Source organism: Nicotiana sylvestris, chromosome 8 (genome assembly GCF_000393655.2).
Source record: "Nicotiana sylvestris chromosome 8, ASM39365v2, whole genome shotgun sequence".
NCBI lineage: Eukaryota > Viridiplantae > Streptophyta > Magnoliopsida > Solanales > Solanaceae > Nicotiana > Nicotiana sylvestris.
In genome coordinates this window covers 220,690,147-220,762,235 of record NC_091064.1, presented here as the reverse complement: position 1 = coordinate 220,762,235, position 72,089 = coordinate 220,690,147, and the positions used below count along the sequence as shown (strand labels likewise).

General features: G+C 36.8%; 4 protein-coding genes across 4 annotated transcripts in view; 1 reads left to right on the top strand and 3 right to left on the bottom strand.

Annotated features, from left to right (window-relative positions):
* LOC104235994 (protein ENHANCED DISEASE RESISTANCE 4-like) overlaps positions 1-407 on the bottom strand; it is a 5,391-nt gene extending 4,984 nt beyond the window's left edge. Inside the window, exon 1 of the mRNA XM_009789830.2 lies at positions 1-407. This exon is cut by the window's left edge and continues 330 nt beyond it. The gene's annotated coding sequence lies outside the window, so the exon portion shown is untranslated.
* A 37,155-nt stretch (positions 408-37,562) lies between these two features.
* Positions 37,563-38,009, bottom strand: LOC104215254 (uncharacterized). The gene has a single exon (XM_009765016.1). It carries the CDS (start codon positions 38,007-38,009, stop codon positions 37,563-37,565), a length of 447 nt encoding a protein of 148 aa, XP_009763318.1.
* Positions 38,010-46,747: 8,738 nt separating this feature from the next.
* On the top strand, positions 46,748-55,731 carry LOC104215245 (mitochondrial adenine nucleotide transporter ADNT1-like). The gene is made up of 8 exons (XM_009765004.2): positions 46,748-47,046; positions 49,004-49,052; positions 49,717-49,880; positions 51,726-51,763; positions 52,067-52,179; positions 52,293-52,406; positions 54,737-55,075; positions 55,336-55,731. Exons 1-8 carry the CDS (start codon positions 46,880-46,882, stop codon positions 55,417-55,419), a joined length of 1,068 nt encoding a protein of 355 aa, XP_009763306.1. The 5' UTR covers positions 46,748-46,879; the 3' UTR covers positions 55,420-55,731.
* A 1,173-nt stretch (positions 55,732-56,904) lies between these two features.
* On the bottom strand, positions 56,905-66,112 carry LOC104215246 (COP1-interactive protein 1). Its single transcript, XM_009765005.2, has 3 exons — positions 65,947-66,112; positions 61,731-61,919; positions 56,905-61,289 (listed from the first exon to the last, which is right to left on the bottom strand). The coding sequence occupies exons 2-3, from the start codon at positions 61,828-61,830 to the stop codon at positions 57,208-57,210; spliced, it is 4,182 nt and encodes a 1,393-aa protein (XP_009763307.2). The 5' UTR covers positions 61,831-61,919; positions 65,947-66,112; the 3' UTR covers positions 56,905-57,207.
* Positions 66,113-72,089: the final 5,977 nt, after the last annotated feature.

Genomic DNA, 72,089 nt, shown 5'->3' with positions numbered 1-72,089 from the left:
ACAAGAAATGCAAAGCTCAATACAATTATACAAAGAGCAAAATCAAAACTTGAACTTGACAAATTTAAGTAGAAATACCAACGAGAAAACCTTTATAGAAAATTCCCAAATGAAAACTCAAAACAAAGAGCAAAATGGGGTTATTGGACTAGACCAATTTCAAGTAAAATGGGCAAAGATGATAACTTTATCACTTGAGGGTACAAAAGAAACACAAGAAAAATAAAGTGTGAAACTTAACAGTACAGTCCAGAAGAGAAAAAAAAAAATTAAAAAAAGGCAACAATTTCTTGTTGGTTTAAAAAAGGGCTGCAGAATTTGATGTTCCCAAGAAAGAGAAAAGAGAAGGTTTGGATTTGGAGGGAAGAGAAAAGAGAGAATATGTTTACGACCCGTTTCCCGACAATTTCTTGCTTTTCTCAGGTAACATTACAATATTACATAAATAACAACTTTTAGGAAAGAGGGGACCAATATTCCTAGCCTAATATTTGTATAAACTATAAGAATTTTGAAATTAATAATTTTAAATAAAAAAGAGCCAAAAATATTTTTATCATTTAATAAATGATTTAAAATTAATTTTCGTCTATTTTTTAATTCAAAAATACACACAATGTTATCTTTCAGACTAAAAATATCCCTGTGACTAGCGAAATAATCTGTCGGTCCTTTTAATGCACTGCATCGTTTTATAGCATGTTTAGATGGTTGTTACGTGTCGTTTTTAAATGTATTGTATCGTATTATACCGCATTGTATTGTATTGTTTGATGAATACAATGTTTGGATAGATTGTATCGTTTGTCATCATTTTATGATATCAAGCACCAACAATATGAAGAATAGACTTGCAATATTACTAAGAAAAAATATGATACGAAGTAGAAATATTATATAAAAAGTAAAATACATGATAAAATATAATTGTTTAATAATAAGGAGTGTAATATAAGAGAAAAAATCAAGGTAACGATACCCCCACACCAAATCTGTCATTACACAAAGTGACACTTTTCATCGTAACGTAACGACGGATTTAACGATACGATACAATAAAATTTAAGTAACAACAAAACAAACATTATATTTAAAGCAATAACACGTACATAGGTAACAACCATCCAAACAAGTTGTTATTGGGCAACATGGCACCTTAAACAGGTTGAGTTATAACCCCACACACACTCCCTGTAAAAAAGATATTCTTAACCCCATATCATATAGGGGTATTTTTGGATCAAAAGGTGGATAGAAAATAATATTTATAAGATTATACATATAATAATTTCTATGTGACTACAAAAGATTTTTGCTAAGAAACTAAAGTTCTCATTATCCTTTAAACACATTAATGAAAAATAACGTCAAATAAAATTGAAATGGAGGAAGTATGGGGTAAATTTGTATTTCATTTTCTTTTGTCCTTGTCATATTTGGATTTGTTTAAAGGTGTGGATGATATTTCGTTTTCAATACTAAAGTAGCTTTGACAAAGCCAAAGAGAGCGATGGGGCCGCTAGCTGTTGTGCATCTTTAGTCAAAAGTAATTTCAAGATGGCTTCTTTGAGCGACTTGGTCTTAACTACTCGGGGTCGTTTGATTTGAATACGGCGGCTTATGTAATTAATTATTCTAGTATTATTTTTTATCCATTATTTAGTATGTTGTATTAAAAATAATAATTACATAATTTCTAAGAAGAAGGTATAAGTTATTTCAACACTAGTTACCCACCCTTTACAAGGTATAAGTCATCCCGATACTAATTTTAATCCTGGAATAACTTGTACCAAATTTGCTAACCAAAAAAAGTATTAAAATAATATTAATTTTTTATACCACGGCACTATACTTTCTTATACCTCATGCCAAACACCCCTTGCACTATTTGACAACATCTTCTTTTTTGTCCATTTTCTTTCTTTTTAGTTGCTTCCGTTTCAAAAGTTTACTCGAAGCAAATCTTTGTAGATATTAGGATAAGGAATAATGTTGTCTTTGAAGTACAAAATTTCTTTTTACACTTTTAACTACTACGATATCACTATTTGAGACTCATCAATCCGAACATATTGTATTGTATCGTATTGTTACTTTAAATGCATTATTTATTTTGATTGTTATTTAAATTTTATTATATCGCATCGTTAAATTTGTCGTTACGTAATGACGAAAATTATCACTTTATGTAACTGTGAATTTGGTATGGTGGTGTCGTTACTTTTTTTCGTCTCATTTTGCCCTTCTCTATTATTATACAAACATATTTTATCCTTTACTTCACTTTTTTATTTAATAATTCTACTTCGCATCCTTTTTTTAGTAATGTTGCAAGTTTATTCTTCATATTTTTGGTGTGCGACATCATGAAATGACGACAAACGATATAATCTATCCAAACATTATATTCATCAAATAATATAATAAAATACATTACAATAAAATACGATACATTGTGAAACGATATGTAACAACCATGCATCCAAACAAGCTGTAAGATGTGCAAAATACTTCGCGTCGAAAAGTTTTTATTTTTAGTGTTTGAACTCGAGAATAGACTCAAAGCAGATATCGGACACCAGGTGTAAAAGAAAAAAATAAAAGAAAATACCTACTCGCCTTACCTATTGCATACCTAAGAGGACATTAGGACAAAGTGAAAATTCTGTACGTGTATATATTGTTATAAAATAAAGACCGTAAAGTAAAGACAAGTATAGAGAGAAACTGATATATTATTCGAATTCAAACTGATGTACATAATGAACTGAAATCTCTTCTATTTATAGAAGAAAGGAAGCTGTTGTGTAAGCTGCTACTATACCAGATATGGATAATCTTCTACTGAGAGCAATGTTTATCCATAACGGAGTACTGAAAGGATAAGCTTATTATACCCGATATGGATAATCTTCTACCGGGGGTAATGTTTATCCATAACTGGGTACTGAAAGGATAAGCTTATTATACCCGGTATGGATAATCTTCTACCGGGGGTAATGTTTATCCATAACTGGGTACTGAAAGGATAAGCTTATTATACCCGGTATGGATAATCTTCTACAGGGGGTAATGTTTATCCATAACTAGGTACTGAAAGGATAAGCTCATTATACCCGGTATGGATAATCTTCTACCGGGGATAATGTTTATCCATAACCGGGTACCGAAGTGATAAGCTTCTTCAGGAAGCTTATTTCCAATAGAGTACTTAAATAGATAAACATATTTACGGTGGAGTCCCATATGGATAAGCTTCTTCAGGAAGCTTATTTACAACAGAGTACTAAATGAAAATCTATAATATAATATATTTATAACACCCCCCCTCCGGATGTTTATTAAAAGATAATGTGCCTTATTAAAACCTTACTATGAAAAATCACGTGGGAAAAAATCCTAGTGAAGGAAAAAGAGTACGCATATTTAGTAATACGCATTGTTGGCTGCCTCATTAAAAAACTTATAAAAAAACCATGTGGGAAAAACCTTAGTAAGAGAAAAAGAGTACAACGTGCATTTTACTCCCCCTGAAAAAAACCTTATTTCAAATATTTGAGTCTCCGCATTCCAATCTTGTATACAATGTTCTCAAAAATTGATGTTGGTAAAGACAATCCGCTGGATTGTCACTTGAACTAATTTGATGCACATCAATGTCACAATTTTCCTGAAGATCATGTATGTAGAATAATTCTGGTGAAATGTTCTTCGTTCTATCTTCTTTTATAAATCCTCCCTTTAATAGTGCTATGCATGAAACATTATCTCCGTATAATATTGTGGGTCTTTTATCACATTCCAACCCACATGTTTCTCGAATGAATCACTGATCTCAATCATATTCACTCTCTGCTTGCCGGTTTGAGATCGAGCTTTATGGGTATCGGATAAATAACCTGCACCTGCATTACCAATACGATCTACACCACTTTTGTTAGCATTAGCAAGATAAATAAGTGCACCATCTACACTGAGATAGAGTATTTCAGGACCAAGGAGCTCCTCATCCTCTTCTAGAGGTTGGAACGGATCCTTATTCACTTCAAGTGATTGAATATCCATTGGTGTACTTAATGGGTACACTTTGTCCATGTAAAAGCATTTTTAAGACCCTTTTGGAGCTCTTCTGGAGTTCCAATTTATGTCACCAACATAAACAACAAGTGTAACAAATTCTGATGACATTTTCTTTATAAAAATACATGGACAAATAACATAATTTATGTAATTTTCTTTCAGCAAATATTTACTGAGGCGATTATACCACACACGCACAAATTGTTTTAAACCGTACTAAGATCTTTATAATTTGATCGAGTACATTTCTCAAGACTTTGAATTATATGCTTCAGGCATTTTCAATCCTTCAAGGATCTTCATATAGATTTAGTCAAATAAGTCATATAGGTTAAGACTTGTATCTAAATGGTATGACATCTTCAAGTGTCTGGACTGCTAGTCCGATGCTCACAATCTTTTACAATATTGTGCACTATATTGTATTAAATATATCGTCGACGATCATTTTGTGTCAGTTTCGAAGCGACATAACTTATGGAGATCTCATCACTTTCTTTATTTTCAGGTACGTGAACTTTTTCGGGAGTTTCATGAAATGTTATGTCGTGGGCTCTTCTAGAGCTTATTTCCTCCTCATTTTGATCATTAGCTCCTACTATTTTTCAAGGATTGTTACCTTTGGAACCGATTGGTCTACCACGCTTCATGCGTACAGTAAACTCTATCCTTCAGGGACTTTAATTTTAATAGGAGCATTTGCAGCTGAAATATGATATTTAATTTTGGATCAGCAAATGCTTCTGGCATTCGACTTGAATTATCTTCTAAGTGAGGATCATGATAATTCGATTCATATAGCATATTTTTCAACTATTTATTCCATCCCCCAAATGTTAGAAAAACTAACATATATCCCCAATCATCTTTGGGAAACATATCTTTGTGTATTATGATAGAGAAATTAATCATATACCACACAACAAAAGATAGTAAAAATATTTGGTTTCTGATCCTAACCCAATTGTGATGGGAGGACTTATCATATATTGTTGATCTGATGCATACAAGTGCTGCTATATGCAATTTAGAAAATCTTAGACCAACACATGAAGCTTTGTTCTCATAAGCAATGATTTAGCCATTAATAGGAGGTATTCAATGCTAAACCAGCTTGGATATAAACCAGCATTATCAAGATGAACTGTCTTTATTTCATAATCTAAAAATTATGCTTGTCACACCTCCTTTTTCCGCGCCCGCGGGGGGCGCAGGGGGAGTTTTCCCAATTAAAGGACAATCGAAACGGGATTTGTTTATTTATTTCAGAGTCGCCACTTGGGAGATTTAGGGTGTCCCAAGTCACCAATTTTAATCCCGAATCGAGGAAAAAATAATGACTCTATATTACAGTCTGCGTACCAGAAATCCGGATAAGGAATTCTGTTAACCCGGGAGAAGGTGTTAGGCATTCCCGAGTTCCGTGGTTCTAGCACGATCGCTCAACTGTTATATTCGGCTTATTTATCTGATTTTTAATACAATTATGAACCATGTGCAAATTTTATCTTTTAACCACTTTATTAATTATTATTATTAGGAATGTGAACGTCGCTTAAAACATGTCTTTGGACTGCGTCACATGAAATGCACCCGCAATCCGGAACATATCTTATTTGACGTTTTGGGATTTGGATTTGGGTCGCATGAAATGCACACCCCAAGTTTTAAGAAAGTAAATTATTAAACACACGCCTAAAAGACTATCGCATTATTTTTTTTGGGAAGGCCACAAAATTCACTAAGCGACCCTCCTGAATTCTAAGTAATTTAAAACAAGTATTTACTGAGGGCCCCGCAATCTGTATTTTTATTCGGCGAGGCTCATCTCATTCTTATTTTAAAAGGATATCCTATAGCAACTATGTTTCTTGTCGTGTTTGTCTCTATCAATCGAAAGCAGTAGATAGTCCTAATTAATTAATGCTTGCAAGTTATTTTATAACAGAATTCGGAAATGCTAAGATCAGGGACAAGGCTGCGCGCACAGTCAGTCGAATAAATAATCATGGGCCCAAATTCGACCCATGCGTGATGGGCCAAACCTGGGCCACTGCTTTGCTCGAAGCAGGCCGGCTAGGCCTATTTTGGCCTGAACTCGACCTTTATGAGGTTGAGATTGCAAGTTTGGTGTTCTTTATCTTAACAGGTGGTTTACTAGTTATATGAGGCCATCAATCAGAAAAGGAAGAACTTAATCTAGGATGTACAGTGTTCATACTTGGTATGCATTACAACATATACTGCAAAGTAAACTAAAATCTGAGATGCAACCTATCTCATTGAACATATTATCATCTATCAGCATACATATGTAAGCTACCATTTAGCTGACTTATATTGATATACACTAGGCATACATGCTGCTTCGATTGTCAACACAAGAATGTAAATTATCATACAATACATGATATCTAATATAACAGTATATATATGAAAATCAACTTCAAGTCTTTTTCCCTTTTTTGCATTCATGCTCAATGTTCCAATTACATTTGATAATGCCTTGGTTGTGTACCTGATGTAGAGGAACAGAAGAAGAAGGAAAGGGATCAGCTGAGCAGCACACAGGAAACAACAGCAATCAGCAGATTCACAGCAACAACACAGCAAACAAACAACCAGCCAATAATGATGAAGCTCAGCAAAGAGTCGAACAACAAATGGACAATCCCAGTGGTGTCCACAGTCCACAGACAAACAACAATATTTCCCAGAACCAAAGAGAAACCAGTAAATAGTCGAATACCAAACCAGTGATCCCAGGAAACAGAGTGGGAAACAAAAGAGACAGCAGAGTGTTCAATGCAGCAACCACTAACAGTTCAACAACCAACACACAGCTCAGTTAATGCAAACGACAGAACTTGGCCAAGGCAGTTTGACCAATATGAGTTCTTATTCAACTTTCAGATGGTGTTTGGTCACAATCTATTTGGGAACTAACTTATGTTTTCAGCTTTCTTCGAACTCAGTAAACCTCTCTTTAGACTGAAAGTTTCAGCTTTAAGACCAAAAATTCCAGCTTTTTTCTCTTTTCTGAAGACTAAAAAGTCCAGCCCTTTCTCAGTTCTCAAATGGCCTATTTATAAGCCAAATGACTCAGTGCAGCTAGGCTGCCCTCATGCTGCAACTTGCAGCCTGCCCATACTCTTTAAAGCCCATGCCTAAGCATCTTTTGGTGTCAGCCCCCTTTATTCTCCACGCCTGGTTTTTGTTTAATCCAGAATTATGGGCTCATTTTATTTATTCATTTTAAGCCCCTATACCCTTGTGTCTTGTTTCCCATTAGTATTAGTTTAATCTTAATTAGTACCCTACTTGTCAGCTTCATTTAAACTAATCTTTCTGTCCTTTTTGACACCCCAGAACACCCCTGCTTAAACTTGATTATTACTGCCCTGCCTATTGCAGCATCAGGGCATTTTTGAACTGATGAAAGTTCAAATTCAAGACTGCCTGGACTGAACCTTTTCAGTCATTTTTACAATGCCAACAAGCCATTTCAAACAATGCTGGGGCATTCAGTCAGTGGCCAAGTTCAATTAGTTACGTGAAATTATTAGCTCATTCGATTCATTAGTTATAGCAAACTAATCGACGACATTTATCGAGTCGACTATACTAATTATAACAGGTAATAATCAGTCGCTCATATAAACAATACGTTCAGGGACCTAAAGGGTATCAGACAACTTTTGTTCAATTACTGGAGCCTATATGAATTATTCATGCGACGACTATACTAATCGGACATGCTTATCACAGAGTGTATTCATAACACAAACAAAAGACAATCGACCAAATAAAAAGGCCTTTAACAGAGATGGAAGAAATCCGAATGAAAAATAAAAACATAACAAACAAACACCACGAAACATGCTGACAACTTAATTAGAACTAAAACAAAAGAAATGAAAACTTACCAAAAGAGTTTGAAATCAAAACGGACCCAAATCAGATTCAACTTCGAACTTTTGAGGCCGAACAAACTTTAATCAGGGTGTTCTCACATGAGAACACCTTGATTAAGGTCTATTAGACCTCAAACCCTTGTCAAGACCGGCCGGATTCCCCAGGTGCATGTGTTTCAAGTTCTGGATTTTCAGATCTAATTTTTAGGGAGTTGTGGGTAGATTCGGACCAAACCAAGCTTGGTTTGGTCACGAGGAAGGTTAGGGGAGTGGCTGATACAAAGATGGTGAGGTTTGGTGTAGATCGAGTTTTGTCTCGAATCTTCAAATCCAGATTCGAGACGATAGGAGATGATTCGAGGTTCGTGGTTAGTGGATTCGTGTTCAGGGGAGTGAGGGGGTCTTAGGGTGTTCAGGGGGTGGTCACCGGCGTTCGTGCCGCCGGCTTTAATGGCGAAGGAGACTAGGGCGGCTGCTAGGGTTTGGGGGTTTCAGGGTTCAGGGAAGGAGACGAGTGAGGGGTGGGGTTCGGATAGGGGGCGTGGGGTGTAAGGGAAGGTTTATATATGGGGAGGTTGATCGGATCTGAGCCGTTAGATCATATGATCTCAACGGTTTGGATCTGAGGGTGGGAAATGAGACGGGGTCGTTTGGTAGTTAAACGGGGTCGTTTGGTTTAAGTGAGGGGTTGGGTCGGATTGGTTATTGGGTCGGGTTTGAACACGGGTTGCTGAAAATGATCCTGGACCGTTGGATTGGATTGATTGGAACGGCTGAGATGGATTGGCCTGAAACGGTGTCGTTTCAGGAGGTGTCTGGGCAACCGGATTTGGACTGGGCCTGAGTGCTGGTTGGGCCAGTTATTTTGTTTAATTTTTGGCCCAAACCGATTTCCTTCACTTTTGTTTTCTAATTTCATTTTTTTTCGTTTTTTTTAAAAACAAAAAATAAAAAATAAAAATAATAAATAACGAAATTAAAACTAAACAACAATGCAACATTTTAACACAATTACCACAAAAATTATTTAAGTAAGTTAAAAACCTAGAACAAATGATGCACACATATATATCTATTTTTTGAATTTTCTTTTACTGACCGAATTATGGTTTAATCATCCCGACATACATATTTTGTTTGTTAATGATTAAATGCAAAAATGGACAGATCCACAAATGACTAACAACACATGTCACGAAAACTCAAACATTTGTACAACGAAACCATTTGTTACTATTTTTATTTTCTTTTGGAGCGATTGCTCGTAAAGCAAAAATCACGTGCTTACAGCTGCCCCTCTTTGCACGAAGACACGAAGGGTTTTCGCGCAAAGATAAGCGAGCGATTTTTGCCCGTCCGAATACTCCGTGTGAAGCATTTTTTGAAAAAGATTTGACCGAACCTTTGCTTCAGAGGTTTCCTACATATCCTGGGCTGAAACAGGAATCAGGTCAATGTAGTTCGGGAAATTTTGGTAGCTGGGACTACCGTGTGACTGTATTGCTTGCTGCTGTTGTGCGCTGTCGCATGCTGCTGTAGGATGCTACTGCTCAACCGATCTCCCTGTTACATTGCTCTAAAAGGAAAAACAAGAAGTTAAGCTAGAGTATGAGATCTCATCCATCTCCAACTTGTTCTTGTTGTCTTGCTTTCTTGTCGGCTAACGCTTTCTTCTGACGCCTTTATTTTGTGAACTTGGAGATGATGCTGACCCTTCACCTTTTCTGGAATGTCAGTTCTCATCACTTTGCTTGATTTGCTGGGAACATGGCTTTCCTCCTTAAATCTTTCAATGGTTTCTTCAGCGGTATGACTTTTCATCAGAATCGTCATGTTGGGCATGCCATAGCGTTCTCAAACTGCTTCTTCTGAGACGTGTTCCTTCTTCCTTTTGAATGTGCGCTTGCTTTTGCAGCCTTCTGCTTCTTGGTGCTGGGGATTTTATTGTTTCCTGCTTGGGGATCTCTGTTGTAACCTTCCGTCTTCAGGTGGGGCTACTGATTCCAAACTCTAGAGCTAAAATATATTCCCGCATTATACTGGTGGGCGACCTAGAACTTAAATGTATTCCCGCATTATACTGGTGGGCGACCTAGAACTTAAATGTATTCCCGCATTATACTGGTGGGCGACCTAGAACTTAAAAGTATTCCCGCATTATACTGGTGGGCGACCTAGAACTTAAAATGTATTCCCGCATTATACTGGTGGGCGACCTAGAACTTAAAAGTATTCCCGCATTATACTGGTGGGCGACCTAGAACTTAAAAGTATTCCCGCATTATACTGGTGGGCAACCTAGAACTTAAAAGTATTCCCGCATTATACTGGTGGGCGACCTAGAACTTAAATGTATTCCCGCATTATACTGGTGGGCGACCTAGAACTTAAAAGTATTCCCGCATTATACTGGTGGGCGACCTAGAACTTAAAAGTATTCCCGCATTATACTGGTGGGCGACCTAGAACTTAAAAGTATTCCCGCATTATACTGGTGGGCGACCTAGAACTTAAAAGTATTCCCACATTATACTGGTGGGCGACCTAGAACTTAAAAGTATTCCCGCATTATACTGGTGGGCGACCTAGAACTTAAATGTATTCCCGCATTATACTGGTGGGCGACCTAGAACTTAAAAGTATTCCCGCATTATACTGGTGGGCGACCTAGAACTTAAAAGTATTCCCGCATTATACTGGTGGGCGACCTAGAACTTAAAAGTATTCCCGCATTATACTGGTGGGCGACCTAGAACTTAAAAGTATTCCCGCATTATACTGGTGGGCGACCTAGAACTTAAAAGTATTCCCGCATTATACTGGTGGGCGACCTAGAACTTAAATGTATTCCCGCATTATACTGGTGGGCGATCTAGAACTTAAAAGTATTCCCGCATTATACTGGTGGGCGACCTAGAACTTAAATGTATTCCCGCATTATACTGGTGGGTGACCTAGAACTTAAAAGTATTCCCGCATTATACTGGTGGGCGACCTAGAACTTAAAAGTATTCCCGCATTATACTGGTGGGCGACCTAGAACTTAAATGTATTCCCGCATTATACTGGTGGGCGACCTAGAACTTAAAAGTATTCCCGCATTATACTGGTGGGCGACCTAGAACTTAAAAGTATTCCCGCATTATACTGGTGGGCGACCTAGAACTTAAATGTATTCCCGCATTATACTGGTGGGCGACCTAGAACTTAAAAGTATTCCTGCATTATACTGGTGGGCGACCTAGAACTTAAAAGTATTCCCGCATTATACTGGTGGGCGACCTAGAACTTAAAAGTATTCCCGCATTATACTGGTGGGCGACCTAGAACTTAAAAGTATTCCCGCATTATACTGGTGGGCGACCTAGAACTTAAAAGTATTCCCGCATTATACTGGTGGGCGACCTAGAACTTAAATGTATTCCCGCATTATACTGGTGGGCGACCTAGAACTTAAATGTATTCCCGCATTATACTGGTGGGCGACCTAGAACTTAAATGTATTCCCGCATTATACTGGTGGGCGACCTAGAACTTAAAAGTATTCCCGCATTATACTGGTGGGCGACCTAGAACTTAAAAGTATTCCCGCATTATACTGGTGGGCGACCTAGAACATAAATGTATTCCCGCATTATACTGGTGGGCGACCTAGAACTTAAAAGTATTCCCGCATTATACTGGTGGGCGACCTAGAACTTAAAAGTATTCCCGTATTATACTGGTGGGCGACCTAGAACTTAAATGTATTCCCGCATTATACTGGTGGGCGACCTAGAACTTAAAAGTATTCCTGCATTATACTGGTGGGCGACCTAGAACTTAAAAGTATTCCCGCATTATACTGGTGGGCGACCTAGAACTTAAAAGTATTCCCGCATTATACGGGTGGGCGACCTAGAACTTAAAAGTATTCCCGCATTATACTGGTGGGCGACCTAGAACTTAAAAGTATTCCCGCATTATACTGGTGGGCGACCTAGAACTTAAAAGTATTCCCGCATTATACTGGTGGGCGATCTAGAACTTAAAAGTATTCCCGCATTATACTGGTGGGCGACCTAGAACTTAAATGTATTCCCGCATTATACTGGTGGGCGACCTAGAACTTAAAAGTATTCCCGCATTATACTGGTGGGCGACCTAGAACTTAAAAGTATTCCCGCATTATACTGGTGGGCGACCTAGAACTTAAAAGTATTCCCGCATTATACTGGTGGGCGACCTAGAACTTAAATGTATTCCCGCATTATACTGGTGGGCGACCTAGAACTTAAAAGTATTCCCGCATTATACTGGTGGGCGACCTAGAACTTAAAAGTATTCCCGCATTATACTGGTGGGCGACCTAGAACTTAAAAGTATTCCCGCATTATACTGGTGGGCGACCTAGAACTTAAATGTATTCAAATTGCTTCCCCGTTCTTCCGAGAAAATTTCGACAATTGGCAGAAAATTTTCTGCCCCGGTTTTTGGTGACTTCCCTGGCGTTGCATCTTGCTGTCATCATCAATCCTTTGTTTTCCTGCAGCAGACAAAAGGATTTAATTAGTTTTCATCGTGGTGGTAGAGGGTGCCTTTCTGGCGGATGATTTTCTTTCGTCCCCTTTTCTTGCTCTTTGTTCCCATAATTGGTTGGCGGGCAAAGTTGCCTGTTGGGGGTCTCTAGCCTGCTGGGGATTGGTTTTCAATTTAATCCCCTCTTCTGCTTTCTCTTTAAACACATGATGTGGGAGTCTGCTTCTAACTCCCGAAACCACTCCCTTTTGGAGCTTACTTCTTCCAAAATTTCCGGGCACAATCACTGCATTGCCCGGGACCGGCCTTTAAGACTGTTTGTATTATCCTGCATTGGATGAATTCCCCTTTGGTTCCTGGTAGTAAGCTTTGAAAAATCCTTTCAAGACACATTTTAGGAAAAGAAATAAAAGATATGGAAAGGAGAAAATCTTTCTGAACCAATATTTTTTGTGGGAGGAGACAATCAAAAGAACTTATCTGGAGGACACAACTGGTCCCTGTGATCATGGCGTGCACCATAGATTCCCGACCCAGTCTATTTGTATCAATTGATTTGCCCGATGGTTTGACTTGCTGGGGATGATAAAGGAGTGTTCATTTCGTTTCGAATGTGGTAGCTTTGCTGATCTGTCTCGTCGCCTCATAGTGCCCTTCGAGGGGTTTTCACTAATGAGACTCTCTCTTTTCTCTCATCTCCCGGCGCCTTATGGTGCCTGTGAAGGTTTTCACCAATAAGACTCTCTCATTTCATATCCCTCGTCTTACATCGCCTCTCGGTGCCTGTGAAGGTTTTCACCGATAAGACTCTCTCATTTTATTTCTTTCGAGGAATCAGGGCGTTGTAGATACGACTCTCTCTTCTGGAGACTCCTTTGGCTATCAATTCATTCCCAGTCTTACGATCCTCTTCTTTGCTGGGGATTGGTGTATTATTCTCGGTCTTATTTACCTGACTCGACATCTTTTGAACATTGATCGGGAGGTCTTTTGGACGTTGATGTTGGTTTTGGTGCGGAGTTAAAGAAAGGCTATGAAAAATGAAAATAATCTGATGGGTGATGTGCTACAACTTTTGGAATCAAACCTTTGTTGGATTTTAAAACATAACCTCTGCCCCAGTTTTCTTGCTTGGGGAATTTATTTTTTACACTTATGTTGCGCTATGTGCGTTACGCACGCTGTGCCTATTATGCACACTATGTACCTTATGCATCCTATATTACCTATGATGCATACTATGACCGAGCCGTGAGGCGCCTACGTATCCTCTTTGAGGAATCAGGTCAAACGTAGTTCCCACAGTTTTGTTATTTGTGATTTTATCTTCTTCCTTTTTTTTCCTTCTTTTCATTTTTCACGTCTTTTTCTTTTCTTTTCTTTTTTTTCTTTTCTTTTCTTTTTTCATATCTTTCCCATTAGTGATTCCAAAAGAGGGGTATTGAAAAAATTGCTTAAGGCTCAAAGGGGGAAGCGAGGGTTAAAAGTGTTTGGATAGAAGAAAGAATTGCCTCCGTCATCTCATTATTCAACAAATGCCAAATACAAACAAATAAACCAAAAATTGCCATAATTAAAGAAGTTACGCATAATATCTCTTGACTGCATCTGAATTGATAGCCATGTCGACACATCTACCTTCGACATCTGTCAAACACAAAGCACCGTTGGACAATACTCTGGTCACGATATAAGGCCCTTGCCAATTTGGGGCGAATTTGCCTTTTGCCTCGACCTGATGTGGGAGGATCTTCTTTAATACCAACTGCCCTACTTCAAACTTCCTGGCACTGTGCTGTCCAACCTACCGCAGCATCCTTTCTCAGCAGCCGAAATATGGGCTCACAAGTTGCTGTGAGTTGAGCGATGAACCTGCTGATGTAATTGAGTCTACCCAGCAAACTCATTACCTCTGTTTTGTTCCTTGGCGGTGGCAGGTCTCGGATGGATTCAATTTTGGATGGGTCTAATTCAATCCCCCGTCGACTGACGATGAATCCTAGCAACTTTCCTGATGGAACCCCGAATGCGCATTTGGCCGGGTTAAGCTTGATATCATACCTCCGGAGTCTTTGGAAAAATCTCCTTAGGTCTGCTACATGGTCCTCCTGACGCCAAGATTTGATGATCACATCATCGACGTACACCTCTATTTCTTTGTGTATCATGTCATGAAACACAGCAGTCATTGCTCGCATGTACGTTGCCCCGGCGTTCTTTAACCCGAACGGCATTACCCGATAGCAGTAGGTTCCCCATGGCGTAATAAACGCTGTCTTCTCAGCATCCTCTTCGTCCATTAGGATCTGATGATAACCCGCATAGCAATCCACAAAGGATCCGATCTCGCGCCCAGCGCAATTATCGATCAGGATATGAATGTTGGGTAGCGGAAAATTGTCCTTGGGACTTGCTTTGTTGAGGTTGCGGTAGTCAACGCACACCCTGATTTTTCCATCCTTCTTTGGGACTGGTACCACATTGGCCAACCACTCGGGATATCGAGTGACCCGAATGACCTTCGATTGCAACTGCTTAATCACTTCTTCTTTGATCTTTACACTCATTTCTGTTTTAAATTTCCTTAGTTTTTGCTTGACCGGAGGGTATGCCGGGTCAGTGGGTAGTTTGTGAACCACTAAATTGGTGCTCAATCCAGGCATATCATCATATGACCATGCAAAAACATCTTTGAATTCCCTGAGAGTTTCGATCAATTCTGCTTTGACATTCGGCTCAATGTGGATGCTAATTTTGGTCTCTTGGATGTTATCAGCGTCTCCTAGGTTCACAGCCTCAGTGTCATTTAGGTTAGGCTTGGGTTTCTCTTCAAATTGGCACAGTTCTCGGTTTATTTCTTCGAAGGCTTCCCCTTCGTCACATTCGGATTCATTATCACAAACGACCTCTTGCATCATTGAGTCAGATTCAGATTGATTTATTAGACTAGGTCGAAGATCCGCTGTGCATGCCATGTCATTAGGACCAGTAAAAAGAGAACTGTTCAGAAAGAAAAAGAACAAAACAAGAAATTAAAATGGGACAAAAGAAAAGAACTTTATTAAATTTGCAGGATAAAAAGGGTTCACACTTTTACAAAACGAAAGTAAAATTGGGATTACACCCTTGAATAATCCGATCAAACAAACAAACAAACAAAACATTAATCAAAGCCTACTACCAAGACTCCCCTCGGACAGGAAGAGGAGTAACCGTCCAATTGTTGGTCTTGGCCTTAGGCCCCACGAATTGTATCTCTGCTCTGCTGGAACCCTCTCCAGCTTCCACCATACTGACATCCGCAAATAGCCTTTCAAAACTCTGATTGAGGTCTTCATTTATACCGATCAAAGGTCCTCGAATCTTTGGGATCGCTGACCCCTTGGCACTTGCTTTAACAAAAGACCTTGAGAGGCGTGGCACTGGTTTAGGCAGAAACCAAACCCTCTTCTTCATTTTTCGCGCTTGCTTCCTGTCTGCTGCGGTTGGTTTGAACCCCAACCCAAAGGTTTCCAGATTCTTAGGAAGGGAAACAGGTTGGACTATCCCTTGAAGTTCAACTCCCAGGCCTTTTCCCGGCACAAATCCATTACCGAGCATTTCTGATACCATCATGACTGTTGCGGCAGCTACCCTAGGGTGTGGGATGATCTCTCCTTCAGAAATTTTGTTGGCCGACCCTGTATCGAGAATCTGGTAGACCCAAGGACCTTTGTCATCAGCGGTTTCTATGAAAGGTACAATGGTTCCGCCCATGGTGCATGTTGTATCCTCGCCGTGTAACACGACCTCTTGTCTTTCCCACTCGAACTTCATTGTCTGATGTAGGGTGGAAGGCACCGCTTTAGCTGCATGAATCCAGGGTCGTCCTAACAGCAAGTTGTAAGATACCGCGGCGTCCAATACCTGGAATTCCATGGTAAACAGGACCGGACCAATGGTCAGTTCAAGTACAACATCCCCCACAGTGGCTGTTCCGTTTCCGTCAAACCCCCGGACACAGATGCTATTCTCCCGGATTCTTCCACGGTCAATCTTTAACTGGTCCAGGGTGGATAATGGACAAATATTGGCGCTTGAGCCGTTATCCACCAATACTCGAGTTACCACCGAGTCTTCACATTTGACAGCTAGGTATAGAGCTTTGTTATGCTCCGTACCTTCCACCGGCAGGTCATCATCTGAGAATGTTACCCTGTTCACCTCGAAAATCTTGCTGGCAATGGTTTCCAGGTGGTTTACAGAAATCTCACTGGGTACATGAGCCTCGTTCAATATCTTTAACAGGGCCCGACGATGCTCTTCAGAATGGATCAGCAACGACAACAGTGAGATCTGGGCTGGTGTTTTTCTTAGCTGTTCGACTACAGAATAGTCATGTACTTTCATCTTCCTCAGGAATTCTTCAGCCTCTTTTTCGGACACTGGCTTCTTGGTTGCCACTGGGTTGGTTTTTCTTAACTCCATCGGAGCAAAACATCGACCTTATCGAGTCAGCCCTTGCGCTTCACAACTGACTTCTTCCACCGGTTTTCCTTGGTACGTCACCACTGCTTTTTCATATTTCCAAGGCACCGCCTTGCTGTCAATCATCGGCAGTTGGACCACAGGCTTTATGGTCACCCGTTCTCTACATACCCCTTTCAACATGACTGCCGGTGTGGGCAGGATCCCTGGTATTACCAACTTGCTTGGCTCGGGTTTGCTTGCTATGACGGATGGGCTTTTCCCCCATATCACTACCGGCTTGACGCCTTCTCCCTGCGACTGTACACTCGTTCCTCCACTGGCTAAGACTTCTTTCGGGGCGGCTTGGATCATCATCACTGTTTGTGAGGGTTTTCTTAATTCTCCTCCCTCACACACCAACTCAATCATGTGAGTTTCGTGGTGCGCTGGCAGTGGGTTTTGGTTGATGTTAGGAGCCTCCGGTGTCTGGACCTCGATCTTATTGGTGTCAATAAGATCCTGTATGGCATGCCTTAACTTCCAGCACTTCTCGGTATCGTGCCCGAGCATCCCTGAACAGTATTCACAACTGATTGAACGATCCAAATTCTGAGGCGGGGGATTTGGTTCCCGAGTATGGACAGGACTAACCAAACCCAATTGCCGCAGCTTGTGGAACACAGCGGTGTAGGTTTCTCCCAGTTCGGTGAAGGTTCTTTGCTTCCGCAACCTGTCATTCCTAGCATCTGGATTTCCCCGGAAACCTGCCCCTGAAGGGTTTCTATATGCCCTTGGTGGAGGGTAGGTGTTTTGTGGTGGTGCATATATGTTCTGGGGAGCCGGTGCGCGCCATTGTGGGCGAACCGGAGGCTGAGTGTATACCTGGGCTTGGTGTACGGAACAATGTGGTTCTCGAGGTGGATAGAAATTTTGTGGTGGGTTGTATGGGTAGTTTGACCTGTGAGGCCTGGGTTGGTTGTAGTGCGGCCTGCCAGCCCTGGACCAACTGCCTGCCTCGATCGTGGCAACCTCTTCTTTCTTTCTTCTTAGCGCACCTCCCGTGCCGCTTTGAATAGCCTGGGTTGTGGCCTTAAGTGCCGAATAGTTTAAGATCTTGTCCGACCTCAAACCTTCTTCTATCATGACCCCTATTTTGACCACCTCGTTGAAAGATTTTCCAACCGTTGTCACCAAGTGACCAAAGTAGGTTGGATCCAATGTCTGCAAAAAATAGTCTACCATCTCTCCCTCTCTCATGGGAGGATCGACCCTAGCTGCTTGTTCTCTCCAGCGGAACCCGAACTCGCGAAAACTTTCCCCGGGTTTCTTCCCAGTTCTCAGTAACGTGAGACGGTCAGGGACTATCTCCAGATTGTATTGGAAATGACCTGCAAAAGCCTGCGCCAGGTCATCCCACGTGTACCACCTGCTGAAATCCTGCCTGGTATACCATTCCAATGCAGATCCGCTCAGACTTTGGCCGAAATAAGCTATCAAAAGCTCATCCTTGCCTCCTGCCCCTCTCATTTTGCTACAGAATCCCCGCAAATGTGTCATGGGATCACCGTGTCCTTCATATAAGTCAAACTTGGGCATTTTGAACCCAGCCGGGAGTTGGACATCTGGGAAAGGGCACAGATCTTTATATGCCACGCTGACTTGATTGCCCAAACCGTGCAAGTTCCTGAAGGATTGCTCCAGGCTTTTGAACTTTCTTAGCACTTCATCCTGTTCAGGGGCCTTAGCCGGCTTCTCAATCTCTGCCGGCACTTCCAAATGTGGATTGTAAGCCTGTGGTTCGGGGGCATGAAACGTAGGCTCGGGGGGGTAGTATTGTGTATCGTGAGCCTGAAACAATGGCTCACTGGTCGTTCTTTGCAAAGGGGCTGATGTTGGTCCCACAAAAATGGGAATATTGGGTGTTGGGAGAGGTTGATGGGGTGGTGGAGCTTGGGAATCATGAGGGCTTCTTTCTTGATGATAAAGGGGATTTGGGCGGCTTGTGGAAGGGCCAGAGTGAGGGTACTCCGGCATGTGTCCCAGTGTCTCAGGGCTCTTTTGTGTTTTGGCCAAGGCTAGCTGCATTGCATGCATCTCTAGTCCCATCCTTTCAATCTTTTCCATTGCCTCTTTTAGCAACTGGCTCATCGGCCTTTCTTCCTCATTACTATTCTCTGAAGTAGTCATGCTTGTTGCTACCGGTCCTTTGGATCTGGTTTGGTATGAATGTGTTGCCAGAATTCTTTAACAACTAACTGTCTGATATCAGACAACAACAAACTTTGTTAGTGTTAGAGCTTAACAGATTTGATCATAACACATAGAGGATGCAATGCACCTAGGCAGTTAACCGTTTCTACATGCTTTGCTTCAAACCACATGCGTCATCCCGGTTTGTTCATTCGTCTCTTTTTAAAGTATTTTGCGAAACCCCGCGTTTTATTTTATTTACATTTTTCTTTTCTTTATTTATTAAAAGCGGTCGAATCTTATGGGGATTGCCTACGTATCACGTCCCCGCGTGAATCAGACCAGGCGTAGTTCTGCCTCAAAGCAAAGACACACAGTAATTCTTCTGGAGTCACTTAATTTCATTATCAAAATTTGCTATTACACAGTACTTAAAATAAAAATAGCAGAAGTACAGACTCCACGGTTTTAAACTTGGTTTAATGAAAAGAAAACAACATATGGAAAAACAACCAAAGCCAAATAAACAGGACTTGACCAAAACTAATTCTCCAATTTAAGGGCCCGCGAGGCATCATTCGGCCTTTTCGCGGCTCTAGGTGTAAGGTCTCTTTGCAGGCTCTTCAACTCGTTCATAATCAGGCGGACGCAGCCCATGATGGAAACAAGGAGGGTCTTCCGAGGTGTTCGCTCACATGCCAAGCATTTCATGTAGATGTAATGCCCTATTTCATCAATCCTTGCTCGAATGTTATCTCTTTCACTGAGCAACTGCCTGATTTGTTGGTTCTTTAACCCCAGTGCCTGAGCATCGTCGGCAAGTCGATCCTGAAACAACCCCATTTGTCTTTCCATGCAGGCCATTGCATCGTAGCACTGTCTTCTGTCGGCCTGGGCGTCTCGTGCTTGTTTGACGATCCGGTCATGTAGAGTGGAGCTCGTCTCTCTTTATATTCTGACGCTCATTTCATAATCCCTTATGACCTGTTGCAAACGCTGCTTCCGGGCCATTGCGTACTTTGCCCATCTGACCTTCATCCTTGTTATGCAAGCTTTTGATTGTTCTAATTCTTCTTGGCTTTGGATGACCTGATTTCTCAAACTTGCTATCAATCTTTCATCAGAGCGACGCTTCTGTCGGTCAACGTTACTCTTACTGGCTTGGCGAAGGCGGGCCTTCAAGGTTTGGTTTTCTTGGGCTAACTTGTTTCTTTCAGCCTGCTCCGAGGCGACTTGCACATTGTTCTCAAATACAAGCCTTTCAACTTGTTGCTTTAGCTTCCCGATTTCGACCCGGTAACCTTTCTCCCTTTTCAACCATCCCCATTGCTCTTGTGAATCATTGGTAAAGTGTTGGACGTGGGCCCTTTTAGCAGGTCTTTGCCGAGTCTGAAACCTTCTTTCGAACCAAGCATCGTACTTTGGGTCTACCTCACCTTTAGCTAGCTCTCGTACCATGGTTTTGGGCTCCAAGAATCTACATTCATGCCACAGTTTTCTAATCTTCCCCTCGGGGAATATGACTCCCGGGCTTAATTCCAAGGCATGCTTGCTCAGATTTTCATCATTAGGGACTACTTGAAACCTGCCCAGTTGTCGTAATACCCGATGAGGGGCATATGGCTGGATGCTGCGAAGCCCCATTAAGAGAACATGACATTCTTCAGCCGACATGTAGATAACCTCAGTATCAGTCAACCAACCAAATGCCCATTCAATTTGGTCAGATGTTGGCGCCTGTCATGCGCTTCTTGAATCCACTGATACAATTCCTCTCGGTCAACCCGTGGTTCATGTATCCTACTCGGTGATGGAGATGTTCCTGCATCCATAGCTGAAGTAACAGGTTGCAACCTTGGAAGAACTTGCCTCCTTCTCGGCATATAGTCAGAGCCCGGTAGATTTCGGACAAAATCAAAGGAACCACAGTACTATTGGTTCTTTTGATTGCCACGTCGGCCATCCCTACCAGACCTATCTCTATCTTTTTGTCCTTCCTTGGGCAGACCATGACTCCCAAGAATGCTGTGATAAAAGCCAAAGTACGTCTTGCTTCCCATTTGTTTCTGTTCCCGCCGTGAGTTAGCCCAAGGTTCGGTTCCTCGAAACCCTGCGGGGTCCCGTACCGCTGATACAAGAAATGGAGATCACAACACCCTCTCGACAAATCGTCATGTTGTACCTTCCGACTAATGCTTAGTAGATCCAGAAACGCATGCGGGGACACTGGCCTTGGCGAAAGCAAATATTGCCCTCTTAACTTCTCATTCAGTCCCGCATATCCGGCAACTTCCTCAAGTGTCGGTGAAAGTTCAAAGTCAACAAAACGGAATACATTGCAGGTGGGGTCCCAAAATGGTATTAGAGCTTCAAGAATATCTGTCCTCGGCTCAACACCCAACAAATTTACAAAACCTCCCAATATTCTTCCTATTACCCCTTTGCTATCGGCTTCCAAGTCATTCCACCACATGTGGAGTTGTAGAGGGACCTCGCTGAGGGCTGAGAATGGTTCATTTTGCTCTGTGTTCATCCTGCACATTTATTAGGGTGACCTTTTAGGTGAAAACAAAAACCTTTATTTTGACTCTAACCAAAAATCTTTGGACAAAAACGAAAAATTTATTTATATACATGTGTATACATATATTTTGGTAAAATGGAAAAAGAGTTGGACCCGATGAGGGTTGCCTACGTATCTCACATCCGGTGAGAATCAAACCGACGTAGTTCGGGTGATAAACTAACTGGTTTATTTATTTCTATATATATATATATATATATATATTTTATGTAAAAATTTCTCAACATTCAAAACCGGTCATCATGCATGTTTGAAGCAAATAAATGCACAAGCAGTGAGTATGATGCATCAGGACGGCCTTTTCTATTTCAGGTTACTATTCCTAGACGGACCCAACCCCTGTGTTGAGTCCCCTAAGTCAAATGCACATGATGCAAATAAACGTTCCTACTAAGGATCCGGCATGTGGCTTTGTTATACTAGGTTCAGAACCTGGGTGTTTGTTCTAGACCTGGCTTACCCGAGCGGACAGCTCGAGCCGAGGGGGCAGCGTACCGGGAATACAGAAGCTTCACCGGCTTAGCAACTTGTCCGAACCTCGTTCTAAATTGGGATTTGAAACTATACAGAAAAGAAGTCGTACGAAGTACACCCTTCTTCATGATTCAGAAGACTCAGAAAGGATATGGGTTTCGGCACAGTTTATATACAGTCCAAAAATATCAAAGCGGTAAAAGCAACATTTAACACATTAGGCTCAAACATGTAAAAATCAGATAATAAATAAAGCCAAATAATAACAATTATTCTAAGCTCGAATTCTTAACCCTGAACCTGTGGTTCTGGGTCTCAAATCCCCAGCAGAGTCGCCAGAGCTGTCACACCTCCTTTTTCCGCGCCCACGGGGGGCGCAGGGGGAGTTTTCCCAATTAAAGGACAATCGAAACGGGATTTGTTTATTTATTTCAGAGTCGCCACTTGGGAGATTTAGGGTGTCCCAAGTCACCAATTTTAATCCCGAATCGAGGAAAAAATAATGACTCTATATTACAGTCTGCGTACCAGAAATCCGGATAAGGAATTCTGTTAACCCGGGAGAAGGTGTTAGGCATTCCCGAGTTCCGTGGTTCTAGCACGGTCGCTCAACTGTTATATTCGGCTTATTTATCTGATTTTTAATACAATTATGAACCATGTGCAAATTTTATCTTTTAACCACTTTATTAATTATTATTATTAGGAATGTGAACGTCGCTTAAAACATGTCTTTGGACTGCGTCACATGAAATGCACCCACAATCCGGAACATATCTTATTTGACGTTTTGGGATTTGGATTTGGGTCGCATGAAATGCACACCCCAAGTTTTAAGAAAGTAAATTATTAAACACGCGCCTAAAAGACTATCGCATTATTATTTTTGGGAAGGCCACGAAATTCACTAAGCGGCCCTCCTGAATTCTAAGTAATTTAAAACAAGTATTTACTGAGGGCCCCGCAATCTGTATTTTTATTCGGCGAGGCTCATCTCATTCTTATTTTAAAAGGATATCCTATAGCAACTACGTTTCTTGTCGTGTTTGTCTCTATCAATCGAAAGCAGTAGATAGTCCTAATTAATTAATGCTTGCAAGTTATTTTATAACAGAATTCGGAAATGCTAAGATCAGGGACAAGGCTGCGCGCACAGTCAGTCGAATAAATAATCATGGGTCCAAATTCGACCCATGCGTGATGGGCCAAACCTGGGCCACTGCTTTGCTCGAAGCAGGCCGGCTAGGCCTATTTTGGCCTGAACTCGACCTTTATGAGGTTGAGATTGCAAGTTTGGTGTTCTTTATCTTAATAGGTGGTTTACTAGTTATATGAGGCCATCAATCAGAAAAGGAAGAACTTAATCTAGGATGTACAGTGTTCATACTTGGTATGCATTACAACATATACTGCAAAGTAAACTAAAATCTGAGATGCAACCTATCTCATTGAACATATTATCATCTATCAGCATACATATGTAAGCTACCATTTAGCTGACTTATATTGATATACACTAGGCATACATGCTGCTTCGATTGTCAACACAAGAATGTAAATTATCATACAATACATGATATCTAATATAACAGTATATATATGAAAATCAACTTCAAGTCTTTTTCCCTTTTTTGCATTCATGCTCAATGTTCCAATTACATTTGATAATGCCTTGGTTGTGTACCTGATGTAGAGGAACAGAAGAAGAAGGAAAGGGATCAGCTGAGCAGCACACAGGAAACAACAGCAATCAGCAGATTCACAGCAACAACATAGCAAACAAACAACCAGCCAATAATGATGAAGCTCAGCAAATAGTCGAACAACAAATGGACAATCCCAGTGGTGTCCACAGTCCACAGACAAACAACAATATTTCCCAGAACCAAAGAGAAACCAGTAAATAGTCGAATACCAAACCAGTGATCCCAGGAAACAGAGTGGGAAACAAAAGAGACAGCAGAGTGTTCAATGCAGCAACCACTAACAGTTCAACAACCAACACACAGCTCAGTTAATGCAAACGACAGAACTTGGCCAAGGCAGTTTGACCAATATGAGTTCTTATTCAACTTTCAGATGGTGTTTGGTCACAATCTATTTGGGAACTAACTTATGTTTTCAGCTTTCTTCGAACTCAGTAAACCTCTCTTTAGACTAAAAGTTTCAGCTTTAAGACCAAAAATTCCAGCTTTTTTTCTCTTTTCTGAAGACTAAAAAGTCCAGCCCTTTCTCAGTTCTCAAATGGCCTATTTATAAGCCAAATGACTCAGTGCAGCTAGGCTGCCCTCATGCTGCAACTTGCAGCCTGCCCATACTCTTTAAAGCCCATGCCTAAGCATCTTTTGGTGTCAGCCCCCTTTATTCCCCACGCCTGGTTTTGTTTAATCCAGAATTATGGGCTCATTTTATTTATTCATTTTAAGCCCCCATACCCTTGTGTCTTGTTTCCCATTAGTATTAGTTTAATCTTAATTAGTACCCTACTTGTCAGCTTCATTTAAACTAATCTTTCTGTCCTTTTGACACCCCAGAACACCCCTGCTTAAACTTGATTATTACTGCCCTGCCTATTGCAGCATCAGGGCATTTTTGAACTGATGAAAGTTCAAATTCAAGACTGCCTGGACTGAACCTTTTCAGTCATTTTTACAATGCCAACAAGCCATTTCAAACAATGCTGGGGCATTCAGTCAGTGGCCAAGTTCAATTAGTTACGTGAAATTATTAGCTCATTCGATTCATTAGTTATAGCAAACTAATCGACGACATTTATCGAGTCGACTATACTAATTATAACAGGTAATAATCAGTCGCTCATATAAACAATACGTTCAGGGACCTAAAGGGTATCAGACAACTTTTGTTCAATTACTGGAGCCTATATGAATTATTCATGCGACGACTATACTAATCGGACATGCTTATCACAGAGTGTATTCATAACACAAACAGAAGACAATCGACCAAATAAAAAGGCCTTTAACAGAGATGGAAGAAATCCGAATGAAAAATAAAAACATAACAAACAAACACCACGAAACATGCTGACAACTTAATTAGAACTAAAACAAAAGAAAGGAAAACTTACCAAAAGAGTTTGAAATCAAAACGGACCCAAATCAGATTCAACTTCGAACTTTTGAGGCCGAACAAACTTTAATCAGGGTGTTATCACATGAGAACACCTTGATTAAGGTCTATTAGACCTCAAACCCTTGTCAAGACCGGCCGGATTCCCCAGGTGCATGTGTTTCAAGTTCTGGATTTTCAGATCTAATTTTTAGGGAGTTGTGGGTAGATTCGGACCAAACCAAGCTTGGTTTGGTCACGAGGAAGGTTAGGGGAGTGGCTGATACAAAGATGGTGAGGTTTGGTGTAGATCGAGTTTTGTCTCGAATCTTCAAATCCAGATTCGAGACGATAGGAGATGATTCGAGGTTCGTGGTTAGTGGATTCGTGTTCAGGGGAGTGAGGGGGTCTTAGGGTGTTCAGGGGGTGGTCACCGGCGTTCGTGCCGCCGGCTTTAATGGCGAAGGAGACTAGGGCGGCTGCTAGGGTTTGGGGGTTTCAGGGTTCAGGGAAGGAGACGATGAAGGGTGGGGTTGGTATAGGGGGTGCGGGGTAAGGGCTGAGTTTATATATGGGGAGGTTGATCGGATCTGAGCCGTTAGATCATATGATCTCAACGGTTTGGATCTGAGGGTGGGAAATGAGACGGGGTCGTTTGGTAGTTAAACGGGGTCGTTTGGTTTAAGTGAGGGGTTGGGTCGGATTGGTTATTGGGTCGGGTTTGAACACGGGTTGCTGAAAATGATCCTGGACCGTTGGATTGGATTGATTGGAACGGCTGAGATGGATTGGCCTGAAACGGTGCCGTTTCAGGAGGTGTCTGGGCAACCGGATTTGGACTGGGCCTGAGTGCTGGTTGGGCCAGTTATTTTGTTTAATTTTTGGCCCAAACCGATTTCCTTCACTTTTGTTTTCTAATTTCATTTTTTTTCTTTTAAAAAAACAAAAATAGAAATAAAAATAATAAATAACGAAATTAAAACTAAACAACAATGCAACATTTTAACACAATTACCACAAAAATTATTTAAGTAAGTTAAAAACCTAGAACAAACGATGCACACATATATATCTATTTTTTGAATTTTCTTTTACTGACCGAATTATGGTTTAATCATCCTGACATACATATTTTGTTTGTTAATGATTAAATGCAAAAATGGACAGATCCACAAATGACTAACAACACATGTCACGAAAACTCAAACATTTGTACAGCGAAACCATTTGTTACTATTTTTATTTTCTTTTGGAGCGATTGCTCGTAAAGCAAAAATCACGTGCTTACAATGCTCTTAATCGAGAAAAGCAATTCCAAATGCCAAACTACAGGTTGACAATAATTACACATGTAACCATATCATATATGCACCTATAAGTGGTTCACATGATAGGTGAACGGGCCCATATTCACCTTTTAGATATTTCAGAATCAGGGGTCTTTGTCCCAACTTTAGCTGGTATAATCAATTCATTATGAGAACAAGCAACACATGAGAATTCCTGAAGAATCTTCTAGTTCTTTAGTATATGCTTATCTGAATTCTCAAATAGCTCATTTAAAAATGGCAAATGAAAACTTCAAGTTTATCATGTCATGTGCTATCTCTTAGTAAACTTCTGGTTTACTATGGCATAAACTTTTGCTTTAGTAAACTTCTGGTTTACTGTGATACATGATATAGTACAAATTAAAGAATAAGGCGGGTAACTTCTCACATACATATTATTTTACCCCCTATGATTGTGGAAACATGAAGATTATCAATCTTCCAATCATTTGTAGTCTCAATATGATAGCCATTTGTATTAGTAAACTTCAGGTTTACTACAACATATGTTTTGACCATAATCATATAATATGAATGACATATTTGTATATAAGCTCTTCGAGAGCCTTCATTTATTATCCACAATCTAATATTTATCTGGCACTACTGGTGTCATGTATTCTTTAGGCAAACATTTAGCTCTTCAGGAGTTGTTGATACATTTTGTACTATCAAATATTGCTCAGACACTGCTGGTGTCATGAGAGAAAATCACAATCAAATAAACAATGTAAAACAATTGTTTAAGCACACGAAAACTCCTCTTCATAATATTTTTCCACTTCAGGAGGCAATTTCAATTGTGTTACTTCTTCAGGAGCAAATTTAAAATACGAAATATTGAGTATATATTCTCTCAATTATATTAACTCTTCTGGAGGTGAATTGTAATGTATTCACATCAAGAGCGCGTTCATATTTACCCGACTTATTAGTATTGTCACATTCACTTCAGGGAATGGATTAATATTATCAAAAGTTCTCATCCTTCAGGAAATCGAACATAATTATCTGAATGCGCATTAATCACATCAAATTGTGATGCCTCAACCTCTTTTAAAATATTTACTACTTCAGGAGCAAATCGAGGCGTGCATTTAATATAGAGAATATTTATGTAGCTTATCTTCAATTGTAACCATAGAAAGCCTAAATTATCACTTCTGGTGATCATAGGCATATACCACTTCTGGTAGTTAACAAAATATAATTACAATGAGATATACGAAATATAACCACTTCTTGTGGTTGTATATTTCTTGCAAACTCTGCTAGAGTTTAAGTTGATCTAATAATGTTATCCATATTCTTCAAAATGACATAAACAAGATATATTATAGTAAACATCATTATCAAATCATAATTTTTCTTTATGTACAACAATTACATAACCATACTATCTATTACAAATAACAAAAATTAAAATATTTACATTTCTACAGATTCACCACCGATTACATGACTTGTTTCTCCTTCTGGGAGTGCAAAGTAATCAGCTACATCCAAATGCATGAAGTCTAAATTATCTTCAGAAATAAAATTTGCTTCAGCATTTTTCTCTGTCTTCTTCAGGGAGGCTTGATAAAGCTCAACCAGGTGCTTTGGCGTACGACAAGTACGTGACCAGTGCCCTTTTCCTCCACATCTATAGCATGCATTTTCTGCATTTGGCGCTTGCACCGCTTCATGCTTTTTGTTCCTTCCTTTTCCACTGCTGGTGGCGAGGAGGGTTCTTTGGTGCATTATTATTACCATGATTAGAGTTTTTTCCCTGACCACGGTCAGGACCACGACTGAGGCTACAACCTCTTCCACGTCTAGCTTGGTGGAAGTTCGTCTCATTCACTTCAGGGAATGGACAAGAACCAGTAGGTCGGCTTTCATGGTTTTTCATTAATAGCCCATTATGTTGCTCGGCTATAAGAAGATGTGAGATAAGTTCAGAATACCTTTTGAATCCCATCTCTCGATATTGCTGCTGCAGGAGCATATTCGAGGCATGAAAAGTGGTGAAAGTTTTCTCCAACATATCATGATCAGTAATATTATCACCACATAATTTCAATTGGGAAATAATTCTGAACATAGCAGAATTATACTCACTGATAGATTTAAAATCTTGTAGCCTTAGATGAGTCCAATCATAACGTGCCTGTGGAAGAACGACCATCTTCAGGTGGTCATATCTATCTTTCAAATTATTCCACAGTATGACTGGATCTTTAATAGTGAGATATTCCATTTTCAGGCCCTCATCAAGGTGATGGCGTAGGAATATCATTGCTCTGGCACGGTCTTGGTTTGATACTGAAATTCATTTTGTCTTTGATGGTGTCTGCCAGACCCATCGCATCAAAATGAATTTCAGCATCAAGCACCCAAGACATGTAGCTTTTGTCCGATATATCCAGGGCTACAAATTCAAGTTTAGAAAGATTTGACATTATTTAGGAAAAGAAAGTTCTTACCTCAAATACTTTCAAAATATTTGCTCGAGATGGCAGAGTCTCGTGCTGATAACGTGTTATAAAATAAAGACTGTAAAGTAAAGACAAGTATAGAGAGAAACTGATATATTATTCGAATTCAAACTGATGTACATAATGAACTGAAATCTCTTCTATTTATAGAAGAAAAGAAGTTGATGTGTAAGCTGCTACTACACCAGATATGGATAATCTTCTACTGAGAGCAATGTTTATCCATAACGGAGTACTGAAAGATAAGCTTATTATACCCGATATGGATAATTTTCTACCGGGGTAGTGTTTATTCATAACTGGGTACTGAAAGGATAAGCTTATTATACTCGGTATGGATAATCTTCTACCGGGGGTAATGTTTATCCATAACTAGGTACTGAAAGGAAACGCTTATTATACCCGGTATGGATAATCTTCTACCGCGAGTAATGTTTATCCATAACTGGGTACTGAAAGAATAAGCTCATTATACCCGGTATGGATAATCTTCTACCGGGAGTAATATTTATCCATAACCGGGTACCGAAGTGATAAGCTTCTTCAGGAAGCTTATTTCCAATAGAGTACTTAAATAGATAAACATATTTACGGTGGAGTCCCATATGGATAAGCTTCTTCAGGAAGCTTATTTACAATGGAATACTAAATGAACATCCATAATATAATATACTTATAACATATATTACTTTTTTCACATATTTTTAATATCTAATTTACTCCTTATTTATAATTTCTAGGGATCATATCTAGCTATTTTAGTTTATGCCCAAGCTTAATTTTAAACTACCCATCTGCTTACCATATTAAAATCATTAATTTTGAGGAATAAATTGCAAAAGACAGATTATAATTGATTTGGCGTATTAAAGTAACAGTTTAGGTGAAATAGTTGAATTTCTGCACCTGCAAATTATAGAGAGTTGAACTAGAATTTGCCATCCATGATTATTGTTGCTGATGATATAAGCGACTATGACTTTTAAGCTATTGGAAAATTAATTATAGTACTATCAGACCAAGAACTAATAAGTTTGAATTTTTTTGGTTTGACTTAGTAAAATATTGCAGTTTATTATTGATAGAAAATATAGTTTTAATTAAAAACAACGAAAAATAACTACCAACAACCAACGTGGTACCCATAATAATTTAAGAACGACAACTCAGTATAATCTCACTTAGTGGGGTCTGGGGAGAATAGTGTGTACGCAGACCTTACCCCTATCCTAGAGTAGAAAAACTGTTTCCAAATAACCCCCGGCATCCTTTCCTCCAAGAATTTCCCACCTTGCTCTTGGGGAGACTCGAACAAGGTGGGACCTCAGGTGTAAGTGCGAAGACTATATAGTTTGAAGTTCTGCAATCATATATGTTCCTTGAAATTGTTTTTATTTTCTTTTCCTTTTAGCTAGCTTATTCTAGTTGTTTATTTCAAAAAGTTTCATATAAGTACTTTTTGCAACTACTTGACATATAAAGACAAGTAATAGCGCCAAACTTTTTTTAGCCAAAAGTTTTTTTTTTTTTTGCCAAAAGCATTTTTGGCCAAAAATTGAGGTGTTTGGCAAAACTTTTGGAAGGAAAAAAAGTGCTTTTGAGGAGAAGTAGAAGCAGTTTTGGAGAAGCAAAAAAAAGTAGCTTTCTCTCCAAAAGCATTTTTTTTGAGAAGCAGTTTTTTAAAGTTTGGTCAAACACTAATTGTTGTTCAGAAGTGCTTTTCAAACTAATTAGCCAAACACAAACTACTTCTTACCAAAAGTATTTTTGAGAAAAGCACCTTTGAAAAAAAGCACTTCTCAAAATAAGTTGATTTTTGCAGCTTGGCCAAACGGGCTATAAGCCTTAAACGTTATCACAGCTCTACTCATTAATTCAATTTATGAGATTATTTTAATTAGAGATATCAAGCTCAAGCTTAACGAATAAAGAAACCCTAAACAAAGAACAATTACCTCTTTACATAATGCAAATCGAGACAATATATTTCTAATTCGTACCAAACGATTAACCAATAAAAAGCAACTCAAATAAACAGTGTATTGCTCATGTGGGATTTCAAAACTATAGTTCCAAAAAGTCATAATTGAGATGCCAAAAAGTCATATATCCTGTTTGGTCAAGCTTCTAAATTCAGTCTATTTAAAAGTGTTTCTCAAAAATACTTTTTAAAAAATTATTTTTAACAAGTAGCAGTTTGTATTTGATTAAAATTATTTTTGAATAACAAACAGTGTTTGGCCAAGCTTTTAAAAAGTATTTCTATCAAAAGTACTTTTAAAAAGATATTTTTGGGAAGAAACTATTTTTTTTGACTCTCAAAAGCAGTTTCTGCTTCTACTCAAAATCATTTTTTTTCTTTTAAAAGCTTGGCCAAATACCTTAATATTGAAAAAAGTAATTGGGCAAAAAGAATATTTTTGACCAAAAAGAAGCTTGATCAAACATGCTGATGGAATAACAATGTTACGATTTCATAACTTTTTTTGGTTTCCCACTCGGTATCCGGTATTCATATTGGAGCCCGACTATATCTGGATTCGCGCCACATAGGACCTCATTTGAGGAAAAGTGCTCCTACCAAGGATTTTTCTATACCTAGAACTCGAACCCGAGACCTCTAGTTAAGGGAATACTAATCACATCCACTTCACCACAACCTTTGGTGGTTCGATTTCATAACTAATAGTACCGCTACTATCCAATTGAATCAATTTCTCTCTTCTCCCCCAAGATTTTACTATGTCCGTACGTTTTCGACTGATGTTCCAAACGTTAGTTTCTAATATTTAGGAGTTTAAGTTCTTGATTACTTAAAAGGTAAATATATTTATTAAATAAATATTAATTGATAACTTGTAGGAGTGCTAATAATTAGTACTTACTTAATAGTTAAGTAAGAGCATTTGCCACAAAAGAAAGAATTAAAGTTGTCAGAGACGCCATTTTTGTCCAATGTACACTTCAGTAAAGGGCAGTTCACGTACGCTCTATTGATCTTGTTCTTATTTTTCTGCAGAGATTCTTAATCATGTGACTGACTCTGTGACTCAGAGAATCTTAATCAAACTCATCATTTCCGTTTATGACTTTAGACTCATCATCTCATTTTCAACTATTTTTTGTCCACTAGACGCTAATAAATTCTGCAGCCTAGATCAAGATTGATCAATAACAAACTCAGTTTGGAAGAGAAAGAATGAGGAAATGATTCAATCTTGGACTATGTTAAGTCCATTTCCTAAGCAGAGTTGCAAGTCATTGTTACTGATATGAAAGTGAAAGTAGAGCGAAAACCGGCCTTTACTACTAGAAACCTGCCTAAAATCGTCCAGAAATATCGACCGAAATCGGTTAGAAAACTAGAAAAACGATAAATTTTTGACCGACTTTAATCTATCGAAATTAAGTTGATCGGTAAAAACTAGCGATCGAAGTCGGTCGCAATCTCCGACCGATTTCAGTCGGTAAATTAATTTTCACAAACGACCCCAAAAGAAAAAATGCCGAAAAAACCGACCAAAGTCGGTCGGTATTTTTAATTATGCAATTAAAAAATACACCGTCTGAGACTCGAACCAGGGTCTGTGTTGTGGCAGTATACTATTCTACCACTAGACTATTGGTAAATTTTGGTTAAGACTTTTTTTTAATTTATTTGTACTCTTTAATTGCATTTTCGCACGAAAATAACCGACCGATTTTGGTCGGTCTATTAAAAATATAAAATTATCGACCGAAGTCGGTCGATTTTTTAAAATGAAAGATTGAAATCGGTCGGTATTTTGAATATTAATTAAATTTATTTTATATGAAAAACCGACCGATTTCGATGGGTTCTTAAAAAATAAATTTCACGGGATGCTAAAATAGTTTTCTGTATTTTTGCGCCAAAAATAAACCAACCGAAGTCGGTCGGTTTCGTAAAAGAAAATTAAAAAATAAAATATTTTGAAAAATTGAACGGTTGTTTTTTTGACCGACCGAAGTCGATCGGTTGGCTGTCGATTTTTGGCCGAATTTCTAATAGTGCTTAAGCATGATTCAAAGCTAGTTTCAATTTGAATGTAGAAGTCAAGTTCGAAAATGAGAATTTTTTTAGTCCAGTTTCTTTTCTCTACGTTTTCGAAGTGAATCCTATCAAATACTTTTGCATTTTTATAAGTATCTTTACCTCAAGTATTCGGGTAATCCTCCTTAATAGACGAAATATTCTTACATGATCTTTAGTTAGGTAAAGTGCACTAGCTTTAGTCTTCTACATTTCATCTTTTATTTTACGTAACCAAGTTACAGTCTCTCTGCCCTTCTAGGGCAGGGGTAAGGTTGCGTACATCTTCCTTCCCCAAATTCCATTTGTGGGATTACACTGGGTTATTGTTGTTGTCGTCTACGTAACCAAGTTACTAGCAAAAGTTCAACTTGTGAAGATTAACAATCGTATGAAATTGAATATGGTTTCAGAAAAGAGAGAAAGAGAAAAACTCAGAAGAAAGCATTGATATTTTCCATTCTCATTTCTTCATCTGTACAGAGTCTTCTAGAACCTATATTTATACTTGGGGCAAAACTGTAAACTCACTACTCTTTTACATGGGTTATAACCTGGAAGTTTACAAATACATGTGGGCCAAACTTTAGGCGAAAACTGAACAAAAAAAACTGAAGTAAAACTAGCTAATTAAAATAACTAATAAGTATTCATTATGTAATTCCAACACCCCCCCCCCCTCACAAGTTGGAGGGTGATACCACGCCTAACTTGCCAAGTGAGAAGCGATGATGGCCACATGTTAAACACTTAGTAAAAATGTCAGCAAGTTGAGAAGAAGTAACAACATGATGCAAAAAAATGAGACCATCAGCCAACTTAGTCCGGATGAAATGACAATCGACCTCAATATGTTTTGTACGCTCGTGAAAAACTGAGTTTTTAGCAATATGAAGTGCAACCAAGTTATCACAGAAAACAGGAACTGGTGCAGAGATAGGCAAGTCTAAATCAGCAAGCAAACGAACCAACCAAACAAGTTCACCCACAACTTTACTCATAGCTCGATACTCAGCTTCTACTGAGGATAAAGAAACAATGGCCTGCTTCTTCGATTTCCAGCTAATAAGGCTGCCCCCCAAAGATATGCAGAAACCAAAAACAGACCTGCGGGACTCACGACAAACTGCCCAATCACTATCACAAAAGGCCTGAAGTGAAAAAACTGATGAAGCATTAAGAAACACCCCTACATCAAGTGTGCCATTCAAATACCTCAGGATATGCATTTCAGTAGCTATATGAGGAATGCGATGAGACTTGAGGAATTGAGTTAAATGTTGGACAACAAAACACAAATCTGGACGAGTGTGGGTGAGAAAATTCAATTTTCCAATGAGACTTCTATAAGATTGAGGATTAGGCAGCACCTCACCCTGATCAGATGTTATCTTGACACACAACTCAAGGAGAGAGACTACAGCTGAAGCATCAGTGCACCCAAACTCATAAATTAAATTAGAAGTAAACTTCTTCTGGTGAAGAAGAACCCCAAACTCATCATACAAAATTTCAATACCCAGAAAATAATTGAGCAAGCCTAAATCCTTGATTTTAAATTGGTCATCCAAGAATTGTTTGAGAGCAGCTATCTCAACAAGATCATCACCAGTTAGAATTATATCATCAACGTAAACAGCAAGTAAGACAGTAGATGAAGCTGATTTCTTAAAGAAAAGAGAGTAATCATTCAAAGAATGAGTGTAGCCTCTAGTGTAAAGAGCTTGAGATAGCTTAGCATACCATTGTCGGGAGGCTTGCCTCAAACCATAGAGAGATTTTTGAAGCTTACAAACAAGAGGAGAAGTAGAATTTGAGGTAGAAGCAACTGTTAGGCCCGAGGGAAGTTTCATGTACACTTCCTCATCTAAATCACTATGAAGAAACGCATTGTTGACATCCAATTGAAAAAGAGACCATTTCTTTTTAACAGCAACATCAATTAAGCATCTAATGGTGCACATTTTTACCACCAGGAAAAATGTCTCATGAAAATCAACACCCTCCACTTGTGTATCACCCCTACCAACCAACCTTGCCTTGTACCTCTCCACACTACCATCAGCTTTATACTTAATCTTATACACCCTTTTGCATCCTATAACTTTCTTTCCTTGAGGTAATTCAACTATTGTCCAAGTGCCATTAGTTTCTAGAGCCTGAAACTACTTCCTCATGGCTTATTACCAAGCAGGGCTGGAAGCAGCCTAAATATAAGAATGAGGCTCGGAAGAAACTGTATGGGTAGCAGAAAGGGATGTAGTAGTGGGGTTAGAGAGGGAAGGAGGAAGCTGAACAACAAAATCATTGAGGTGTGAAGGAAGAGTATGAGGCCTACTGCTCCTCCTAAGCTGAGAAAACTTACTTGGAACAGTTGAAGGGACAGTAGTGGGTGCTGAAACAGTAGAGGAATCATGAGAAATAGGCAGAACAACATCCGAACAACATCAGTAGGATTGGGATGAGGTGGAATAGGTGTTGAGATAGTAGAGGAATCAGGAGGAATAGGCAGAACAACATCAGTAATAGTGGAAACAGGTAAAGAAGGGGACAAAGGAGGAGAGTTATCATCAAAAAAGAAAATAGGAAACTGACTAGGAGAAGATGATGAGAGGGAGTAAGGAAATATAGACTCATGAAAAATGACATCTCTGGAGACCAACACAGATTTAGTTGACATATTATACAACTTAAATCCTTTCTTACCAAAAGGATAACTAAGGAAAATACAAGGTATAGCTCTTGGGTCAAACTTATCCCTTTTGCATTTAGAGACAGTGGCATAACAAAGGCAACCAAAAGGCTTTAAGTGGGAATAACAAGGAGCCTTCCCATATAATATTTCAAAAGGGGTTTTATTATGCAAAACAGTGAAAGGAAATCTATTTATTAGATATGTGGCAGTTAAGATACAATCCCCCCAGAATTTGGTAGGTAGTTTGGACTGAAACAATAAAGCTCTTGCTGTTTCTAACAAGTGTTTATGTTTTCTTTCAACAATACCATTTTGTTGAGGTGTATGAGAACAAGTTGTTTGATGAATGATCCCATTGTCTGAGAAATATTGTATGGCAGAAGTAGAAAGCCCAATTTCTAAGGCATTATCACTCCTAATGGTCTTGACTGGAAGATTAAATTAGGTTTTGACCATGGAGATAAAGGCTTTTAGAATTGAAAGCATTACTCTTGGAGTGCATTAAATGAGTCCAGGTTGCCCTGATATGATCATCCACAATGGTCAAAAAATACTATGCACCAGAGTATGTGTTAGTATTATAGGGACCCCAGGTGTCAACATGAATGAGCTCAAACAAACACTTGAAAACTGAGTTACTTTGGGGAAATGGCAGCCTTGCCTGCCTTGCTAGAGGACAAATAGGACACACAAAAGATTGTTTAGAAGATAGTTGAGCAGAAATGGAGGAAATATTTTTCATTCTACCAAATGGAATATGTCCCAGCCTATGATGCCAAAGTACATCATGCTTGTTTATACTAGGTACATCATTACTAGAAAGTAAAGGAACACAATTAGATTGTTTGATATTAGCAAGGGATCTATCACCACTATTCAGACATTGCACATTTTTATTGAAAACAGAAGTAGGACAACTAAGACTGGAATCAGACTCATTGGCATGAAGGAGCTTGTAGAGGCCTTGGTCCTGTCTACCAAGTTCCAGAAGCTTCCTCATGAAATGGGCCTGTATCAAAAGGCATGAAGAGGAAGTAAACAAAACCATGCAGTGAAATTGCTAAATCAACTTGTAAACAAAGACTAAATTATATTGAAAACTAGGAATGTATAAGACTCTATGAAGAGTGAAAGAAGGGAACAAGGTAACAGAACCAGTATAAGTCACTTTTACTTTGTAACCATTGGGAAGAATTACCAAGTAAGGAGTAGGAAGTGGAGTAAGATTAGAAAGTATATTTTTGTTGGAGGTCATATGGTCAGTAGTTCCACTATCTATAATCCAAACATTTCTACTAGCACCAGCTAGTAAACAAACATGAGAATCATCGTTAATATAAACAGGCAAAGAGAAAGTACTACCAACAAAGTTGGCAGATCCAATGAAGTTAGTTTGAGAATCAGCATCCGAAGGAACTTGAGTTTGTTGCAAGAGGGACATAAGTTGTGCATACTGCTGCTTTGTCAATCCAGGTACTGAAGAAGCTTGTTCCTCATGGTCAGAAACAGTGTAAAGTTGAGGTGAGTTGTACTGAGGTAGAGTATAGGCTGTTGCAGGACACTCAACTTCAGCAGTCACATTAGCAGCCATCCTTTTCCCTTTATTGAATTTGAAATTCTGTGAAAATCCATGTAACTTGTAGCATTTGTCGATTATGTGTCCAGGCTTTTTACAGTATTCGCAAAAAAAAAATTCCCTTGGGCTGATCAAAGTCCATTTTCTAAGTATATTGCTTAGGAGGGAATGTCTTACTATTGACATTCGGAGGAAAAACTTTATTGTTGGCATTAACATTGAAAGAAGCAGCTTCTGGGACCAGCTGGGGAATGTGTTGAACTTGTTTCTGATTTTCATCTTGAAGTAAAATGCTGTATGCACTATCTAGTATGGGAGGAAGTTGCATCATTAGCAAATTGCTTCTCACTCCCACATATACTTCATTTAGGCCCATAAGGAATTGATGAAGCTTATCCTCCTCCTCCTTTTGAATACCATCTCTTGTAGCACACGTGCAACAATTTCGATGATTCTTACGCATTGTACTCAGCTCATCCCAGAGTTTCTTTAGTTTATTGAAATATGATGCAATGTCGAGGGAGCCTTGTTGTGTGGAGGCCAACTCCTTCTTTATTTCAAACACCTTAGTATCATTCACAACCCCATACATATGCTCCAATTGTTTCTAAATGCTCTCGGCTGTCTCGGAGTACTGGACACTCTCAGCTATAGTTGGTGAAAGTGAGCTAGTTAACCATGAATCACCATATTGTTGCATCTATCCCATTGACGCAGCTTTGCAACATCAGTGGTAACTAGTCTAGGGCATGAACCATCGACAAATCCTATTTTATTCTTAGCAGAAAGAGACACTATCATGCTTCTTCTCCATCCTCCATACCCCGACCCAGAGAATGGAGTACTCACCAAACACATCCCAGGTATATCAGACGAGTGGAGAAATAAAGGACTTGTGGAGTCAGGAATGTACGTAGAATTATTACTAGAACTAGCATCCACATGAATTTCAGTATTCACCATTTTAGCAAGGTAAAAAAAAATACTTTTCAACAAAAGAGAATTTCTAGGGTTTTTCTGTAAAAAAAAACATAAGTTTCCAAAACTAATTCCAAATGAAACTCGGCAAAATCGAGAAATACTCACTGATAATACAAAATCAGCAAAGAATCGAAGAAAAAAATCACTGATAATCCAAATTCCAGCAAAGAATCGAAACAAAATTGTTGTCGCATACCAGTCGCAACAAAAAATAGTGAACGACCTTCGAATCAAATGACGAGGGTAAGATCGGTCGACTCCTCTCGTTAAGATCTATGTAACGCCCATGGCTCTGATACCATATGAAGATTAACAATCGTATGGAGTTGAATATGGTTTCAGAAAAGAGAGAAAGAGAAAAACTCAGAAGAAATCATCGATATTTTCCATTCTCATTTCTTCATCTGTACAGAGTCTTCTAGAACCTATATTTATACTTGGGGCAAAACTGTAAACTCACTACTCCTTTACATGGGCTGTAACCCGGAAGTTTATAAATACATGTGGGCCAAACTTTGGGCCAAAATCGAACAAAAAAAAAACTGAAGTAAAACTAACTAATTAAACTAACTAATAAGTGTTCATTATGTAATTCCAACACAACTTTATTTCAAGGCCTATCATAAAGTGTAATGCTAACTCTCCACACCTTCTCATATTTTTAAATCAATCCATTGTTATTGAGTCTCTTTGAGTTCTAAAGCTATGTCAGTGATCAACACAAACGGACAGATATAATTTTACGTAAGAAAAAAAGAGAGAAAAACATGCAAGCTCTTCCTTTCGAGTTAATTATAGATTCATATTGAAAGAGATTGACAATTGACAATAATTTCTTAAAAAATAAAATTGAGATATGAATGCGTTATTAACCAATACTTATACAGCAAAAGATGGAACATCTATTCAAATTACACTTTCTCACCTTTGATAATTAAATTACCAATACTAGAACAAAAGCTATAAAATTCCCTCTTAAGTTTTCTCACCTTATTTCCATTATTAATCTTTTCTCCTTCCTTGTAGCTATAAAATCTTCTCATGTTCAGTACGTCAGTCTCCGACTCCGATTCCGTCGTCGACGGTGAAGATCTCTCCGGCAGTGGCAAGCTGATCATCATATTCCGTTCGATCAAATGAACAAGTGAAACTAACTCGAAAGAATCATACAATGGGCTCCCGCAGTCCCATACAAAAGAAGAATCAGAAACTTGATCATCATCTTTTCCTTTTTTCATTTTTCTTGGACTTTTGATCTTCTTGTTAGCTAGCTAGATATATATGTCCTATGGTTATTATAGAATATAGATATTGGAAATACAAAAGGTTAAGTTTGACTTAGGTTGTTGTTTTTGTTGGGAGAAATGGATATGTAATTTCCCAATAATTGGATTATCTAATGGCTAGCTGTCTCATGTTGCAGATTGAAGTTTAATTCTATTTATTAATTCTAGTATGGAATTTTCTTATTGTTTCATATTTCTTATATGATTGTTCCTTTCTATGTATAGCTAGTTAGGTTGGTAATTTTGTCGGTGTGAGTTTGCTCATATTATCGGTCCTAAATTCAGATAAATAAGAAAGATTGTTGTAGGTAGATAGTCTGCGTAAATTTAGCCAATATAAGAAGAACTCTCACAATATAGAATACATCGTTGAGACGTGCTCAGCAAGGCACACATTACATTAGATGAGCTTCAATACCACGACATGGTCCATGATGACTCATATACCGTCAAACCTCTCTGTAACAATCTTGTTTGTTCCGATATTTTTTGGCTGCTATATATTGTGCAATGCTGTTATAAAAGGACATATATTATAACATAACATAAAAATTATTCCGAGAAAAACTTGATTTTTATAGTGAATGTCTGTTATATAGAGATGCCGTTATAGAGATGTTTGATTGTAAATGGTTCCAACTTGCTTGGAAATGTGACGTAAATATTGTTGTAGCATGTAAAGCTAGCTGGTGAAGGGTGGAATCATGTAAATTTTTTTGTGGTTGACCTTATATAGTTATACATTAATATAATATATGTTCTTTGCAAGATGGATCGTACTAGTTAGCTTGACATTTTTTTCTCAATTTAGTAATAGAACTAGTTGTTTATAATAGTATAATAGATGAGCAAAGCACAACCAATTATCAATATATACAGTATTCTGTTGACTTACATTAAGAAATTCATCATTTGATGCCCTTACTGGGATACCTAATAGTCACTAAACTCGAGAATAATTCAATAAAAAATAGAATGGTTTCTTTTGAAAACTCCCATTTGCTGCAGTTTCTGCCCCTAGCTACTTGATGATCGAGAGACTTTGTTCTTACATGACATGATCGAGGCATTTTCCATCTATTTTATTGTTCATATCTTTGATCACACTAAATAATCATTATTCAACTTTTCTTATAGATTACTTAATCTTAAATATGATTTGTAATTATGTTACGCATTTCATTTTACTTTTTTTTTGGTTGAAATTTGATGAAAGTGACATGATAGTAAAATAAAAAAAAATTAAATATAAACACATTTGTGATCAATGGCGAAAGCAGAATATTCATTGAGGGAATTCAAAAAATAAAAATAAGTCTACGCGCACAAAACTCATAGTGCAAATCCTAACTGATAAACTAGTAAGAGAGTTTCTTCGATCTGGCTTACTGTTGTGTTGGGGTCGAAATTTGGCCCAAATGTATTGACTGTCTTAAATTTTTTAAAATATCTTCTTGAGAAATAATTGTACAAAAAATGAGGAAAGTAATCTTATTGACGTGTGTAATAGTGTAAGCAATTTTCTGTACAAATACCTTTAATTCTATTTGATTTAGCTTGTTAAAAGTTTAAACCAACACACAAATATTTATTAACCTTAATACTCAACATTATCACGTAACATATGTCAGTTTTAGTTGTTGTAGCAGCTATTTAATATTACATGCTAAAGAGACTATTTATAGATATCCTTTAGATAGGCGGACCTATGTCTTAGGTTGAGGTATCACCGGACTCCGTAAACTTCGACAGAAATCTTATATATATATATACCTTGAAAATGATTAATTTAAATCTCTTGGCACCCTTAATGCTAAAAGCCTTTAGGGGGCACTAATTAAACAGAATAATATGCCCCCATCGCATTAAATTCCTAGGTCCGCCTCTCGTGTGATTTCATTTTTACAGTAACTATGTATATAACTTAAAGTTTTCCAATTAAAACTTTTCCAAGTGAATACATTTCCTATATGTATTTTACTTCATATTAGACGCATTGAAGGTGCACAAGATGCGGATATAAGGAGAGATATGACTTTGACATAATTTTTTCTTTCCAACACTTAGTAAATTTATCAGCACAAAACAAAAGTTTTGGTGAAGCCTCAATTACATCATGAATAAAGACTTATAATTATTCCATGAAAGAAATGCTTTATTAATCCAACTGAATTTTCAAAATTAGCAAAATGTATATGGCTAAAAGTCATTATGGCGCTTCATAAGACCGGCCCCTGAAGCCTCGAGGCTCAGCTCGAGGTTCGACCCCAAGGGTTCTCAATGATCGACCTCGAGGCAATGCAAATCGATGGTCATGATGGACAAACGGGAAGTTCCCAAGGAACGTGATTAAAGCTGACCAAGTCTATTGGGCTAGTTCAAGCCCGTACCGTGACATTAAATGGCTGTACCAACCTCACATCCTTGTAATAAATGCGTCTGTACTATGTTGGGATTCCCCTTATATATAAAGGGGACCTATATCATTTTGTAAGATACACAACATTCAATACAACAACATTCTCTGCTCTCTAAGTTAAACACATTCTCCCTTGATTCTATTGCTTACATTTATCGCTTACATTTATTGCGTTTCATTAATTGTTCTTCATTTACTACTCATTATTGATCATAAAGAGCTCTTACCAAAGCTCTTAGAATTGTTAGTCTTTCATCGGCCGTTCACAGCCTAACGCTTAGCTCGATCTCGAGACCCCGTATAGGCCAGCTCGATGCCTCGATTCTCGGTCACTCGCTTTGCTAGATACACTGCCTTCAGGCTCTTATCATATTTTCTAGTCTCACACTTAGCATCTACTGTCTAACAACTAGCATAAAAATAAATCATGTATTTTTAGAACCACAAAATTAAATCTAATTGTAATTACTATTTTTAAGGTAAGACAAAAGCAAGGACAAATATGCAAGGTCAATTTCTTTCATTGATTTAATGGACACAATTGATCTAGATAATGCATGTCTTAATTTCAAAGAAACACTTACTGAGTCAAGTCAGAACTTTATATTTATTTGTAACTTTTGTAACTAACACAATAAATAGAAACAGATAGAAAGTGGCGAGATTAATAAGTTGTGGCCCTAAAAGCATTAAAAACCAGCAACATTCGTTGATGACCATCATTTCCAGCCATTAGCTTAAGCAATACACATGTCGATGAATATTTAATTTTAACTTATATAATTAGATAGTGTTTACATTCTAATGATATTTTAACCAATTGTCATAAACTACTACATTATATATATTTTTTCTATTTTCTAATCTTATTATCAATAATTACGTGTAGTTTTCCTTAGGTATATTAATAATGTAAAATTCTTCTCTAATATCCGTTTATATAAGTTACCTGTAGTTATCTTTAGATATATTAATAATGTAAAATCCTTTTCTAATATCCGTTTTTGATGTTGTTATAATTCGAAACTTAATTTATTGGAATATTTTATCTTTTTCTAATGGAGAAAGAGGAAAGACACAATTCGGTTGGCAATAACAAAAGAAGAATTAACTCAAATAGCCGTTCACTTAATTTCTTAAACAAAAATAGCCGGCGAATTCATAATACTTATATAATTATGTATATATGTATGAGTGTATTTAATTAATGTATAATCTATATATACTAATTAAAATAGATAAATATTGAATTTAATCGACTATTTGTGTAACAATCTTCGCTATAAACTAGCGATATTATGATCCAGAGGGTGCTATCGATTTCTCCAAAGAGAAGTTAATATTTTGAAATTTTTTTATAAAGCACTATCTTTTAGTAGTAATTAGCCATCTATAGATACCATTTGCTATATTACGGATTATAGATACCTTTTTTGTGGTTATAAGACGTATTTGATGTATTTAAGCTATTGTATTCATGAATACAGTAGCAAAAATAGGCGTGAATCAGAGAAGTCCAGCTAATCAGTTGTTGTATTCGAGTGTATTCGACTGTATTCATCGATTGAAATATGGGATTACAGCTGGACAAATTACTGTATTCGACTATATTCACGGTGTGAAACAGGGGATTACACTGATTTTAAACGGAAGAAAGTGTATCAATTAATATAATAGACTCATAATATAACTCAACAAACTCAATTATAACACACAAAATTTGTATTTTCGGTTATAGAAAAGATTCTCAACTGAAAAATACCCCCAAAATATAGCAATCTTCAGAGAAATTATATAATACATCTGAATACATAAATTATATTAATTAAAAAAATATATGAATACATTCATGGCATATAGCGAGACAGTGAATACAATGAAATACATAGAATACAGCGGGATATATTGAAAAACAATGAAAAAAAAAGACAGTGAATACAATGAAATACACGGAATACAACGAGATACATTGAATTACAATGAAAAAAAGACAATGAATACATGAAAATACAGCATGATACGTTGAAAATACATTGAAATATATTAACAGAAAATCAAGTTGCTCAGCCCCAAACTCTGTTGTCTTTGCTCGAACAAACCCTAATTTTCGCCTTGTAGCCAAATAGTCCTTCCATCTTCAAAGATCTTGCAGAACGCTAATTGAACCGGAACTTACAGAATACTTAATCGAAACTTAATTGGATTCTTGTCTAGTTATCCGCATGGACTGAAATCCAGGCATCAATGAAAGATAAATATGTGATAAAGTCAAGCATTGTAAACTTGGTGAACCTCAACAATAAATAATCACCAACGATTTCGTGGATTTGCTTCGGCATGATTGGGACTTCGGGTTAGGGTTTGTTGTTGATGTGCTGCTGGTCGTTGAATTTTGAAGGATTGATTAAAGTGAATCAATGAGAAGATGCCGTTAGAAGGCGGGGAAGAGCGGAAATTTTTAATGGGATGGGGGAAGAGAATGGGATATATCAAAGTAGAGATAAAAAGAAAATAGTGTAACTGAATAACGTATTTAGTGGCTTAGGGCTAGGAGGTAACCAAAATTAAATATTTTGCTATAAACCTTAAAAGGTATCTATAGAATATAATTTTTTTAAATAGTATTTATTTAAAATAAATAAGGTGTTAACCTTTGCTATTGGAGGTAAAAATTCCTAATATTTTCTATCCTATACATAAGCTACAACGCAGTCCTAAAGGATAAACACGACGAGAGCTTGTATCTTTTGGAAAATAAATGTTTTCTTCAAATACCTATATCATTTTTAAATAAATAAAAACCAAATAAAAATCTCTATAACTTAAGAATAATTCACCTAAAACTAAATTAAAACAGTTATAAATAGTAGATTTCAAACTAAACATAAACCCCAAACTCTTTTTTTTGTGTGTGTGGTTGAAACACAAACCAAATTGTTTTTTTGTCTTTTGGTTTCCTACTTGTTACTAAATTCGGATTCACGCCAAGAAATCTCACATTGGGGGGTAAAACGCTCCCTAATAAAGACGACTTCATATCCAAGGACTCAAACCCGAGATCTCTGGTTAAGAATAAAGGAGTACTTACCGCTCCACCACAACCCTTATTGGTAAACCAAATTGTTTTTTAATGGATATGTTAGCCATTAAAAAGATTTTTTTTAAATGTGAACATCACGAAAGAATTTATGTGATCTAAACAATTTCGTGATAAAATAAAAGTCAATGACCAATAGGCTATAAGCCTAACTGCTGACCAAATCTAAACCGATAACGACTTCCTACGGTAAACTGTACCTGAATTCATTAAGAAAGGTATATTTTTAGCGGTTTTAAAAAATAGTAGTTAAAATATATATATATTTTTATGTATACCTATTTTATACAAAAGGTTATATTTATTTTATATATTTTTTGGCTAAAAAATATAATTAATTTTGATCGAGCTGATCAATTCTGTATTTTGCCCAAATTCATTTTAAGTATTGATCCGGCCCACCATATCTTAGCCCTAACTTCCAGACGTTATCATTATCCATATCCCAAACCAACAACATAATGATTGGCCGCATTAGTAAGATAATTCCACATAAAAATCTTCATAGAATAAAACAAATTTGGTTTACTACATTTAAAAATTAATCTTTACAGTAATGTAAATTCTGATGATGGTATTAATTAAGTTTATTATTAACTTATGTGAAAATTCATGAATATTATATTATAATTTGTATAACTTGAAAGATAATGCGTGTATTATACTTTGTGCATAAAAATGCCTGTTCTTGAGGGGGGAGGGGGGTTTCGATATCAATCTATATACTTTCTATCCAAAATAAATTTGGAAGAGATGACATTGACTATTTAATCAGTAAGATAAAAGATAAATTTACTCATATACTATTTGAAATTATTAAATTTTGCTATTTGTTATACCTTTACCTTCGCTATTAGTAAATTGTCTAGAATTACCTTTGCCACTACAAAAAACTCCATGGAAATGGGTGGACTCATGTATATATATATTTTTAAAAAAAATCCAAAATTTTAAATTAAAATCCAAATTTATAAATTAAGTGTTGACTATGATTTAAATTATCATTAGTTTGGAGGTCTAGGGGCAAGAGAAAAAATAAGATTTTTTTCTAACAACAGGGGTAATATTACACTAAAGTTTAACGAAAGAAAACATTGCCTATTTCAAATAGCACAAAAATTGTTTCCCCTAATAAAAGTTGTATGCGCATATACGGCTTGTAATTAGTCTCAGACATGCACAATTTTATCTAAATATAAAAAAAAATGATCTAAAGAGTAGATAAAATTAAGGCCTGCGGGTTTGGCCGAACCGAATAACTTTAGTAGAAATCCTATATTTATTTTGAAAAATTTATTGAATATATGTAAATTTGTTAACTCGAATTTAAATACTCGCTTCGACTCGGGATAAACTCTATCTAAAACTTCTCTATATTAGGTATATTAACATAATCTTTTCATATTACAATTCACGACAAAATAATACAGCTAAGATTACCCAAACGATCCTAATACTGATTATTACGTAGCATTTAAATCCATACCTTTGGTTAAAAAAGAAAGAAAATTAATCAAATTCCAATTTTGTCATTGCCCATTTCTCAAGGAAGCCAAACCAAAACCCAGTGCCCCCTGACTTCCCTTCCCTTCCCTTCTCTATCTTCTCTCTCGATCGCCGGCGAACACTGACGAACACACCGTGAATACTTCTCCAGCTAGGGTTCCGGCGAGCTTAAAATGGCGTCGGAGGACGTGGTAGGGAAGAGAAGCGAGAGTGCTGTTACTACAATCGTTAATCTGGCTGAAGAAGCTAAGATTGCGAGCGAAGGAGTTAAAGCTCCGAGTCATGCTGCTATCTTCAGTATTATCAAGTCTCTCGCTGCTGGTGGCATCGCCGGTGGAGTGTCAGTACTTTTTTTAGTCCTTTTTTTTTAAACTATTAAGGTTACGAATCTAATAGACAGAAATGAAAATTTCACTTTCTGTTACCCAGGCCCAGGCTTGATTTTAATTGTTAAAATAGTTATAGATAAACTAAGTAATCTCCATTTGTTGTTTCTAGTTTATACTAGTTTCTAATTTACACACTTGTCTACTGCATACTCGTTTATTTTAGTCCTTTTTTTGTTTATTTACTGCTATGGCTAGGAATTTAATAAACAGTACTGAAAATTCATTTGCTGTTACTTTTAGTTGATTAACGAATAGTTCAGAAAAAAATTCGTTGTTTCTAGTTTTTACTCCTTAATTATTAGAGCTTTTTTGAACTGTTTAAACTGAAAAGAAAATGTCATTTGCTGTTAAACGAATAATTCAAAAGAGTAAAAGTAGTACTAACTTCAATATGCTGTTTCTAGTTTATACTCCTTTGTTATGACACCTTTTTTTTTACTGCTACAGTTAGGAGTTTAATAAACTGAAATGAAACTTCATTTGATGTTACATAGGCTTGATTTTAATTGTTACAGATAGCTCAAAAGAAAAATAGTGGACTAATTTCAATTTGCTGTTTCTAGTTTATACTCGTTTTATTATTAGTCCCTTTTTTTGGCTGTTAAGGTTATGAATTAGATAAATAGAAATTAAAATTTCATTTTCTGTTACCTAGGTTTGATTTTAATTGTATAGTTTTAAAAAATAGTTTCAACTCACTGTTTCTAGTTTATGCTTGTTTATTTAAAGTTATCCTATGGTTCCGAAGCTGATAAACAGTAGCGATGACTTAATTTGCTGTTACCTAGGCTTGATCTTAATTCTTATGAATAACTTAAAAGAAGGAAGTAATTCAGTTTGCTGTTTCTAGTGTATATTCATTATTTACCTGTTGTTTTTTTTCCCTCTGTTATGGTTCGGGAGCCCAGAGACAGTAGTGAAATTTCATTTTGATCTTACCTAGTTTGATTTTAATGCTTACAAATAATTCCAAAAAGAAAAAGAAAAGAAGAGGTAATTTCCGTTCGCAGTTTTAGTTTATACTAGTTTACTGTCAGCTTTTCTTACCTTTTCCGTTTTTTTATTTTTGGTCTGATATGGTTCGGAAGGGGACAGACAGTAACACAAACACAAATTCCATTTGCTGTTACATATGCTTGACTTTACCAATTAAAATGGGTCTGTCAAGTGCATGGCATATGTAGAGAGCATTAGTGATGGTTAGGTAGAGATCCCGTTCGATGCCAACATAGCATGGTATCACCATGGAAGTTAAGAAGCAAGCATGTACTAATAATTAGGAAACATGTTTATACCTATGCAGATAACCATTGTCGTCTGTCTGGCAGGTTAAAAAAGAATAAACTAAAATTCCATTATCTAGTAAATTCTGTTGAAGGAACCTGATGTAGGAAAGGAGATAGGAGAAAAGGAAAGAGGAAGAAACTGTCAACATAGCAGACAGGGATTGAACTGCATAAACAGAACTATTAGAGCCTCGTTTAGGTAGTGGATTTAGGGAAGAAAATGAAATGAATAGTGTGCTGTGTGCTGTGTGGTTTTGCATGACTACATATGCTTTTGTGCTTTCATAGAAATTGAAGCGATAAAGGATTTTTCTATCTTCTCCTTTTGCTGTTGCCTGAAAGGAGAAGAGCAGAAGGAAGTGGGAACTGTGACTTGTTGCATTTCTGACTATCGCATTAACATCCTGAATCTTCTTAAAAGTAACCGTCTGAGGTGTTTCTTTCACATTGTATATCATTTGCTTTAAAAAGATATGTCGCATGGTGTAGTTTTCATTACCTGTGCAGTTATTTCTTGATTTTATAGATCATGAGATACTTTTCGCAATAGGTTAAATGCATTTTTTGCCCTTCTTTCCCTACTTTCAAAAATTTAAAACTAAACACTATTCTTGTGTTACAGGTCACGCACTGCAGTTGCTCCATTGGAAAGGCTTAAAATTCTGCTCCAGGTAAATATTCCAAGTGATTCTTTTAAGCTTTATGATTTGAGATGTTTCTTCTGTATATCCTTGCAAATTTTCTCATGAAATGAAGTGATTGGAGGTTTACATGAAAAATTGTGCTTGCAAAGTTTATGAATGATCTATATTGAGATGTATACCCACAAATATGCATCTTTTAGCATCTTTAGATTGGTGTTTGAGAACCCAATTGAGTACTTAAAACCAAATGCATCAGTTAGACTTCAGTTGCACCTGAAGTGTTGAACAAATTTCGCTGTGAACCAATCTATCAGTTAAACTAAAAGTGGTGGATATCAATTGATATATATTTATTTGACAAGTGATGCCATTAGATATCAAACACGAATTTTCAGTTAACTATAATTTTGTATTGAGGAATCAGAGCATCCTTATAAAAAAAAAAAGGAGTCAGAGCATTTAACTTATTTGTGTGCTTATTAAAAAAGTATTTACTTTTATTGTGATAGCATATTTGTATTTACATAAGAGTGAGTATGATCATTCGTACATACATACATATATATATATATATATATATATATATATATATATAGTACCATTTTTTTAGCTGCATTAACCTGCAAATAGTTTTAAACATACAACATAATTTACAAGGATCTTACATTTACCTTTGTTCGCTGAAGTGCAGGTTCAGAATCCTCACAGTATAAAATACAATGGTACAGTTCAGGGGTTGAAATATATATGGAGAACTGAGGGTTTCCGGGGTTTGTTCAAAGGAAATGGTACTAATTGTGCCCGCATTGTTCCAAACTCTGCCGTCAAGTTCTTCAGCTATGAGGAGGCGTCCAGGTATGCCATGACACTTATTTCTTTCAGAATGCTAAATGTTCACTCCCTGTACCGCTAATCTCACGAAGAAAGTTCTCTTTCGAGTTGCCACTACCCTTGTCTGTTTTAGGTTTTAGTTTGTTGATTCTATGATAGTTATTTTTAAAGAGCTTTATTGTAACTTATTGAATAATGAGATGCTCTACGGTTCTAAAATTTGGAGTAGCAAGAAAATTTTTGCTCTCCTTTATTTCTGAATTGGTGCTTAACATAGTATATGTTTATCAATGTGGGGAGTGATTCGGGAATTCAGGAATTTGAACCTCGACAAAATAAAGGTTGAATAACTAGGAACAGCAATGGTTTCTGCACACAGATGTCTGACTAATTGAAGAGTACTTTCACTGACTTGGTGAGATGCAATGATCCTTTAGGTGTCCGAACTTTCTGGTTGAAAAAGAAGGTCAATAACTCAATATGAATGCTGAAAGATGCAAGTTCACCGCTTGCAAAGAAAAAATATATTTTCTTCAGGATTTCTTTTGGCTAAAAATTTCCCGTATTCAATGATTAACGCACTTGGCACGAAGGTCAAATTCTTCATCATTGCAAGCCTGTAAGGTCTTTGTGTTAATTCATTTGTAAAATTTATGATCAGGCCATCAGGGGACTTAATCATTCTACCTTAATTGTGTTGTCAATTAATCCATGATTCCGGAAGCAGAAAACAAAATTGCTTTTTTGATCATTATGCAGAAAACAACTTGTTTGTTCCTCTATGGTATGTAAAAAGGCAAGAGGATAATTGATCGGGATGCTGATAACTTATTTTTCTTTTTAATGACGGTGGTGTCTGGTCCGGCTTCTGCAAAACTCAATTAATCCTCCAGGCAAACTCCTATAACCCACAAGTGCAGTTGTGGATAAACCTGCATCCTCAAGTTGGAGTAGATGGGCTCACATCCAACATCCTATGCTTCAACCACTCAACCATATCCGTGAAGACATTATTTAAAAAAATTGATTTTGAGGATTGTGGTGGGGAAGTCTTCAATCTTTGATGTGGGGAAAATTAGAAGGAAGGAGTCAGAATTTTGTAGAATATGTGCTCTGACCCGTTATGGATCATTGGTTTTCTTTCCTTCTACTTCTTTGATATTCAGCTATAACAAGAACATTGTAAGTAGAGAATTTTGACTTATTGATAATAGATGGAAGTACAAATGTTAAAATTGTAAAAGGATACTGTTACCAACCAAAAAATAAAGAGTAAAGGGCCTGCTTGGATGGAGATATTTGGAAAGGATTTCAAAATTAAAAAATTTCAAATGACATGTTTTCAGAATTGTCATTTGAAATGAAGCAAATAAGGTTGAAATAAACTCTAACTTGACTTTGTAATTCAAATCCAAATTCTCTTAGATATGTTCAAACTTGCCCTAAAGATATATGTTTGTGATATAGACATATAGTATGGATACTATATTTCTTGTTGGAGAGCATTTAGTAGTTGCTCCTGAAAGAGTTTATAGGTGGACCTTTATTTAGATTTCTTTCTGTTTGTCTTTGTATTTTTGGACTCCTATTTTATTATTATCTGACTGTTAACATGTTTGAGAATGAAAATGATTTCATTTTAAAAAAAAGAATGAAAATGATTGTGGAAGGGATATGAAATCCCAAAGATTTTTAGTTAGTACAAGAGTTTATTGTGATACCCTGACTGAGAAATTCGAATTTGAGTTGATTTCTACTTCAACTTATAAACTAAATTAATAGATAATTTTTCTTATATTATGTCTACTGTAGCTTTTATGGCTTATAAACTCTAACATCTTCTCTCTTTATTATTTAATAATGTTGCAGGGGAATCTTATGGTTTTACCGGCAGCAAACTGGAAATGGTACAATTAACTGACTACCCAATTATTTTTCTTCATTCTATCTCTGTTACTCGGCCCACCATTAACTATTAAGACTTAAAATATTTCAGTGTTGGAAACAGATTATATGCTGCAAAACTCTGTCAAGAAATATACGTCCTCCATATCTACCAAGCAATTTGTTTCATCCATCTTCTCCATTGAAAAAGTAGCAAATTTGCGACATTCTGTTATGGATGGGCCTAGTTTTAGAGATTTATGAGTCTATGCTTGTTTATAGACTTACTTCGCGATATTAACTATAGTTATCTTACCTCATTGCAGAGGATGCTGAACTTACTCCTCTTCTACGCCTTGGTGCTGGAGCATGTGCAGGCATCATTGCCATGTCAGCAACTTATCCAATGGACTTGGTACGAGGCCGGATTACTGTCCAGGTATTGCATCTGTGAACTTTGCAATTTTGCCCACACACATTGGGTACAGAAATGGGCTAATCATTTTTTCTCACGATTTTGTTAATTTGTAATGCTTCTGCTTCTCTTTGCAGACAGATAAATCCCCTTCCCAGTACAGAGGGATATTTCATGCTCTTAGAACAGTTTTTGTTGAAGAAGGCCCGCGTGCTCTGTACAAAGGATGGCTTCCTTCTGTGATAGGTGTGGTAAGTGATGGTTTTGATTTTGACTTGCTTAGTATCACACTCAGAAGCACATGGTTTCTCTTTGGACCTAAAATTATACCCCTCTTGATCATTTTGTTGCTTATCCATCTTACTTTGTGTGCTAAGTTTTATCTGGTTACACATAGATTATTCTCTATGGAATTTAGGTCATGAAAATGCTCTTTCCTCGTCATTCACTAAACCAAACAAAATACGCTCTCTCTATGGATTAGGTACCTATGGTTCTTTCAGTGATTTTGGGGATGGGATCGTTACATTTTCATCATGTTTGAGTAATAATAATATTGGTTCTGTAATCACTCGTTGACTTAAGCATGTGAAGTTTTGGAATATTGGTAATGCTTGCATGAAAATAAACTTTCATTGAGATTGGGCGGAATACTAAAGGGTGACTATGAGTTGTAATTGTTATACATAACCGGACATATTTATGGGCATGATTACTATATCTCATTTAAAACTAATACATTGTTCATTAATTTTTTTGGATCCATGAATTTGTATAGGCTGATGTTGGTATATTCATGAACACCATAATTTGCGTTTAACGATACTCATAAAACAAATTTTACGTTTACCATCATGTCTTTTATGTCTGAGGGTTTCTTTCGCATTACTCTAAAAATCTCCGGAGCCACCAATCTGCATAGTTGAATATCAACAGTCTAGTAAGCTTGGAAAGGTGTTGCTATCAAGGAAAGAATGACACAATTCCTCTGTATGATGTATCAACAAAGAATAGTGAAATATCCTTTATTGTGACTACGTGATCAGCACGAAGCAAGAAATTAGAGAAATTCAGGGATTTAACGGCTGGTAGTACTTTTATATCATTAAGTTTTAACAAGAGAATTTTGCTGTAGAGGATATTTCAGTTCTTCCAAAAGCGGGAGTGATATTGAAAATGCTGATTGTGAGGAGAGAATTTGTACATTAAGCACATACTGCTGGAGATATTAAGTTATACTAGTAAAGAATACTTTTTCCATCGAACTGAAAGACAGCTGTTATCTAACACCTCGATAAGAGATTGTGTTTTGGATGCTAGCTTGGAAGTCCCGTGGTTGAGCCATCTTGTCGAATAGTGTTGAAAATTGGCCCTCCTAGTGTTTTCAAACTTTCATCAAATTTCTTTATTGGCAACCTATCAGACTCCACACATATTCCGCCTTTTTCATAATGGTTAACGGTCAGCATGATTTACTTGATTTTCATCCAAACTTCCAGCAGCTTAAGATTCTACACTAGTTGCTTCCCATTGTTCTTATTCTCCAAATTATTAAACCTTGGTACTCTGAAATTTTAAAATCGATCTTACTCACCTCACGGGCGGCTCAACATTTTTAGTGGCCTAAAGCAAAAAATTGATGATAGGCCTTAATTATTTTTTGAAAAAATATATTTTTTTATTTGAAGTAAATTTTTCTAACTTAATTAGATGAAAAATTATTAATAATTTTCTTTAATCGAGTTATTTTAATAATTCTTTTTCAATTAATAATACTGCTAATCTGATTCAGTTAGCTTCTCGTGAGACATTGTTGATTATATACAAGATTTTATCAATTTTAATTTGGTAAAACTTCTTTGTCAGATGCAATTGTTATAGTATATTTTATTTTACAAGGAATATAAGCATTAAAAAAAATCAAGTCATGTTATCTTATTAAGTATATCGATTAGAGTTTTATCTTATACTTATAATATTTTCTTTAATGCTATATAATTTAAAAAATAAGCCTAAACTATCATGTCAGGGTGGCATTGTGTTTTAATCAAGGTTAAGTCAATATTTTTATACGCTTTCGGATTATTCAAACTCAAGGGTCAATATCAGTAACAAATTAATTTTTTTTCCTTTTTGTAAAAAAAGTTATACCTTTTAACTTTAAGATAATCAATTTTTTTATATAAAAAATAATTCATAAAATTATTGTCAATAAAAAATGAGGCCTCCCAAATTTGGGGCCTAAAGCCACTGCTTGGGCTGCTTTGTCCTTCAGCCGGCGTTGACTCACCTTTCCATGTCATTGCAAAGTTAAGCATCTTATTTTTAACCCCCTCTTCTTCCCTCCATTTGCTTAATTTTCTCCGAAAATTGCATTAAGGTGCTGTAAATCAAGAGGGGACTGGTTTATCAAGGTAGAAAGAGGAAACCAATTGAGTGGAAAGATAGTGCGATATACTTCTTAAAGAAAAATGATATGGCCAATGTATTAAGCACATGTCCGGTTTTCTGTCTTTTTCCTGTTTTTGGTGCCCCATGATTAACATAATGTTTGCATTGCTGATACTAAGTTCAAATGCAGATTCCTTATGTAGGTTTAAACTTTGCTGTTTATGAATCGTTAAAAGATTGGTTGGTCAAAACCCGACCATTGGGACTAGCTCAAGACTCTGAATTGAGTGTTACGACAAAGCTCGGCTGTGGTGCTGTTGCTGGAACTATTGGGCAGACAGTTGCTTACCCTCTTGATGTCATCCGTCGAAGAATGCAGATGGGTGGCTGGAAAAATGCTGCTTCAGTTGTTACTGGCGAGAGCAAGGCACCTCTAGAGTATAGTGGCATGGTCGATGCATTCAGGAAAACAGTTCGTCATGAGGGAGTTGGAGCTTTGTATAAGGGTTTAGTCCCAAATTCAGTCAAGGTTAGTCCAATCCATTACGTGTTCTTTAAAAGTGGTTCTCTCCCCTACTCTCCATGTCCAGGTGAACAGAGTGCTAAAACAACCAGTTGCTTTCTACAATTCCCTTCAATTGATATCAAGATATTCTCCTGGTATTCCAATAAGGCTAATTAGTGCCTATCCTCGGAAATTTCTGTTCTCTGTTGTACTTGTAAAGAGAGTGATTTGGTTACCTATATTGTTCTCTGTTGTACTCATATGACATTGTGCCTCTCTTTCAGGTGGTACCGTCTATAGCAATTGCATTTGTGACATATGAGGTGGTAAAGGACATTCTTGGTGTGGAAATGAGGATATCTGATTGAATTACTCGAAGAAGTTCAGGTTATATTCTGAACCTACATGTTAATTTGCCTAGAGAAGCAAGGAAGGTGTTTATGGGAAAGCGTTATTTCGTCGACTTGGAAAAGGAGAGATCCTGAGCACCCGAATATTTTTACCCATACCCACCAATTGTCTTTGCGTCCTCTAGGTTTTTAGTATATTGGAGAAATTAGCAATAAAGAATGGTCCAGAAGTAGCAGTAGGTGCACTTCATGTTATAGGAATCAAAATACTCATTTTGCGAGTATTTTTATACAACGCTTATTGAATAGATATCTGGGTCTTTGGTTTCATATTTGCTCTGATGCTATCCGATTTTTTGTTTGATCACGTTATCAGTACTTATGTTAGCTGCCATACTTTATGGCACATTGGCACAGGCAAGAGTAGCTGCATACTGAACTAAATATTTTGTGCCTGCAAAAAATGCATTAGGATTATTACATTTTGCAGTTTTCTACAGGAAGTTGAAATTCATTGTTGATTTGTTTGTGAGAAGATTGTTTAATTACATGAAACCTATGGCGAATCAAACTAACCCCCGCTATTTCTGGTAAAAATAGCACGAGCTAGCCAGTTTTTAGACTGGTCATTCAAAAATAGCCAGCGTTTGCAAAATTATTGAAAAATAACCACTATTTTGCTGCAACACGGAAAGTTCCAGTATAATATACTGGAGATCAGTACACCTGTATATGAACTTTCAGCATATTATGCCGGAACTTCAACATGCAGAAAGTTCCAGTATAATATATTGAAGATTGGAGCACCGATGCTCCAATGCTGGACCGATATATTATACTGGAATACCAGTATAGTATATTGGAGTATTTTTCCGGATTTTGAACAGTGTTTTCGTTCAGATTTATCTTTACATGAAAAGTGGCTAAATTTCGATTACTTTTGAAACTGTGGCTATTTTTGAATGACCACTTGTAAATCTGGCTATTTTTGAATTTCTCCCGCTATTTCTATCATTAGCAATTTAGCATATTGGATAATGAGCGTTGCTGGTGGACCATGGATTTAAGCCATTGGGTGCAGACTTGTATATTTCACTCACTAATTCTTTTGTGGCAATGCTCGAGTATAAATATATAGTATTTCGTAAAGAATTCAACTATATGTATAGATCAAGCTTACGCAATAGATGCACCTCACCCACTGTGGGAATGCAACATCCGCCTTGACTGGGCATTGTGGTTGATGACTAAAAAGGAACTGGAAACATCGATCTCAATTTTCTAGAAAATAATTGATTCCGCCTTGCTTCTGAAATTAGCTAAGATAAAGTATCCATCAAATCTTCATGGCAAGGAATCCAGAATCAATTTTAGGTAGAAACTGGAAAAGTATTCCCGAAGGAAAAGATTATAAAAAGGTAAAGCTACATCCCCAAAGACAATCTGAGGAATGTGCATGTAATACTCACAATATTGCTTCAGCTAATTGATATATCCAATGAATGAAGTCTAGAAAGGGAAAGATTTATTCCAATGAATACTCACAATATTACGATTATGCTAATTGATATATCCAATGAATGAAGTTCAACTGAAAAAATGGTAGCATTGCTTGCCTATACAGCCTAAAAAGGGCATATTAAAGAAACTAAGATGCTTACAGACGACAGCATCCAAAAACTAACGACCAGAAATAGTATCATTTACCTTATGAAAGAAACGACCAATCACTCCAAAAACCAAAAGAACAAAACTAATGTAACTAGGAAAGCATAACAAAAATGATGTACCATTTGCGAAGGAATTTCAAGCAGTTACTTGCCTTCTTCCCCTAGTCTTTGAGATCATCTCTATAAGACCATCATATCGACTCTGGTGGTAATCAATCCATATACACAACTGTCGTATCGCTTCCCTTTTTCCCTCACTCAAGTCTAAGATTCCCTTATCTTTGTCATTCATCTTCTTTTCATACTCTGCTATCTTTTCATCCTTATCTGCTGTCAGTTTCTGCAGTGTAGCTATCTTTTCTTCGAGTTGGTGAACAGCTTCTATCAAACTCCCCCTTTGATTCACCTCGCTTTGCTCTGCTTTTGCTAATTCTTCAACCTTCCCTCTTAACACTGCTGTACAGTCTTTCTCGTCTTTCAGTTGCTGCACTAGAGTATCAATTTCCTTCTTCAGCTGCTTCTTATCTTCACCTGCTTCTTTGATCCAGTTCAAAGCAACCTTAAGCTCATTTAATATTTCATAAATGCGGGACTCCAAGTGACCAGTGTCTTCCTCATACTTCATATTGAATGTATCCATTGCAGTCAGAGTGTCATTCACCTTATCTGAAACGTCTGCTATTATTTTCACTTGAGTTTCCTTGTAAGAAACAATAACTCCAGATAATGTTGCAATCCTCTCTTCAAGTAACCTTTGATGTTGCAGTAACTTCTCTTCTTTCTTCATGTGGTCCTCTTCTTTCTCAGACAGCAACTGCTCAGTCACCCGAAGCTTCTGGTTGGTTAATCGTAGCCTAACTTCAGCGTTCCGGACATTCTCCACTAGTGTGCTCATTTCATCTCCTTTCATTTCTAGATCCCTCTTCAGATCTTCGATCTTGTCATCCAGTTCGTCTATTTTCTGATCTTTACTTTCAAGATTCTTCTGGTATTCTTCTGTTATCTCTTCAATCTTCCTTTCTGCAAGTTTAAGATTTTCCTTGTACTCCTGCAGCAAACCTTCAAGCTGTTTTTGCTCCTCGCCCAGCTTTCCAAACGCTTCCTCATGCTCTTTCAGCTTCATTTCCCGATCCACTATCTTTTGTGATAATTCAGTGTGCTGATTCTCTGCTTGTGCCAAAGTTTGAGTGGACTCGTGTTTACCTCTTTCAATTATCAATTCCAGCTGGTCTTTCTCAGTCTGCAGTAATTCTATCTGCTGACTTGACTTGTTCACTTCTTCTGTCAAGACGAGAATTTGAGCAGAAGTATCATTTTGCACATCTTCTAGTCTCTTTTGCAATGCTTGGTGCTCCTCCACTTTCTCGGCTAATGCATTCTCCAGTTCAGATATTTTAAGGAGGAGACTTTCCTTTTCCTCCTTCAGCAGATTGTTCTCATTACTTGTATTGCTTATGTTTTCTTCCAATGTACTCTTTTGTTCAGAAAGAGACTTCACTTCAGCGTGGAGATCATTGACCTGTACCACTAGTCCGTCCTTCTCTTCCACCAACTTCCCGCACGCTTCTTCCTGCTCTTTCAGCTTTGTTTCCAAGACCACAATCTTTTGTGATAATTCTGTGTTCTGGTTCTCTGCTTGTGCCAAACTTTCAGTGGATTCTTGTTTACCTCTTTCAGTTACCAACTCCAGCTGGCTTTTCTCAGTCTGCAGTAATTCTATCTGCTGCCTTAACTCATTAACTTCTTCTGTCAAGGCAAGAATCTGAGTAGAAGATTCATTTTGCACATCCTCCAGCTTCTTTTGTAAGGCTTCATGCTCATCAACTTTCTCGACTAATGTATTCTCCAGTTCAGATAGTTTGCTCAGGAAACTTCCCTTTTCTTCTGTCAGCAGATTGTTCTCATTGTTTGCACTGCTTATGTTTTCTTCCAATGTATTCTTCTGTTCACAAAGAGACTTCACTTCCGCCTGGAGATCATTGACCTGTACCACTAAACCGTCCTTCTCTTCCACCAACTTCACAAATGCTTCCTCCTGTTCTTTCAGCTTTATTTCCTGATCCACAATCTTTTGTGATAATTCTGTGTTTTGATTCTCTGCTTGCGCCAAACTTTCAGTGGATTCTTGTTTACCTCTTTCAGCTGCCAACTCCAGCTGGCTTCTCTCTGTCTGCAGTATTTCTATCTGCTGCCTTAACTCATTAACTTCTTCGGTCAAGGCAACAATACGAGTAGAAGCTTCATTCTGCACATCCTCTAGCTTCTTTTGCAAGGTTCCATGCTCGTCCACTTTCTCAACTAATGCATTCTCCAGTTCAGATATTTTGCTTAGGAGACTTCCGTTTTCCTCCCTAACCTGTACCACTAGGCCTTCCTTCTCTTCCAGCATTCTCTGGCCATCTGATGCCTTCCTTGCTAATTCCTCCTTCAAATTTTCCAACTGGATGAGGTATTCTGATGTTTCTCCAGTTTTTGCCACAAGTTGAGACTCTATTTCGGACTTCTGAACTTGCAAATTCTCCAACTGCTCCTGCAGATTGCTCACCTGCAAAGTTAAGGCAGCAATTTGAGCGGATGATTCAGTTTCTCCATCTTCAGATTTCTTCTTTAGAATGGCTAGTTCACTTTCTCTCTCTGTTAATGCCCTCTCAATTTCAGAAATTTTATCTTGCATCATCTCCTTGTCGCTTTTCATCTGAGCAACCACCTCGTCTTTGCTTGTCAGCTGCTCTTCCAACTCACATTTCAGATTCTGAAGAGATTTTAGCTCCAATTCTAGGTCCTTCACTTGTGAAAGAGAACTTTCTTTCTCTTCCAGAATTTTCAGTGAATCCGCAGATTTGTTTGCTATATCCTGCTTGAGACTCTCTATCTCACTTGAGAATTCTGCATTTTCTTGTGCTTTCTTCTCCAGTTCTGCTTCCAATTCAAGTTTCTGGCTACAAAGAGACCTCAATTCTTGGTCCTTCTCATTCACCTTGTTTGTTAAGTCCTCAAGTTCAGCTGACAACTTGTTTCTTTGTTGCTCTATTTGCTCCTCTAGCTTGCCTTTCAGTTCATGTAAGGATTCAATCTCAAGTTGCATATTGTTTATCTTTGTTGTCAGAGCTTCGATCTGGGATGCGAATTCCTCCTCCTTTTCCTCATGTTTCTTCAGCAGCACGGAGAGCTCATCTTCCTTTTGTTTCTCTATTTCTGATCTCTGAGACTGCAACGAATCAATCTCCACCTCCATACCTCTTAATCGAGTTGATGATTCATTTTTGTGAGCCTCGTGTATCTCCTTGTGAGTAGAGAGCTCCTTTTCTTTCTCATCCAGCATCCCCTTTAGCTGGTCAGCTTCAGTCACAAGGTCTTGGATCTTTTGTTGAGCTTGTCCAATCTCCTCCGTGAGCTGTAAAATCCTTGACGACAGTGAAGAATTGTCCTCCTCTGTGGCCTTTTGTGTTTGACTTAGCTGAGCTATTTCTTTTTCAGCAGAATCTAGTTGTTCCCTCACTGAGGGAAGTTCGGTTTTTAGGGCATCCAATTCTACCTGTAGGGTTTCTTTCTCTTCCTTCAACTGCCCCACACTGGTTCTTAATTCTTCGATAGTACTATTGCCTTCTGATATGCTGTTTCCCATGTCTTCTTTCTCCGAAAGTAAGCTTTCTTTTTCTCTAGCTATCTCGTCCAGCTTCTGCATTAATTCAGCTTCTAATTTTGCAGATTTCTCCAAATTCTCTTTGAGTTCCGCATTATCAAAAAGAAGCTTTAGATTTTCCTCCTTCAACCTTTCTGCTTCACTATTCAAACTGCTGATTGTTGTTTCTGCTTCTTGCAATTTGCTCAAAGAGCTCTGGTGCTCCAAGTGCAAGGCCTCCTTTTCTTCTTTCGCAGCCATTAACTGAGCCTTCAACTCAGCTATTTCCAGATTTGCGCTTGCCAGTTCTTCCTTGGCGCCATCTGTTACATCTGCGAATTCCATTTTACCATTTTTCTTGCCTTTTTTTCTAGTACTATAATCTGAATCTGAGTCTGAGCTGGAGGAAGAACTATCTTTCTCATGTTTTCCATGTGCATTTTCCCTCAGTTTTCCAGTGAGATGATCGTAACGAGCATACAGTGATTGGTAATGATTTTGAAAATCTTCAACTAGCTCCACCAGTGGTTCTTTCTCATCTCTGCCATCTTCTCCTCTAAGATGAGCCAAGATCTTCTGAATTTTGCCTTCAATTTCTGCAATATGAAAGGACCAGGTATTAACTTTGCTTGAAAATTCCACTTGGGCGCCAAGAATTTCATAGACCATTTTAATCTGTTCTTTTTCTTTTCAGAAGGGGTGGGGACTGGGAATTGGTGTCTATGACAACAACAACAACAACGATCCAGTAAAATCCCACAAGTGGGATCTGGGGAGCATACTGTGTACGCAGACCTTATCCCTACCCCGAGGGAGTAGAAAGGCTATTTCCGATAGACCCTCGGCTCAAGAAGACGAAAAGATAATTGGTGTCTATGAAAGTTAAGTAAATGATGCAAAGAATATTCACTGAACATATTCACTATAGTAACTGAAGTTCTATTACTTTGAGCTTAAAGTTGCAGTTGGTAATATCTGTGTATTGACTAAGAGTTGGAAGTTAGATTCAGCAGCATTAATGCCATAAATGCATGTACCTGCTTTCGTTCCTTTCAGCTCCTCATCTTTCTCTTGATCAACATGACTTCCAAAAAAGGATTTAATTCTTTCCCTGATGTGGTGCTTTGCCTTTGGCATCTCTTCAAGTTTTTAGTTACTAGTCAGTTTTTTTCTCTTTTCAGCAATAGAGGGCTGTATCCATCTCAATTAGTGTAAAAATTCCAACACTGAAAAAGAAAATTGACGTGTCAGGATTTGAGACGGTAAATTTAATATCAACCAACCAAGTCAAGGACGCAAATTTAGATTGAAGAGAAGTACACCAGGATAGTATTAACAAGTAATTTATTTCCATCAAAACAAGCAAACATGAATAGCGGAATTAGCTTCCAATACTAAATGGAGAGAAGGAAGAGGAGTGTTGGCGTAACTAGTAAAGTTGCTGTCATGTGACCAGGAGGTTACGGGTTCGAGTAGTGGAAACAGTCTCTTGCAGAAATGCAGGGTAAGGCTGCGTATAATAGAACCTTGAGGTCCGATCCTTCCCTACACCCCGCCCGCGCATAGCGAAAGTTTAGTGCACCAGGCTGCCCTTTTACTAAATAGAAAGAAAAAAACAAAGAAAACGACTAGATACTTAACATTGTTCCAAAGATGAGAAAGTCCATGACAAATGAAACAAGAAAGTGGTACCAATTGGGAAAAAAAGCAAAAAAGATGGTAATTATACTATTATCATTGTTCCAAAGATGAAAAAGACCATGACTAATTAAAGGAGATAGTAGTACCAATTGAGAAAAGAGATGGTAATTATACTATTAAACGAGTTTTAGCCTATTTGGATTTCTCTGTATTCTGTAAGATGTTGATAAAAGATTCTTCAATATCAAATACCAATTACTTGTTTTTCAATACCAATTACTTACATTAAACAACATGCCGAAAAGAGCAAAAAGCAAATCAAACACAATTGAGATAAAGGGAAAAGATCTCTCTGCCTCTTTTGCAAGATTCCAAAATTTAAGATAATCAGTCCTATGAATCTGGAAGTTAAACAAATAAAATACTAGACCATTTTTCATATGTTTTTTCAGCACGTTTTTTCAGCAAATGTATAGTTGTTTTAATTTAAGGCATGTCACGTGTCCAAATTCTGCACACTCAATATCACTTCCACTAGGTCCTACTTTCATCCTTCTACTTGGTTCTTATTTTCTTCTTTTTCGTGTACTAATTACCTAGTGCATTAATTTGATGTCCTATAATGTAGGCTAGTTCACTTTTAAGCAGCGTCTTCACTAACCAAAAGCAGTAACGGTCCTCAGATAATTAACCAATTTATTTTTTTATTTTGATCCAAAATAAGTGTCTATTTATATAACCAAGAAACAATTTAATTTGTTTTTCCAAAATTACCCTCATGTACGTATACCTAAAAAGTTGTTTACTCCTCACATTAACTATGCTGCAACATTTAATTAAGCTTAATTTAATCATACTAACTATTTTTATCTATAATTTAGTATTTTCTTAATGGGTGTGCCCAAAGCAAATTGGTCATTTATTGTGAATCTGAGGGAGTAGGAGTTGTAGCTCAATAAATACCCAACATATCATAATATGTGGATGAGAATTGGGATCATCAGCTCAATATCTTTGTGTTAGTCATTAGCCAAAATGCCCTTTGCTTCTCATATATGGCAGTATGAGATGTCAAAAGCAAAATGAATATACTGGGACAGCCTGAGCTGTTGGAATTATTAATATACTGTTTATACCAACATCTAGACAAGAAAACTGCATTCTGATGTTAGTTGATGACTAAGTAGAAAATGCCCTCCATCCTACGAAAGAACTACATTACTAGTACTATTTAAAGAATTAGAACAATTTTTTTTCTCTAGTCACATTTTTTCCTGTTTTAAATTCTTTTGCTATAAAAAATTATGACTTTATAGTACTTTTCATAATTATTTTAACATATGAGTTTTATTTTATAAAATAGTAAGAAATTAGTGCATAAATTCATATCCAAATATGTCTTGACCATTGTACAAAGATCAGGCATTCTTTCTGAAATGGACAGAATACTATAATTGGACGACCGAGTAATGTGGACTAAAATAAAACTATAAAGAAATCTAAACTCATGTAATAATAGAATGTACTTTAAAAAAATTCACAATTTTTCTAAAATCCTTTAACAAATGTGCATGCGTTATTAATTGTCTAATTCAAATTTTCGCGGACGCAAAGAAATTGGGACGTCTTAAGGCTAAAAATGGAAAAGCGTTAAATTCTACTGTTACTTTGTGACAATAGGCCGGGAGAAATTCAAAAATAGCCAGATTTACAAGTGGTCATTCAAAGATAGTCACAGTTTCAAAGATAATCGAAATTTAGCCACTTTTCATGTAAAGATAAATCTGAATGTAAACACGGTTCAAAATCCAGAAAAATACTCCAGCATAATATACTGAAGTTCCAGTATAATATACCGGTCCAACATAATATACTGGAGTTTGGAGCACCGGTGCTTCAGTCTCCACTATATTATACTGGAGCCAGCAAAATATACCGGTCCAGCATAATATGCTGGAAGTTCATACACAGGTGCACCGAACTCCAGTATATTATGCTGGACCGGTCTCTGTTGCAGCAAAATAGTGACTATTTTTCATTGACTTGGTAAACGCTGGCTATTTTTGAATGACCAGTTCGAAAACTGGGTAGACCGTGCTAGTTTAACCAATAGGTCCTATGAAATTGGCCCACAGAACGAAAATAGCATATCCCCATCAACTAACCAAACTTTTTGTCAATCATTTAGGTAAAAATGGAGGGAAACAGCAAATTGACGTTTGAACATGAATTAGTATTTTAAGTTAAATGGAAAATGTATTTGGAAGTTGGAGTGTGTTTGAACATGAAAATGCAGTTGAAATTTTGTGAGTGAATATTTAAAAAATTCCTAAAATCTTATTTCATACTTCAAATTTCATATTTTAAGTTTGAAGTTGAAACAATATGCCAATTTGATAAACAAATACTCCGTAAGATAAAATTTTCGGATTTATAATAAAATTTACATACTTAAAAGACTAAAGAAGTACTCTCTGTCATGTGAAAACATATTTAAAAGATTTTTAGAACAAAATTAATTTCATGCCTCAAATAATACTAGTGTCATGTGAAATAGGACGGATAAAGTATCTTTTATTTTATTTTTTTGCAAGAAAAATTTGGGCAATGACAGATCCATTTTTTTGGTTGGGCAATGACAGATTTATATTTTGGCTGTTTGTGACAGGGGTCCAGGTAATTCAAATACAGCACAACTTTGAAAACTGAAAATGCCAGCTAGATTATAACAGACGTGACATGTTCTTCTTTACGTTCAAAGTATTTTTCGTTTCTCTTTTTTTCCCCCATTTTTTCCCTTTTTTATTCCCATGTAGCCAGCTAAATACCACTATTTTTTTCTAAATGTAACAACATTCCAGAAAAGAAAAAAGGCAAAAAAAAAAAAAAAAAAAAGAGTAAAGCAAAGTTAGTGATTACTCTGTTCAGTTCTCCACTGAATACAAAACATCTGAACCTTATTGATTCCAAAAGCGAAAATTAAAGAAATTCCTTTTTAATTTTCCGAACTAATTTGGAATTTTCCTTGCGTATCTAAATCTAATTAATCTGAATTCAGTTCATATGAACGAAGAAACAAAACGTTCAGAATAATTTTCGATCTGCTGAACTCATAATCATCAGAAAAATTAACAGAACACAGATAAAAAAAAAGTTAATCATAGAATTAACAGAAGAACAGAGAGAAAGTTGATCAAGAATATTTAGCAGAAAATAGTGAGAAGATTCATACAGTTGAATTCAATCAGAAAGCAGAGCAAAATCTCGAATAAACTAAACTCATCGGTTCGAGCAAAAAACATCGAAACCGAAGCTTCGAGAAGCTTTTAAATCAACAACTTCATCAAGTCAAAGCTTAATCAACAAACTAATCAAACATTAACTTGATAAACTCATCAAAATCAATTCGAAACAGATTAATACAATCACAATCTCTATATAAAGAGCAATCAAATTTCAATAGATTAACAATCAAGCTACTAAAAACATAAAAAAAATCACCAAAAATGAATATTAATATCAAAAGTTGAAGCTCTTATAATCTCCACAAGAAGAACAATTAAAATTAAACAGATTAACGATCAAAACACTAACAAAAAGAAATAAAATTACCTGAAAACTCCAGCTCGAAGCAAAACTGGAAAAACTATAGAGAGAATGATTGAAATCAAAAAGCAGTTTTTCAAATTTGAGGAGTGAAAAAAAAAATATAGAGAGAGAAAATGAGAAGAGAATGGAGGACTTTATAGTACAGACTGTAATGATAAAAATGAAATATGAAAAATGAGACAGAGAAAGCGGGTCACTTTTGTAAGGAGGAAAAAGTTGAGGGGAAAAAGTGTATTTGTCTGTTATATGGAGCCCTTAAAAGGCTAAAAGCGACTGGTACAGCATTTCTAACTTCAAATTTTCGTGAAGGGAAGAAGATGGAATATTTGGAGTTTTATTGAATTTAAATTACCTTTTGATTTTTGTTATATTACGAGAACACCATTATTTTTGTTTTTATTCCATTGATTATTATTTTAAAATTTATTTTGAGTGGTGGACTGGTGGGCTTATTCGGCTTGAACAGGTCACTCTGCCTATTAACAGTTTTTTTCTGTACTTACTATATGTATTTGCCTTGGTTTTATTATACATATTTTAAGTTACAAATTTAATTTAATCAATTCTAGTGGAGTATATTACTTATCATTTTTAGATTTAGATAATATATGTTGATATGTATAAATGATGCGGATTTCAGTAGATTGACAACTAATTTAAAATTAGTCAATTTATAATATTCTTAAACTACATAATAGTCAAGGATTATTTATAGTCGATTCTAACTTGCTTGAGATTGAAGCATTATGTTATTATTTTATATTGATAGTGTTAAGAATTTTTACATGACCGTGAAACGTTAATCAATTGTATCGAGTTATTTCCCATTTCTAGGTTACCAATCCATCCTTCTATCATTTACTTAGTTAATTATATCTATAAATGGTTTCTAAGTTCAACATCCAAATTTAATGCAGAATCCACCTCAATACTCAAAAATCAATTTCTCTAGTCTTGGTTTGTTAAAGATATAAAATAAAATGAATACACTAAAAATGACATTCCAGCTTTAAGTGTAATTCCTCAAATACTTGACGACATGGATCATGTTCACATGTGGACTCTGCAATATGATTTTAATCAGCTTTAAGTTGCTTTGTAGAAAATAAATCAAAACCAAATATCATATTAACTTGTTTTAATCATTAGAATTTGTGAAAGAAGAGCGACTAGTCGTTGAATGGTAAAACCCCTCCATCGTATTTTATTGTTGCGAGATTTACAATAACAACATATCCAATATAATCTCACAGATTAAGATTCGTGGAGAGTAATATATACGCAGACCTTATATATACCTTGTGAAGGTAAAAATACTATTTTCAATATATCCCCAACTCAAGATTTATAGTTGCGGTAATTTGATTGTTCCTAACCCCATCTAAACAATAAATAAATAAATAAATAAATAAATAAATAAATACACAAATCTATGAAATTGTTAATACATGCTACATTGCTACGTAGAATCTAATTCATGTACCATGTTGTTAGTTAAAAAATCCTATTAGCCTCGGTTTAATACACTGGTTCCTTTTCTCAGTCTGCGAATAATTTTAAAAAAATACTATTTATTTCATTCTAGTTTATAAGAAATATTACTATTTGGATAGTTAAATATTTTTTTCTTTGATCTCAAATAATTTTTAAATATATTTAATTTTTAAAAAATAAAATTTGTAGTACTTTTTATCTAATCATTAATTAAGTAGACTTCAAAAAATAAGAAATCGATGTGTAAATTAAAACTAAAAGTTACAAAGATTAACTATCCTACTGCTAATTCTTTAATTTTTTAAAAAACGAAAAGATTAAGAAATAATAAACCCCGACGTCAATCCGTAGAAATCATAATAGAATCTTATTGGCCAAAATAAATTGGTTTAAATACACCTGCACATGCATAAGAGACAATCATGACATTTGGAAATGATTATATAATTCAAAAGTTTAGGCTGGCCAACGAGGATAACCAAGTTGTCTCTATACTGATGCAATTGTCTTAACTATAACCTTTGACAAATGCCTACTTACTGTTTAGTGAAAATGCCATCGTATTCTTGTTGGAACAAATGCAAACATCCACACACAACACACAACGGCATAATTTAGAATTAGCCACGCCTTACAAAAAGATGTAGAGGACAACGTAAGAAGTATTGGGAAGAGCTAATCAGACAGGACATGACATGCATGGGCGAAGCTACGTATTCATGTTATAAAGGGTGGTCAGTTGACCACCCTTTGTCGGAAAATTACACTGCGTATATAGGTAAAATATTAGGTTTTAGAGGTATTTAACATATATTGAACACTCTTTCTCGGAGAATATTTTTCACTTCTTTCAAATTTGAACACCCTTGAGTAAATTCCTGGCTTCGCCACTGATGTCATGACTGCAAATTTTTTAGGACATGATCCTTGATAAGAAGGTGTGGAGGTCGAGCATTAGGGTTGTAGGTTAAGATGTAGTCGAGTCCGGGGGTGAGGCTAGTTTGATAGGGTTGCTCTTAGACGATAAGTGGTTAATGTTATGTTCATACTATCCTCCCGTTTTTCATAGCATTGAGGCTTATTTTCTGGTCTTGTTATTGCATTTCAACTATTTTCTAGTTCTTATGACGTTGTTATTATTTCTTTGGATTCTGTTTGACGGTGTTAATATATTGTCCTTTCCCTTCTCTTCTCGTCTTTTCCGTTTTTTTGAGCCGAGGGTCTTTCGGAAACAGTTTCTCTACTCCATCGGGGTAGGGATAAGATCTGCGTAAACACTACCCTCCCCAGACCCCACTTGTGAGATTTTACTGGGTCGTCGTCGTTGTTGTTGTTGTTAGAATTAACTATATGAAATTTTAGCATTATTCAATTTCAATTGCAAGGAAAAAAATTCATTTAGAGCCAAATATTTCAATATTCATTAATTTATGTTTTAAATTATGGTATCGACATAATGGCTTAATTGTAAGTTGTTGGCCCAAGTGAAGGTTAGTTTTGAAAATTGATAAAGGAAGCTTAGGCATGAACCAGGTCCATCCTCATTTGCACAAAAACGGGCAGATTCGAGCATGTGGGATGCACGTGAAGGAGATAAGCTTACTTGGTGTATTTAATATCCCCTGATTGAAAAGGTTGCATAAGGAGAAGGACTCCTTACTCAAAGAGAACATTATCCAAGATAGGGAAGGAATTAGAAGTTGAGATCAATTAGAACTGTTCCACCAAGGAAGAGTTGCATCAGAACTCTAGTTATTTCTTCATCTACTAACTCTATAAATTGCAGGATATTCTCACATTACATGTGTTGCACAAAAATGCAAAAGTTAAACGTGAATTGAGAGCAAAATAGCAAGGCTTTTGCAAGCAGTTCGTGTGTGATTCAAGTGTGCAAACCTAAAGCTACATGAGCCAGATTGAAGAACCAGTTCCATAAAGAATTTTATGTGTCTTTGTTTATTTCTAGTTCAATTGTAATAGGTGTTTTCATGTTGTACCTTTCAGCTTTATCTAAAAGCAATTGTAATAGGTACTTTTAGTATTCAAGTTAAAGTTAACTTGAAGTTGTCGCAATAGTTAGAGGTTGGTTGCTACAACGGGATTAGAGGTAATCCTTAGGTTTACAAAGAGTTTTGTAAATGTTAGTTTGGCTCAGTAATTTAGTGAAGTGTTGGGCAAAATCTTATTGAGTAGTAGGTCGTAGTTTTTTCACCTTTTGAGCTGGGTATTTTCCACGTAAAAATACTTGTGTTCTTTACTTTCTACATTTATTATTCCGCAACAGTAGTAGAAGGAACACATAGAAGAACCAGGTCCTTCCATAATCAGTTTAAGCGAAAAATTGGCCAACACACAAATTACCCTCCCCCCTCTTGTGTGGTATTGAAGTATAAAACATCAATTGGTATCGGAGCAGCTTATCCTTGATGAGGCTAACACCTTAGGAACAAATCAAGATGAACGCACCACCTGGAAACTAGGAAGGGCAATCCACTGATAGGATGAGAGATCACATCATCGGAGAAGACAATGAGTGATCACGCCCAACTATGCCTTATAAAAGACAAAGCGGTCGTTGCAAATATAATCTGGTTTACAAGTTCGGAGTCAAATCCTCAGGGAACTAACCTATCTATTACAACTCTTAGTGATGCTAGTATAAGCTCAAACAATTCCCGGATGCAAGATTTTTATCAATAAATATTGGGATTTGTTTAACTGAAGTAAAATGATATTAAAACTAACAATATTTAAAATTAAAGATAATTCAATGGTAAAAAGATCTAGGGTATTGATTTTCCCAATTGCTAGATTAATTCTTAACTCTTTTGCTATCATCTTGCCGTAATACTCAATGAGGATTATGAGCTATGGGCTACTGCAATTATCTCTCGATCAACTAGGATAATTTACTAGAGCATTCTCTCGAACTACTCTAGCCGATAATTTATGCATCTCTAAATTATCCCACCAAAGTTTCGTTATTTCTAACCCCACTTTTAAATTCAAGTAATGAATCTCTTCAATTACCCAAAAGTGGTGTTGTTCAACAACAATCTAACCTAGTATTCTTTCTCAAGCAACACAAGGCAGTTAGACACGATTAATCAAGGCCACATTCAATTAATCACCATACAAAACATAGTTAAACAATCATATAATAAATCAGGCTCGATTATAAATAAACTAAGTCAAAACTTCATCTAACAATTGGTTCCATCAACCCTATATTAAATGTATAGCTACTCATGGTAAAACAAGATAAAACCATAAAATCGTTCATAATTCACAAAATAATGATAACAAGAAGAGGAATGAAAAACTCTAATGGTATCTTGATCTTCTCACACTTGTTCTTGCCTCCAATTGAGTCTATAAACAAGCTTAACCTTGACTTGGGCGAGTTTTTTGAGTTTATATAGGGTTAGGATAAGCTTTCCACACTTTAAACTTTAGCCCTTAAACTTTCTTGGCCTTCTCCAAATCGACCGCGGTCGCGGGCCAACCGTGGCACGATCGCGGTCATTATAAACTTTCTGTTTTTCGCCTTTCTTTCACCGCGGCCCTACCGTGTTCGCGGTGGATTGTTGCCCAGTTTTTCTTCACCTTTTATTGCTCGTTTTCATTGGCCTCTTCTCGATTGGCCTTGTATCTATATATTTGACCCCAAAACACTCTATATCCTCCTCCTAACTCAGAGTAGTTCCTGTAAAGTATAAAAACCTCAATTAGAGCATTTTGTTATCATCTAACACTTAAAACATCAATAAAGTATGGTTAACTTAGAGCATAAATAATATCTACATCGCATAATATAGGCTACTATTAATACCCCACATTTAAACCGTTGCTAGTCCTCTAGCAACAAAACCACACTCTATAGGCCTAATCATCACTGGGTCACTTCCCTACTCCTTATACCAAGAATAATTCACATAAATAGACTACCTTGGCGTAACCTCCTAACCTCAAGAGTGGACTCTCTCTCTAGCCACGTAGTGTCCCTAACCAGCTTTCATACTCTCAGTCAGAGATCCAGACTTACCTTTCCTTCATGAATCACATACCTACTCACCACAAAAGAGACTTGTGTCATGTCATTATAATTCACACATTGAGGAATTCAAATACTTAAGATTTCACTCACCCTCAAAAATAAATTCTTATGCCACAAACAACGCACTATAGGCTTGCCCGTAGTGTAATACTCGACTAATCGAGCTCTTTTGGTCTAGAATCAAGTAGGACTTTATTTGGTTGTAGTATTGGCTGCGGGACAGGTAGGATACATATGGGTATAGTGACTACACCTCCATAAGCACTTCAATATATTTTTTTCACTTTTAAGCCCATACCTTTGTCAAACCTTCATTCCTCCTTTACATCATTGAGTTACACCCTCTGCTTCTTTAGGCACATTTACATCAAGAGTCGCCACTTAGCAAGGAAAAATATATTTTTTTCAATTTAAGTGGCTCTTATTTTTTCTCAACACAGTGTACCTTTCTCCTTATTTTATTAGCTCCACTTAAAAGCCCAACCAACCACCCCCACACTTTAACTTTTCCATATTCATTACACTTCAAGTGCTTATAAGAGGTGATAGGGTTAAAAAAGATAGACAATTCACAACTTGGATACGGCTTGTAATG

What these genes read in the sequence shown, in the direction of transcription:
- LOC104215254 (XM_009765016.1), bottom strand. Translation starts at nt 38,009, where the DNA reads ATGTATGGGGTTGTGAATGATACTAAGGTGTTTGAAATAAAGAAGGAG.
- LOC104215246 (XM_009765005.2), bottom strand. Translation starts at nt 61,830, where the DNA reads ATGCCAAAGGCAAAGCACCACATCAGGGAAAGAATTAAATCCTTTTTT. An exon ending in GCTGAAAGGAACGAAAGCAG is followed by an intron (nt 61,290 to 61,730) that starts GTACATGCATTT and finishes TTCATATTGCAG; the next exon opens with AAATTGAAGGCAAAATTCAG.
- LOC104215245 (XM_009765004.2), top strand. Translation starts at nt 46,880, where the DNA reads ATGGCGTCGGAGGACGTGGTAGGGAAGAGAAGCGAGAGTGCTGTTACT. An exon ending in GGTGGCATCGCCGGTGGAGT is followed by an intron (nt 47,047 to 49,003) that starts GTCAGTACTTTT and finishes CTTGTGTTACAG; the next exon opens with GTCACGCACTGCAGTTGCTC. An exon ending in AGCTATGAGGAGGCGTCCAG is followed by an intron (nt 49,881 to 51,725) that starts GTATGCCATGAC and finishes ATAATGTTGCAG; the next exon opens with GGGAATCTTATGGTTTTACC.